The 70,980-nt window shown below is 42.4% G+C and overlaps 5 protein-coding genes and 1 long non-coding RNA gene across 10 annotated transcripts in view; 3 read left to right on the forward strand and 3 right to left on the reverse strand.

Moving 5' to 3' along the window:
• Window positions 1–718: 718 nt before the first annotated feature.
• Window positions 719–5,489, reverse strand: LOC307039552 (uncharacterized protein). Of its 3 annotated transcripts, none has more exons than XM_079681694.1 (12): window positions 5,262–5,489; window positions 5,004–5,182; window positions 4,321–4,414; window positions 4,004–4,239; window positions 3,672–3,786; window positions 3,153–3,270; window positions 2,981–3,072; window positions 2,434–2,551; window positions 2,235–2,336; window positions 1,963–2,136; window positions 1,321–1,497; window positions 719–1,093 (listed from the first exon to the last, which is right to left on the reverse strand). In XM_079681694.1, the coding sequence occupies exons 1-12, from the start codon at window positions 5,337–5,339 to the stop codon at window positions 819–821; spliced, it is 1,758 nt and encodes a 585-aa protein (XP_079537820.1). In that variant the 5' UTR covers window positions 5,340–5,489; the 3' UTR covers window positions 719–818. The 3 variants fall into 3 exon arrangements, with proteins under 3 accessions (XP_079537820.1, XP_079537822.1, XP_079537821.1); XM_079681695.1 differs by having other exon boundaries at window positions 981–1,119; XM_079681696.1 differs by lacking the exons at window positions 5,004–5,182; window positions 5,262–5,489 and adding an exon at window positions 4,874–5,003 and having other exon boundaries at window positions 720–1,093.
• A 128-nt stretch (window positions 5,490–5,617) lies between these two features.
• On the reverse strand, window positions 5,618–6,839 carry LOC307039575. 2 transcript variants are annotated; one of them, XR_013808263.1, is made up of 4 exons: window positions 6,335–6,839; window positions 6,073–6,205; window positions 5,897–5,971; window positions 5,618–5,728 (listed from the first exon to the last, which is right to left on the reverse strand). It is a non-coding gene; the product is annotated as an uncharacterized lncRNA (long non-coding RNA). The 2 variants fall into 2 exon arrangements; XR_013808264.1 differs by having other exon boundaries at window positions 5,897–6,205.
• A 15,109-nt stretch (window positions 6,840–21,948) lies between these two features.
• LOC307039573 (uncharacterized protein) lies at window positions 21,949–28,263 on the forward strand. Its single transcript, XM_079681781.1, has 2 exons — window positions 21,949–22,486; window positions 26,498–28,263. The coding sequence occupies exon 2, from the start codon at window positions 26,504–26,506 to the stop codon at window positions 27,557–27,559; it is 1,056 nt and encodes a 351-aa protein (XP_079537907.1). The 5' UTR covers window positions 21,949–22,486; window positions 26,498–26,503; the 3' UTR covers window positions 27,560–28,263.
• A 3,981-nt stretch (window positions 28,264–32,244) lies between these two features.
• LOC307039527 (fibronectin type III domain-containing protein 7-like) lies at window positions 32,245–41,477 on the forward strand. 2 transcript variants are annotated; one of them, XM_079681654.1, is made up of 10 exons: window positions 32,245–32,553; window positions 34,058–34,318; window positions 35,336–35,599; window positions 36,688–36,957; window positions 37,290–37,544; window positions 37,617–37,874; window positions 38,194–38,448; window positions 38,771–39,025; window positions 39,681–39,941; window positions 40,229–41,477. In XM_079681654.1, exons 1-10 carry the CDS (start codon window positions 32,442–32,444, stop codon window positions 40,324–40,326), a joined length of 2,289 nt encoding a protein of 762 aa, XP_079537780.1. In that variant the 5' UTR covers window positions 32,245–32,441; the 3' UTR covers window positions 40,327–41,477. The 2 variants fall into 2 exon arrangements, with proteins under 2 accessions (XP_079537780.1, XP_079537781.1); XM_079681655.1 differs by lacking the exon at window positions 40,229–41,477 and adding an exon at window positions 40,141–40,178 and having other exon boundaries at window positions 32,246–32,553.
• A 4,128-nt stretch (window positions 41,478–45,605) lies between these two features.
• Window positions 45,606–57,261, forward strand: LOC307019488 (fibronectin type III domain-containing protein 7-like). Its single transcript, XM_079650440.1, has 12 exons — window positions 45,606–45,901; window positions 48,651–48,911; window positions 49,933–50,231; window positions 51,216–51,519; window positions 52,174–52,428; window positions 52,501–52,758; window positions 53,081–53,335; window positions 53,660–53,914; window positions 55,449–55,709; window positions 55,996–56,025; window positions 56,160–56,196; window positions 56,674–57,261. The coding sequence occupies exons 1-11, from the start codon at window positions 45,793–45,795 to the stop codon at window positions 56,189–56,191; spliced, it is 2,319 nt and encodes a 772-aa protein (XP_079506566.1). The 5' UTR covers window positions 45,606–45,792; the 3' UTR covers window positions 56,192–56,196; window positions 56,674–57,261.
• A 4,219-nt stretch (window positions 57,262–61,480) lies between these two features.
• Window positions 61,481–70,980, reverse strand: part of LOC307028923 (uncharacterized protein) — a 13,273-nt gene continuing 3,773 nt past the window's right edge. The window contains exon 2 of the mRNA XM_079664325.1: window positions 61,481–65,654. Coding sequence (XP_079520451.1) covers window positions 62,051–63,565 — 1,515 coding nt within the window. The 5' untranslated portion in view covers window positions 63,566–65,654 and the 3' untranslated portion in view covers window positions 61,481–62,050. The remainder of the gene's footprint in view (window positions 65,655–70,980) is intronic.

The raw sequence follows: 70,980 nt of genomic DNA on the forward strand, positions 1-70,980 counted from the left end.
TCGTCACATGTTCACGTCTTGCCGTGATACCGGGTTGTGCTGACCATGTCCATGCCTTTATGACAACAGTGTACCAATCTTCTGATGGCTACTTCCAGCAGGATAACTCACCGTGTCACAAAGCTCAAATATTCTCCAACTGGTTTCTTGAACATGACAATGAATTTTACTCAAATGTCACAGTCCACAGTCATCAGATCCAAATCCTACAGTGCACCATTGGGATATGGTGAACGAGAGATTTGCGTCATGGATGTGCAGCCGACAAATCTGCAGCAACTGTGTGATGCGATCAGGTCAATATTGAGTGAAATCTCTGAGGAATGCTTCCAGTACCTTGTTTAATCTATGCCATGAAGACTTAACGCAGTTCTGAAAGCAGATGGGGGTCCAACCCATCCTAGCAAGGTGTACCTAATTAAGTGGCTCGTGAGTGTATTACTTAGCTCAATTTGTATTGTTAGTGTGTGTCTGTAGGAGTAAAGTCTAGACACATTCTTTGGATGTAAGCATTGGCTAATTAAACAGATCATGATTAAATGACATGATGATAATAAGGGTGATCACCAAAACCTTATACCAGGGGTGGGGAACCTCTGGCCCTCGAGGTAACTCGGATCTGAAGGTGACTGATAACTGCTAATGGCATTTACTTGAATACCAGACATAGTAAATGCAAAGCAGGATCATATAAAAAAAAAGGTAATAAACAAGCCATTCAATCGTAATACTCGTTTTAATACGTTGACATGCATATAACACAATAGACTTGTTAAGTCCTGTTCGTTGTCCTGTTTGTTGTCCTTATCACCGTCCTGTTAGTTTTCCTCATCACCGTCTTGTTCGTTGTCCTCATCACCGTCCTCATCACCGTCTTGTTCGTTGTCCTCATCACCGTCCTCATCACCGTCCTGTTCGTCGTCCTCATTACCGTCTTCAATGTCTTCCTCCATCATGAGAAAAGACGAGTCCGAGCCAATACAGCTGTAGGTGCTGGTGACTCTGCTCAGTTTCTGCTCCAGAAGATATTGATGGTGTAAAATACAGCAGTGCAGTCCCCTGTATCCCTCTTCTGTTATATCGCTTGGAGAAACTAAAATAAAAAGACAAAATGACAGTCTATGTAAGGCAACTTTTAATTAGCATTGATGTTGGTTCCATATAAGCAATTTGAATGTTTAACTCCGAGGCTGTATATCAGCTAAAAAGATTTGTGATTCAGAAAAAATGCAATCATTACAGATGCTATTCAGTGATAGACATTTGACACTGGGAGGGGGGCAGTGGCAAATATTATAAATCGGTATTTGTGGAACATACTTTGGTTCCTGATGTCGTCTTTTGTCTGATGAAGGAGGCGGTCCAGTTTGTCCAGTGCCTGCCTCAGATTTTGACAATGCTGGGTCATCTCCTTCACAATGATGACTTTCTCCTCTTCCATACGCCTGACCAGCATAACCTGGTCAAAAAGTCGCCTCTTTGTGCGCAGGTTCACCACTATAATGGAAAAAACACAAAATATAACAACCACAATGGTAAGGCTAATAAAACAAATAATATCAGTTTGTATTCAATCTTTTTTAATTAAATTGACCAAAACCTTAAAATCTGGTAAAAAAAAATTCAACCTCGCCGCTTGCTGAATTTTTTCAATTCTGTCTATGTTGGCAGAATTACATTCAGTATGTCTTGAGATTCAACATTAGTATGCAGTTCAGGGTGGTCAGGAAGGGTTTTACTGTTTCCATAGATATGCCTGTCCCAGTGAGACTAGACTATTAAGACTTGATAGGGCAACATCATACAGACCTTTCAATATAATTATTTTAAAATGATTTGTTGTGATCATGATGATTTGTGACACCTATGTTGATAGCTCTGTGTTACATTGGTGATTGTATTCTAGTACTTCAACTGAATTTATGGAATATCTAGGGCAAACAAAAACAAGTTGTTTCTTACCATCTCCTTGCGCCTCCCAGGGCAGAATGACATCCTCAGACAGACCGCATGCTGCTTCTGTGTCAACTTTCTCTGAACAGGCATCAATGGTGTTGTACTGCAGTATCCTCTCTCTGAGTTTCTTCTTGAGCTCTGTCAGTCTTCTCCGTTTGCGTTGCCTTGTTTGGTTGCTGTCTGTAAAGTAAAACAAAATACAAATAAACTAATATTAATAATACAAACAACAACAACAAGAAACAAATATTGTTTCTAGATAACGTAATAATAAATACCATTTTGTCGATAGAGGTCGTGTTTCTTTCTTCGGAGGGAATAAATAATTTCATCTATTTCTCTCTGGAGCTCCTCTTGGCTACTCTGGGCTCCATGTTTCTCTTGAAAACAGAAACAACAAGGTGTAATCATAAAACATGAAGCCAAATGTTTGGAAATATGGAACCAAATCTATACCACAGTGATCATATAACATACCAGTGGCTGCCCATTGCTTGACCTCCAACACCCACTGCTCCGTGTCCTCCAGGGAGATGTTCAGCTCTTGCTTGAGACTCTCAAGATTGTCCACTTCAGTTTGTGCTCTCTGTGTAGTCTGGTTAGAATGTTTAAAAGGAAAAAGTGAATATGAGTTCCAGTTGGTTGAGAAGGTTGTTTTTTACTGAATTCCTTTATGCACATTAACTGACCAGACAACAACATGAAATGCTAAACACCTTCTCTTCAAGGTTGGCAAGTATCACCTTAGTGTCCCTTTTTTTTCAAGATCAAGCAGGATTAACATTATTATTATTATTATTATTATCCAGAAATTCAGATGAATCAACCTATAGTGCTTTATTAAAAACAAACAGAACAGAGACTCTCTTGGCAGAACAGTGTGCCATGGCAGCACCATCATAATGAAATGATTGCAGAATACATTCAATTCAACAACATGTAGCTAAGGATGGTGTTAAATTACTACAACAACAAACTCGGATAGTCTTAATATACATTTTGAAATGCAGCATGGACGTCTTACTTTGACAAATCTCTTTGAGAGTGTCTTGTGGAGATTCTCCACCTTCCTGTGGTTCCATTGCATAGCCAGCACGGTTATCATATCTGCTCTAGCTGTAAACACAAAAACATGAAAATTCATATGAGCTTTACAATGTGGCACTACTTAAAACTATTTGTTTTCCTCTACCAACCTGATTTGGTCATGTGTTTTGTTGTCAGAGCTGCCCTTGAGAGGAAGCTGTTAACCTGTTCCACTTCCTCGCCGACAGTATTTCCAGCACCTTCCTGGCTTCTGCCACCCCACTTCACCTGCTCAGAATCATAAACAATGAGATCTAGCTATTTAGTTCAATATTATAATTTATTGTACTGTACATCTTTAGTTATCATCAGTGTCAGGAGCAATTTCAGAAAGTTAAAATGTTCTGATATTGAATTATGCTTTGAACTACAATGTCACAACTGCAGTTATTTGAAGCTCTATTCATTCATTATTTCTACAGTTCGGATATATTTACTAAAATAAACATAATGGGTTTTGGAAGCCTATCCTTGTGACAGTCTGTTTTGTAACAATTTTGTCAACATTTGTAACTATTACAATTATTCCACAGGCTTGAATAGAATATACTACATGATATTCTTATGTGCACTACAATTTCTAAAACATTTGAATCTAGTGACACAAATGTTTAACTTGCATACTGTACCTCGCATTTGCCTGTGTGGGCCTTGGCGTGCATTACAGAGAGAAAAGGTTTCATCTCTGTAAGTGGTTGGAGCTCAGGCAACTTTGCTGCCATCTTCTCCAAATAAGGCCAGTACCTGTAATGACAAAATCAATGAGCTTTTCCAGTTGCATGATGGCATAATAGTAAAAAGATAAACCAGGTCCTTAAAATTACCAGTACAATCCTTGTAACCAACATCAGCATTTATCCAAATGAATGTTTTTTTTGCTTTACATCTACTGGATGTGCAAGAATTAAATAGATAACACGTTTCCCACAAACACTTCCAATTTTGCAATAGTTATAACTACCTGCAGGCAACATCCATACAAAAGAATGTTGCATTCGCAACTTCAGCCAGCTCCTTCTGCAGGAACATTGGGTAGGCATATATTTCACCACGGTAGTGATTTAGGCCTTGTAGTAAGATGCCATGTCTGCACACAGCTATTTGCAGTCCTTCCTCATCCACCTTGGCCCTGGACTTGTGTGAGGTTTCTCTGCAAGCTGTGAATGTTGCCGGTCCACAAACATCACGACCACTTTTCTGAAATAGACACAATCTGTTACATTTAACCCTGTGCTAAGAAAAATAAATAAAGGGTTAAGGGATTGAGTAGATTCTTACAATCGTCATCTGGCTCCTGATTTTGTCGACAAAGGCAGACACTTTACTGTCCTGGGCAATGAACAGTCCATCAAATAGAGACGGTTCATCTGTCCTGCGAAATTCGAGAAAGACATTGTAAGCAACATTATCATACATACATAAGTTTGATTGTGTCCTCTATTTAAAGTGGCCAATTTGCTTTTGCCATAACATTTTCATAAATGTGGAAAAGGTCTTTGTGAATTTGATCTGTAATTCTGTGTAAAGTCTTTTGCCACCATTATTTAACATTAGTGAAAAGTTTACTGACTTCTTGTAAAAAGGTAAAAATAAAAGTACATCCTTTATATTGATGGGCATGGAATAGGGCAGAGGAAGGCATAGAAAAAGGTTCCTGGGCAATTTAATACATTTTTCATGAAGCGATTATATCCAAAACTGGTTCTTAGCTCCAACATATCCAACTAACGTCAACCATTTAACATTTTAAAGTTGAGTTAACTTTACAGGCGTCATATATAATAATGTTTATGAATTGGATTTATATAATTATGTGTAATTTCAAACCAACCATTGTTTTCTGATGGTCTACAAACTTTGGAAAAAGAAATTGCAGAGTTGGGGAAAGTTAGACATTTCAGCAAAGACATTCAGCTTAGTCAATAAAACAACAACTAAAATGAGAATATGATTTCACTGACCCTCTGGACTTCTTGAAGCGATAATGCTTTCTATTGCCATCTACAGCAATAGCCAGCATGTCAGGTGTGCATGCTGGGCATTTAAAGGGCTCCACCAGGCATAGATCTTCTTGTCTGTAATTACAGAAGGCAAACTCCCGAAAGACTCTGTGGAACATATCGCTACAGATTCTGCCTGTCTGGAAAAAAGAATGGTATTCATTTGGTTAATTAAAAGTTTGGTATTCAAAAATCTTGAAAACCACATTTTATTCTTACCCTTCCTGTGGAAAACGATCGATGTTCAAGCATTTTTATAAATACTTGCTGGGATAATGCTGGGCTGGCCAATTTCATTTGCTCGAATGATGTGAACACATCAAACTTAAAAATAATTTTGCAGCTGTCGGTTGCTGGCCAGTATTTGTATCCCAGCAAGTCACCTATGCTCGGGGACCATTTGGCGGAACAAATTGGGCAGCACACAGAAGGCAGACGAACGTTGTATGGACCTGAGAACAAATATAAATGTGCAATTTGACAGCTATCTATGCAATGTAGGACAAAAGTATAATAGTAATCCTGTATTTCTGCTTGATCGTCTTCTGGTGGCAACAAACCATTGAAGAATTTTTGTTCACGTTTCAACTGTCTTTGGGTCCATGTTGATGCAGTGGGTGTTTCTTCTGATGATGCAGGGACAGTGAGAGAACCCAACAGGTTTCTCAGTGTCTGAAGATGTTGATCTAAAATAACAAAATATAAAACAAATCATGGAATTTAGTTGAATTTAAAAAAGATATTCCATACATGGCTTTTCACTTTACAATGTATCATGAACAAAGCTATTACATACTACAAACAATTACCTACATTTCAAGTTGAAGGATAATTTAAGAATTCATTGTGCATACCAAGACTTGGGACCTGTAGAGGAATCTCATGTGTCTCCTCGACCTCTGGGGACTTCTGAGAGCTGGAAGGTTTAACTGCATAAAACAAAGTACGATGATATGGGAAACATTATTGAGGACCGACCAACGACATTAAAACTTAATGAAACACTAGAACTAGATTATATTTTACAGACCAGATCGATTCTTATTCCAATGTTGGGCTATAATGTTCCCATCCAGGTCCCTCTTCCTCCAGGAAACATTTGATCCTTGCGTTATTTTCTTTGGTATCTTCTGTATCTTCGGTTTCTTTGGTTTCTTTGGTATCTTAATATATAAATATATAAAAGAGATTATATATTTCCCTTAATTGTTGCACACACATCTTTGTAATGTGTGTGTCTGTTATCATTTGAGTAAATGTTATAATACATTTTTGGATAATGTTGTACTTGCCTTATTTGCCAACTCATCTGCGAGGGCATTCCCTATCTCTAGCCATTCATTCAGTTGCTTGGATGACATTTTTAAGTGAGGATAAAAAGGGCAACAACAAACAAAGGATGAACTGACATACAGGGAGGGAGAAAAACAAAACAAAAGACAAGAAAACGAGAGGGGTGAAAGAGAGTAGGAAGATGAATATGGCTCTGAAAAGAACCGTTGATTTTTTTATGATAATAGGCTACTTCATATAATTGAATTGATAGATGACCTGAAAAAAAACAAACAGATGAACTCAGATTAGCTGTGCTACCATGTAATTTAATTGTTGCTTCATAAATAAGCATTCGCCAAAATAAAACTACAGGCACCAAAATCAATCAAGTCCCAGGTAAATCAGTAATTACAGGGAAATATATTTCTCTTTTTAACTAGATGTGATGCTTTCACAAAACTTAAGTTGAATTAGCGAATGTTTAAAGTAGTAAAACAACTATGACCTGATGATATTCAAGTGTTGAACTTACCCTAACTATCATTAATGCAACATGTTAGGTGACATTTCGAAGAAAGAAAAAGTGTGTGCATTATAAAAAGCGCCATGTAAATGTCAACTATTATTATTATTATTATTAAAGTGCCATTTCCTTTCGCATTGTTTACGTTCATATCATGTCCTGGTCTGGTTAGCTGAATATACATACTTTTGCCATTGTTATGTGTTATGTCACGTGCTACCAAGGGTTTTGTTTTTAGGCAAGATTTTAGCTCCTTTTGTGCGAAGGAGAAAACTCTCCCTACAACTTGTTGTAGATGAACCTTCTTATATTGCAATACATATCCGTTAGCGCATATAAGCTAAGCGCTAAGCGCTAACCTTTACAGCCATGCTATTGCTAACAACATGCATTCGCCTATACTGCCTATGCCACGGGCCAGCCCTAAAACGTAAAACTGAAATATCGTGGTTAAACATGATTAGTAGAAAAACGACAGGATTAATTAAAAGCGTAAACAAATCAAATGAAATACAGAAATCAGATTTACCACTTGTAAAGCTCTGACGCTCTTTAATAATCCTTCTTCTTCTTCATCTTCTTCTTCATCTTCATCTTCATCTTCATCTTCTTGGCTCGTCGCACTTTTATTGATGCGCAAGGTTAAAGTTCACGGGATTACGATCGTGACAAAACGTGACAAAAGGTTGTAATAAACTGCTGCTAGAAATGAATAATGGGAAAGCTACGTGGCTATGGGTCGTAATATCGTGATCAACACTGCTTAAACAATCGACCTATTTGGTCGTTTTTTGTAGGAGGACAGGCTGCTCTTTTAATAACCCATTTTTTGAGGGAAGTGGTATCTTAACCCACAGTTTAAAGTTCTTTTAATAACCCATTTTTTGAGGGAAGTGGTATCTTAACCCACAGTGTAAAGTTCTTTTAATAACCCATTTTTTGAGGGAAGTGGTATCTTAATCCACAGGTTAAAGTCATTTATTAACCTATAAGAAGACTCCATTTATAAACCCAAATTTAGGGAGTTGTTTTCTAAAAAAAAAAAAATCTATATTTAAGGGATTTGTCTTTCTTTTTACCTCATGTGATACTGACACAGGGACCAAAACCTCTCAGAGAACAATAGAAAATGTCTGAAGGAGCCCTGAATTTCCTGATAACCTGTTGGTCACTACTAGTGTTAGGAGTAATAATCTACTTGTTCGCCCTGCTGTATGTACATTGTAACCTTTAAAATCATGGTTGAGTGACCCAGTGGTTCACCGCATTTTTTTTTTAATAACTTGGGGGTTAGAATAGACGTATACTGACACTAGAAGGGTTGGAGCTCACAGTATAACTATGTATGGTAACTGGAAATGGTTGGCAGGATTAGCCCTGGTTTCTACTGTGATTGTTACCATTATTTTAATCTTATGTGATTCCATTGACCACCCAGACTCCACTCCTCCGCCAAATGAATCCGTAACTAGAGTCAAACGGGGCCATTATGAGACAGTAGTTACCCCAATGTCTCCTAGACAAACCTTCACTCTCCATGCAGGTAGTGATGGAATAATACAACTCGACTTGTGCAAAATTGCCCCCTGCAGAAGCCTCGACCGTACCTATTCCTACCTAGCCAAATATGTCTGCTTAGCCCCTGCGGTATGTAACAAAACCGTCACAGATACGGTTAAAGGTGCTCCTTACATTTACAGAGGCAGTACATACAGGACCAAAGGCGACCCTGCTGTGTCCGTCACATACACATACGGGTGCACCTGCGAGTCCTGGTCCGGTGTCCTAGCAAATTCGGGTCCTGATGACTGGGGATACATGCCACCTTACCGATCGGCGGAAATCGTTAGATCCCTCAAACATAGAATGAAAGTGATTAGGAGAAACCCAAACGTCCCATGCGTTGTCAGGTTTTGTAATCCCGTACGCATAACGCTAAAAAATGTAGTGCTCTCCGACGCTGGACTTTATGTCCTCGCGGTACATGCAGGGGGGGGTTCGCCACAAGGCCTCTTCGAAATTAAAGTTAAACCTAAGGTGGAACGAAACCTTCCTCGGGCAGCATCTAATATTAAATACCTGTCTAAAATTACATGTACGGATAAATGCACGGGGGATTATAGCCAACTTCAACCTCTAGACGTCATCCAAATGGCCACAGGATACACAGATGACAACCTATGGTTAAAATGGGTTGCCCAAACAGCCCAAGAACAAATGGCCGGGGATTGTCTAGCCTGTGCTACGGCCCGCCCGCAATTAGCCACTGACCCTGCGCCCCTGTTTCCCACAGATACCTGGGGGTACAACTGTATGTTACAACTGACTAGGATGGCCAGCCCTCCTAACTGTACCACCCTAGCCAAAGTTTTCCCTCCAATTGATAATGACACTAGGACAGGCCCATTTACGCCTGACAAAGGCGCCGGTGGGTACACATGTTTTTCCATGGTTCAGAAATCCCCACGTTTTGACCTAGGAAATGTCTCTCCGGATTGGTGTAACCTCACCCTGTCTAGCACTAATATAGGACATTGGGCCAGAGCTGGGCTCTACTATTATTGTGGGGGTCACCGCCTGTTCACCCGTATTCCCGAACTATCTGTAGGATTGTGTGCTATGGTGCGCCTCCAGGCACCCCTAATGTTATTAGGCAAAAAACTGGGGCTCACGGACCCTAAAGACACACTTAATACCAACCTAATCACTCGACGTAGGAGACACGCGCTGTCCAAACGCCACGCCCCGGGCTCCTTCGATTTATCTGTCGACTCTCCCACCTACATCGATTCCATCGGAATCCCACGAGGGGTCCCTAACGACTACAAACTAGCTGATCAAATAGCTGCAGGGTTTGAAAGTTTGCCAATTATCTCTGCCTTCTTCCCTGTGACCCCTATCAAAAATGTAGAAAGGATTAACTATGTACATTACAACATACTCCGATTGGCCAATCTCACTAGGGACGCGGTAGAGGGCCTGGCTGAACAATTGGGTCCAACATCCCTTATGGCTGTGCAAAATAGGATGGCGTTGGATATGCTTCTTGCAGAGAAGGGTGGAGTTTGTGCAATGTTTGGGGAGATGTGCTGCACATTTATTCCCAATAACACGGCTCCAGACGGTTCCGTCACAAGGGCTTTGGAAGGCCTTCGCACCCTATCTAAAACTATGCATGAACAATCAGGGGTACAAAATTTCTTAGAGGAGTGGTTCGCTAACATGTTTGGTCAATGGAAAGGTTTAATAATGTCTCTCTTTATTTCTGTAGCTACTTTTGTGGCCATTTTAATAACATGTGGTTGTTGTTGTGTGCCATGCATCCGCTCCTTGTGTGTCAAACTTATCATTTCCACCATTGAAGGAAAAGCTGCTCCTCCCCCACTGTACCAAATGCCCTTGTTGGCATATGCGGAGGGAGAGGACGAGTATGATGATTCGGCAAACAAGGACACAATTTTTTAACATAGTTTGGTCTTTCTTAACTGTCATTGGAGGTTGTTTTCTGTTCCCAAAGGTTTAATGAAGGGGGACAGACACAGTATTAAAGAAGGACAGTAGTTTTGTTTCAAATGTCTTATGTGTGTTGGTCTCGTTAATGCGAGACCAAAAGGGGGAAATTGAAGGATTATTTGAATTATTTGAAGTATTAAAGTAACGGGGTATGACAGGAAAGTTAAATCTGGTATATTCATTTTGGTGTCACCTTATATATGTTCATGTGTGTTAAATTTGAAGGGACAATGTATCCTTTCCCTCCCCCAATATATTGAGGTGAAGTCTGTGTGTTTAGAGAGAGATGGGAGCAGGGGACACCCTTATTTGGGAAGAGGGCCAAGACGCTGGAATGTTTCCCTCGTAAAAGAAGGGTGCGCTTACACAGGCTTGAAGCAGATGTGTGGGTGTTTTCATTGAAGTAAATATAAGTGCTACATGATTACTGGTCAACTATACCTCTGTTCTTATTCTTTCATGTGTGGGTACTAAATGGCTACAAACATTGTGGAGAAATTAGCTTAAACATCTTTTATTACTCTATATGAAATGGAAGCAGTTTTTATGACAGGGACGAGAGAGGTGGGGGAGGGAGCGCATTCCGAGGAGTTTCAGCATATCAATTGTCAGGGAAATCGACTTGTTTTCAATAAGAGGTGTGTGGTTGGTTACTTTGTATTAATAATAACAGTATGTGTAAAGGAAGCTGGAAATATACAATGTGAAACCTTTTATTTGAAGTAAAGATGTGAACAATAGCTCAAACAAATGGAAAGGCTGTAAGACAAATGAGTGTGTTCTCTGTATTGGGCCGGTGTGAAGTTTGACTATTTGAAAAGCATCACTAATACTGCTTAAGAGCATAGGTAACGTGTTCCTCGTTATTATTGATATGAAAGTAATTAACATGTATTACGTATATTTAGCCAACTATAACAACTATATCTTAAAACATACTTTTAACTTGTGTGTGGTAACCTGAAGGGGGGAAGATGGACCCAGGGACAAAGGGCCATAAAAGGGGTGGGGGCTGGCTACAAGATGTGAACGGGGTTTCTTCTGCTGTGTCGCACTGATTGGGTACGACAGGCCATGTCTTGGTCTCTGCCAATAAGATGACCTCGGGGGGAAAGCCCGCACACACCCCCTCCTGTGTTTTTAGTATGAAACACTGTGTTTTCCCGGGGTTCACACTCTTTTTTTCTTCAGGCTGACCAGGAGGGTAGGACAGGAGTAGAGCAGGAAGTACTTCCTTTGTCTTTGTGTTTGTATGTGTATTTTGGGTTGTTACTGTATATCATTAAAGCAAGATTATTGTTTAACTTGTATTCTGGTGTTTCTTAATCCTTTCCTTCTCCCGAATTCACCCAGCTTATCAAACGACACGCGGAGACGAGGTTGGTTTTCAACATCCTCCAAATCTCCAACACACCCCACAGAGGTGTGACTACACGGCCAACCAACACATTTCTGGGCCTTGATATTGAGTTAGTCGTTTCAACAATCACTGTGCTCCCCACTGACAAAGGTGCTGATTCGGGCAATTATCCCCAGACAAGGTGTTCACAAAGTGGTTCAAGAGTAACACTCTGCCTCAACTTCACTATGCCGATCTTGTCAGGCAGGGGTCCCCCACGCCATTTCTCAGAGTTGGAGAGCAGGGACAAAAATTGGCAACAATCATCATCTGCAATGTCAACTGGTGTAGCCAGAAGTCTCCAATAATCGTCAGACTTTTTCATCAGATGTATGAGAATCTTGATAGCACTACTACCAACAATCATGTCGTCTGTTTGTCCATGGATGACAAATGTTGGGATGAGCAACTTGAACCCATAGATTGTCACCTCCAAATCATAGACTGCTGTTGGGTAGATATGGTGACCACCAGCACCAACAACAACAATGTCATCAGCAGGACTTCTCTTCAAATCAGGGCATTGCTGCAAGAGGCGTGCAACTGCAGCTTCGCTCAGAGAGCATGACATAGAGCCACTATCAATCATGGTTTTCAGTGGAACTCCACTTGCAGCACTAACATTTGTGTAGAACAAGGCAAGCTGTCGGATTTCTGAAATTTCTGCGTCATTTGGAAAATGACAGTCTTTCCAGACGGTGCAAAGGAACAAAGAGATTCATACAAAGACTCCAAGTCATAACTGTCACAGCTGGGAGGGTCACTATCATGATCCACACTGTCTTCCCTGAAGTGCGGACCCATTAGTTTTCCGACTGTGGGGGAGCCGCAGGCGGCACAGGACCAGGACAAGTAAGCCTAGAATCGTTTGGTGAGTGGCACTGAAAACAGAGTCTGTGGTCACGACAGTGGTTGAAAGTAGAGTGAGCAACGTCATGACAAACAGAGCAAGGCGTGTCATGCAGCCCTTCAATCCTGGGACGTCTTGGGCCAGACTGTCTGGCTGGACTCGACTGAACAGGCCTCTGCAGAAGCACCTTCTCCAGCATGCCAATAAGGTGTTCCAGGGTAGCAGAGTCTGTGGCGTGTGCTTGTGGTGCACCCTGTTCCCCGGTAGGTGGCATGTGTGGCATAGGGGTAGTGTGCTGTGTGTTCACCCTTACCTTCTCTTCAGTTACCTTACTCATCCTGGATGTCTTCACTGAGTGATACTCATCTAAGATGTCCTGAACTTCATGAGCAGTCCATTTGTCCATCGTCTTGGACCGAAATGTCATAGAAAGCTCAGGGGAGGGACAGTTCCTTATGAACATTCGAGTTACTTCTGTGCCAGGACTATCAAGCGTCTTGCCCTGCTCTCTAAGACGCTCAATGGCAAGGTCCACAGCACGGTGCAGCCTGAGCCAGTAGTCAAATGCATCCTCACCTTTCCCAGGCAGTGTGGTGTAAAAGTCTGCTAAAGGGAGCTGTGAGCATGGTGCAGAGTCAAAGTGCTTTCTTAGGAGACCATAGATAGCTTCAGGTTCACGTGTGATGTCTATGTCACTGTTTCTGGTACCAAACCTGACCACGTCTTTTGCTTTGCCTCTTAGATGGGTAAGGATCTCCTCAGCCTGTTCCTCAGGTCTCAGGTTGTTTTTCCTAATGAAATCCCTCATGAGTTCCTCCCACTCTCTGACTGAAGTGAAATCAGAGCTGTCTCCTTTAAAGCATGGGGGATCTTTTAGCTTTCTGTGGGATACAAGCTGCACGTGAGAGGCACCAAGCACGTTTGAAGTCGAAATGTCAACATTTACTGGTGAGGTGGCAGTATTGGTCAGAGGGGCACTAAGAGATGGGCTTAGTTGAGTCATAATGTTCTGTACTACTTTGTGACTAACCTGCTGAAGTACATCTCCCATCTGATTAGCAATCTCAGTAGCAAGGGCATCAGGGCTAGGAATAGCAGTGCTTGCATAACGAGGCTCATGTAAAATGCCTACAGAGGGGCTAAAAGAAGGGGCTACATCCCTACTGGCCAAAGTGAACCCTGGCGTACCCTGACTATCCCCCATTACAATACCACGCCCACAAACAGGGGTCTCAAACATAGGAGAACCCAACATTCCCCTCCCCCTGCCAAAACTAGTTCCCCCCAGATTAAAAGTCATCACGAAATAATAAAAATAAAATAATGTGTCAAAGAATAGATTTCAAAATACTGCTGCTGGTTTATGAAGAACTGAATGGTTTAGGCCCAAAATACATTTCTGATCTCCTGCTAAATTATGAACCATCCAGATCTCTCAGGTCTTCAGGGACTGGTCAGCTTTCTGTCCCCAGAGTCAGAACTAAACATGGAGAAGCAGCGTTCAGTTATTATGCTCCAAATATCTGGAACAAACTCCCAGAAACCTGCAGGTCCGCTGCAACTCTTACTACTTTTAAATCCAGGCTGAAGACTTTTCTTTTTGTCGCTGCTTTTAATTGAACTATTCATATCTTAGACTGCACTGTAACTTTTATCCATGTATTTTTTCTTTTAATGTTTGATTGGCTTTTCTTTTTAATGACTGATTTTAAATGCCATTTTCTTAATGTCTTTCATTTTTTGTAAAGCACTTTGAATTGCCTTGTGTTGAAAAGTGCTATATAAATAAACTTGCCTTGCCTTGCCTAATAAAGATTTCATGTGACACATAAAATGGATTTGTTGATGGGAATGTATGTGAATAAATTAACTCTAGGTTAACGGTACTCTTGCTATCACTACTCACCGACACTATAAACCTTGTCCCTCATGCTAGCCCTGACAACACCGGTAAGCACACATTCATCTAGGCAGCACTGTTTTACGTGTCCTGACTTGTAGTGGTTCTCTCCTATCTACACTCTTGTCATCTTTGTAAAACGATATCAGACTGGTAATTGACACAGCCATGACTTCTAGTTCAATTCAGTGTGGCTAAAATGAAAAGCTTTGTTAAAATATGCAAGCGCGCGAAAGTCAAAGTCAGCTTTATTGTCAAAAATTCTACATGTGTTATACATCCAGAAATATCGAAATATCGTTTCCCACAGTGTGACATGTATACATAAAACAAAACAAAAAGGGCCTAGATAAACGTGGTACACATTAAACAAAACAAAAAGAGCCTAGATAACCGGGGTATACAGTTTAAAATGTTAATATATTTAAAGTGTTCAAAGTGCATTTTCAGTGCAAGTCAGTTGAAACGATCTTAAGTTGGGGTGACGTTGAAGTCGTGCGACCCTGCTGCTGTACTGGCTTGTAGTTCGTCTATAGCATAGCGTTAGCATTTTGCTTCTAGCGACTAGATTTATGATTCAAAAATTATAAAAGTAGGGTTGACATGTGGAGATTATCCGGCTGAACAAAACGTGATCCCTCTCTTAAATGTGTGTCAACCACAGACCTTATTTCGAGCTATTTTCCAAAATCCTATGGAGAAATTGCATTGGTTTTTCAAGAAGGAACCGGAAGAAGTTTACTTCCGGGTTTTATGACGCGTCACTGCGGTTCTCTATGCAGTGCGCAATAGCTTAATGTGAGCGGGAGCTCAACGTGGGCGGAGCTTCACAGATGACGCGTTACATCCTGTTTCCGGGGTAGCAGTTCTGTTCTGTTAATCGTCAGAGTACGATGGAGGTAAGTATCCCTAAATAAATTAACTATTGGTTTTTCATGCGGTTTAAAATGTGTTGATTTTAAGTCTCACTTATTTGCTGTCAAATGTGCGCTGTCGCTACTAGTGTTACAATAGTTGTTATATGTTTCCACACGGACCCTGTTGAGGGGAACACACACCGGAGCAGGCATGCAGATGAAGCCAGGGTGTAAATGTTATGCTACGTTCTATGTAAAAGTTTAATTGTGTTAATTAAGTGTAAGCAGCTAAAAGTGCTTCAACCGTCCATTCTTGTAATATGAGGGGCAAGAATGAAACATGGTGGCAGCGGAAATTGGAAACTTGGAAGTAAGAGAGCAGTACAAAAGAAGAAAAAGAAAACAAACTTTTGCTGTGCAGCTAACCAGCTAGCCTGTAGCTAATAACAAGCAGTGGGCTGGGGAAGACCAGTGGCGTAGCCAGGAATTATTGTGTGGGTGGGCCTGGAGAAATGTAGGTGGGCCAGGGGGAGACATATTAAGCGTGGGATCTGAGCTGAAACTTCATTAATGATTTTAATGATTTTTTAATGCACTAATAGAACATAAGCATAAATTAGCAGTGAAAATAAAACATAGGCACGGCGGCCTCAGAATGTGTGTAAAACTGACAGGGATGGGTATCGTTAAGGTTTTAACTTTTATCGATAGCGCTTATCGATCCGGTCCTTTTAACCAGTGGTGTAGTGGGCGTTGGACGCGGGGATACGCCGTACCCCCACTTATTTGAAGCATGATTTCCTTTTTTAATAGTCTAATACATCTAAAATCATTGCCAGTGTTATCAGTTGCAAGTGTGTGTTTGTTGTATTAATGACGAAAACATAATAGGCAGATTTCACAGTAATAAAAACGTAGCTCAAGCATTTTTATTATTTGTCCCGCGTCCCACACATTGAGACTATGTCCCGCATTTGAGTGATAGTCGCACAGAAAGGCCGGATCGGTTCGCTGACAGCCGGCACCGCCCTTTATTATTATATTGGCTAAACGGCATCATGTAAGTTGCGCTGACAGGCGACACAGAGGTCTCACTGTTCTGTACAGCAAGAGAAACCACTGGGTCACTTTGTCCACTTCCAGCGACAGAAGAGCAGCTTGACTCAAGATCTTCATCACCTCCCACGGGGAGAAAACTCACAGGAAGCAGGAGATTCCTGTGAACAACTTTTTCCTTTGACGTCACAGGGTCTCTAATGCAGTACACATTGATTCCTGGCTTCACAGATATCACTTCATAAACTGTGGAAACCCATCTGTCTGCAATCTTTCTTTTCCCTCTCTCACCACGATTTGCAAGCAAGACTCTGTCACCAATAGTGAGAGGTGACCCTTTTGCTTTGCAGTTGTAGTTCTTTACCTGACGCGCCTGTTCAGTCCGACTGTTCTGCCGGGCAATGTGAGCAGCTTCAGCCAGGTCACGTTTCAAGCGGGAATCAAACTCACAATGGTCAACAACAGCACTGCTAGAGAGGGGATGCTGGAACACAACATCAACTGGCAGATGTGGGATCCTCCCAAACATGAGAAAGAAAGGTGCAAAGCCTGTTGTCTCATGCTCAGTGCAATTGTAACAGAATGTCAGCATTTGGAGCATTTGTAGCCACCTGGCCTTGGAATGTGGAGGCAGGGCCCTTATCATGCCCCCAAGTGTTCTGTTGTACCGCTCGACAACTCCATTCCCCATAGGATGGTAAGGGGTGGTGTGTGACTTCTGGACGCCAGCTACCTCCATGAGCTCTTTAATGAGTTGACTCTCAAAATTGGCTACTTGATCTGAATGGATGCGTTTGGGGAAACCATATACAGTTGCAAGAAAAAGTATGTGAACCCTTTGGAATTACCTGGAGTTCTGCATAAGTTGGTCATAAAATGGAAGAAGCCACTGCTGTCCAGAAAAAACATTGCTCCACGTTTGAAGTTTGCAAAAGAGCACCTGGATGTTCATATTCTGTGGACAGATGAAACCAAAGTTGAGTTGTTTGGAAGGAACACACAACGCTATGTGTGGAGAAAAAAAGGCACAGCACACCAACATCAAAACCTCATCCCAACTGTGAAGTATGGTGGAGGGAGCATCATGGTTTGGGGCTGCTTTGCTGCCTCAGGGCCTGGACAGATTGCCATCATCCACGGAAAAATGAATTCTCAAGTTTATCAAGACATTTTGCTGGAGAACTTAAGGCCATCTGTCCACCAATTGAAGCTCAACAGAAGATGGGTGATGCAACAGGACAACGACCCAAAGCACAGAAGTAAATCAACAACAGAATGGCTTCAACAGAAGAAAATACGCCTTCTGGAGTGGCCCAGTCAGAGTCCTGACCTCAACCCAATTGAGATGCTGTGGCATGACCTCATGAAAGCGATTCACACCAGACATCCCAAGAATATTGCTGAACTGAAACAGTTTTGTAAAGAGGAATGGTCCAAAATTCCTCCTGAGCGTTGTGCAGGTCTGATATGCAACTATAGGAAACGTTTGGTTGAGGTTATTGCTGCCAAAGGAGGGTCAACCAGTTATTAAATCCAAGGGTTCACATACTTTTTCCACCCTGCACTGTGAATGTTTACATGGTGTGTTCAATAAAAACATAAAAACATATAATTGTTTGTGTGGTTTTAGCTTAAGCAGACTGTGTTTGTCTATTGTTGTGACTTAGATGAAGATCAGAACACATTTTATGACCAATTTATGCAAAAATCCAGGTAGTTCCAAAGGGTTCACATACTTTTTCTTGCAACTGTATGCAGAAAAAGTCATTCCAAAGTTGACGAGCGACCTGTTTAGCTTACTGATTTTTACACGGGAATGCATGAGACATTTTAGTAAAATGATCTGTGACTACCAAAACATCCACACACTTTTTGTCAGTCTGTTCAGCAGTCCAGAAATCAATACAGACTAGTTCCATCGGTTCAGAGGTGCAAATGCTTTCAAGAGGAGTACGGTCGTTAGGCTCAGGTGTTTTTCCAACCACACATCGGTAGCAATTCCTCCCATGATTGATGATGTCACGTTCCATTCTTATCCAAAATAATCTCTGCCTGGCAAGAGAAAGTGTGCGGGCCTGTCCCTGATGACCAGCTGAGCCATGTATGCCATTGAGGACTTGGGCCTTAAGGGAGTCTGGAACCACAATTTGGTGGATCGTCGTGTTCATTCGTCTGTCTTTCTTTACCTTGCACAAAATGCCATCCTTGATGGAGAGTTTGGGCAAGTGTCTTAGCAGTTTTGCCACTCAGCGAGACTCAGCAGCACGCTCACGTCTTGTGGGTCTCCTGCGGCGCTGGATGTAATAGAGAGCCCTGCCTATAACATCATCCTGTTCTTGGAGATTAACAAGTTCACTCTTCGGTAGAGAGGAAGTCTGGTCGACACCAGGAACCTGAAAAACAGCTGGTCCTGTTCCTCTCACTTGGCCGACACCTCCAGTGTCGTGTGCATCTAACAGTGCTGAGACGTCATGTGATGACAGGGACCCCTGAGAAGGAGACTGGGTGACGACTTCCTCATACTGATCAACAACCACCTGGCAGTTATTAGTACACCTAAATGCATCCTGCATTGTTCTATCCACCATCCCAGACATGTGGTTCAGTAAAAACGCATAAGGTTCAGTCACAAGACGGTGGCTCATGCACGACTGGACAAATGGCTCTCTACTTAATGCATCAGCGACCACATTCTTTGGACCAGGGATATAGTTCAGGTCAAAACTGTATGCTGCGAGCTTTGAAACCCTCCTCTGCTCACAAGCATCCAACCTAGGCTTAGTCAAGATGTATGTCAATGGGTTATTATCTGTCCAGACCGTGAAGAGTCGCCCTTTTAGCCAATGGCTAAATTTGTCACAAACTGCCCATTTAAGAGCGAGAAACTCAATTCGATGTGCTGGATAGTTCAGCTGAGAGTGGGAAAGTGTCTTGCTAGCAAATGCTACAGGTCTGGCCATCTTTCCATCAGGAGGCAACTGTGAAAGGACGGCCCCTATGCCATCAAAGGAGGCATCAACTGCAAGAATGAATGGAGCGTTAAAATCTGGATGTGCTAAAGTGACACTGTGCACCAGCTCATACTTCAATGTTCCAAATGCTTCTTTGCACTCAGCATTCCAGTCTGTTGGAGAGAGTCTGACATAGCATTTTTTAGACTTTAGTTTGTGGCCTCTCCCTCTTTTGTGTGGTGTGGCAGGCTCAGACACAAGGTTGAACAGCGGCTTAGCTTTGGCAGACATCCCTCAATGAAATGGTGGTAATAGAGAACCATCCCTAAGAAAGACCGGATTTTCTTAGCACACGGTGTTTGCCCATCTTGCTCCATCAAGTCAGCTTCCTGCATATCATTTATAACCTCCACTTTACTCGGGTCGGTTTTAACACCATCCTCACAAATAATGTGTCCCAGAAATTTGACTGACCTGCGTAGAAAATAGCACTTCTTAGGGGACAGCTTTAAGTTGTTGGCAGCAAGACGTGAGAAAACCATCTGTAGACGCTCAAGTGCAACCTGTTCAGATGGAGCATAGACCATGAGGTCATCCATGTAGCATAGCAGACTTGTGAAGTTCTCATCCCCAAAGATGGACATCATCATTCGCATGAAAGTGGCAGGGCTGTTCGACAAGCCCTGGGGCATCCTGTTGTATTCATGAAGACCGAATGGGGAGGAGAACGCCGTATATTTTCTGTCATCTTCATGCAGCCCGACATTGTAGAACCTTGACGTGAGGTCCATTGTGGAAAAGAACACATTTCCACCAAGCGCAGCAAGGGCATCAGTCTGATGGGGCAATGGATGTGCATCTTTTACTGTTTTTGCGTTCAACCACCTGAAGTCATTGCAGAGGCGAAGGTCACCATTTGGTTTGACAACGAGGACAAGGGGTGATGAGTATTCACTCTGAGATTTGCGAATGATCCCTAATTCCTCCATGTCATTCAGAGCAGTCCGTAGCTTGTCATAGTGGCATGGCGGAACCCGCCTGTATGGAAGTCTGAAGGGCTTGTCATCAACCAGGTGTATTCTGTGCACAAAACCCACTGCCTCGCCACAGTCCATTTTGTGCTCCGAAAATGTTGATTCATACTGCTCAATGATTTTCATCAGCTTATCTTTCCACTCGAGAGAGACCTCACAAGATGAGAGGTCCAAATCCTGCAAACCCATGTCACTCAAGATGCAGGACATCTCCTCCTCTGACCTTGGCTCAGGCGACGGGCTGTGTGTGTACTGTGCACTGGATTGGACGTGAACTGGATCTGGTAAATCCTGCACTGAAAGACAGGGGGACACATCAGCAACCTTTGCATTCTTTTTAAGGGTGAGTGGCTTTTCAGTGGGGTTTACAATTTTGACAGGAACCCAGCCATTTCCCCATAAGGACCAGACAACCCTCCCCACCACAATTTGTGCAGGTCTGGCTTTTGACTGGGTGGGCTCAATGATGACTGTACTCCCTACTGCAGAGACATCAGACTCAGGTACTTTCGCCCACACCAAACTTTCAGACATTGGCTGCAGAATTACACATCTTTTCAGTTTTGCCGTGCCAATTTTGTTAGTCACAGCTCCACCTTTGCATCCATCTGAGGAGGACAGCAGAGACATCAACTTGGGCAAACTATCATTCTGAACACTTGTCACAGGAGATGTGATATTTTGGCAACTTACAGTTTTTTTCATCTGCGAAATGAGCCACTTGATGGCATTGCTGTCCAGAATCATTTCATCAGTCTGGCCTGGCACAACTAGAACAGGAATTATTACCTTATAGCCATAAACTGATGCAGTAAGATCATACATGGCAGATGGAGTAACAAGGTGACCACCACAACCAACTATGACAAAGTCTTCAGCTGATTTCCTTTCCATGTTAGGGATAGATTGTGAAAGTCTTCTGTCAGCTGCCTCACTAATTGTACATGCCATAGATCCACTGTCCACTAATGCTTTGAGAGCATGTCCATTATCGGTGGTCACAGCCGTGTGGAATAGACTATCAGTCTGCGGGAGTCTTTGAAGCCTTTGTACAATCAGTGTCTTATTTGATGGCACCATGCTGCTGTAGGTGTCATACAATGTTTCACAATCATCAATGTCTTTCATACCCAAGGTGGGAGGCTCACTCACATAATCTGCACTATCCTCCCTCTTGCGCAGATCATTCAGTTTCCCTGCTGGTTGTAGTGAGGAGGACGTCTCCCCTCTGGGCAGTCACGTCTTGGGTGGCCAGGTAAGTGACACAGGAAGCAAAGTCTGTTCTCTCGACAGTGTATGAAAGCAGAATGAGAGCTGTCATTACATATAGAACAAGGCATGTCCGTAAAGCCCTCAATCTTTGGTGGCTTGTTGCTAGTATGTTGCCTCCTATTAGCTTGAGCATACCCAGGGGCCTGAAGCAACACCTTCTCCAGCATGCCAATCAACCTCTCGAAAGCAGGGGTGTTCTGGCTCACAGCTTGTGCCTGTTTGGGAATGTCTGACACTAAAGCAGCATTAGTGCTCACCTCAGCTACATTCATGTTTATCCTGCCTCTCTCTGTGGAAGACCTCAGTCCCTTCTCTAAATGGTATTCATCTAGCACTTCCTGAACTTCTCGTGCTGACCATTTATCAATTGTCTTGGACCTAAACGTAAGAGCTAAATCTCTGCTGGGGCAGTGTCTGATGAACATACGTGTGACTTCAATACTGGGATTATCAAACACCTTACCCTGTTCCCTAAGACAACTGTCAGCCACATCGACAGCTCTGTTTAGTCTGAGCCAGTACTCATATGGTTTCTCTTGTTCTTTTGGTAGGGTGGAATAAAAGTCAGTCAGGGGCACAGAAGAGCAATGGCTGGAGCTGAAATGTTTGCGGAGGAGTCCATAGATGGCCTGCGGGTTCTCTTGGACATCAATTCCACTATTTCTTATCCCAAACTTCACAACATCCTTTGCTCTGCCCCTCAGGTGAATCAGAATTTCTTCAGCTTGATGCTCTGGCTGGATACTGCTTTTCCTGATGTAATTTCTCATCAAATCAACAGGCAGTGTGTCTGAACTCTCTCCTCTGAACACAGGTGGGTCTTTAACTCCTCTCTGAGTGACTAGCTGGACTTGGGAGAGATCCAGTGTTTGGCTGGGGAGTGTGTCTTTTTTAATGCATGTTTCTTCCTGACTCGTGTGCATAGCAGCTGTAGTGTTAATGCGTGACATAATGCTATCAGCTAGCTGCTGTACAATAGTGCTCATTTGGTCAGCTAGTCTGACATCATCAGGAGGGTTGGGGACTGATGTGCTAAAACACTTTGGTGTAGATAACTGTACTATATGCTGGATGGAAGGTGTCATCACATCTCCACTTCTGATAGGACTGTGCACTGAATCCCCATCAAAAGTTTTCCTATCCCCCACCTTAAAGTCACCTAGTGGAAATGGAACAGGTGTGCTACATAGTCCTCTACCAACATTGAAAGGAGTCATTTCAAAGATATTAAATCTACTGGAACTCATGTTTCATCGATAGTAAACCAAAATAAAATGACAAGTTCAAAAGAATAAGGCTTATACATAGCCGTGGGAACATGTTTCAAATGGGGGGTGCTGTGGGGATGACACCAGGGCTGGTTCCGACCAATGTGCTGCTAGGCAAGATTCTAGCTGGCAATGAAAAACCTCTACAAAAGACCAATACACTGCAAAAAGAGAAATATATTGACATGGTGCACAGCTTATATAACAAGGCTTCAAATGTATTATATATTGTTTCAATTGGGGGGGTGGACTTCACATCCTCTAGGGGGGTCCGGGGGTACCCCCCCGGGAAGATTTTTTTAACATTTTAAAGTAAAATGCTTCAATTTGGTGCACTTTGAGCGCCCAATTAGAGACTGATCTAGGGGGTACAACTCTAAACACCCATATGAAAAAGATCGGTTTGCATTTTATTAATCAAATAAGTAGGTATGTGAACATTTCCAATAACCTACCATAGCCAATAACAAATACATGTAACTTATTTTATTTGTGTTGTTCATTCATATCTTATTTGACCAGTTAACATTTATTTATTTATGTATATTTTAAAATCTCTCCAGTTTTAAACGATATTTTTGGTTTACTGTCCGATAGTATACATTGGAATGATTTCAAACCTGTTTTTATTTATCATAATAATTATAAAGGTGTGCCTTGGAAATATTTGTTTACATAAATTGTGATCAAAACGTTTGAGACCCACTGAGATAACTTAGACTAAAGTGAACTATCTAAGCCCTCAGAGTCCTTTACCTCACTGAGGCTCTCAGTCTGACAGGAGAGGACCCTCCCTCCACATTATTGTAGAAACAGCTTCTTATATCCGTTAGCGCAGCAGAAGCTAACAACAATCCCCGCCGGTACCGCGGTATCCCCTCTCTCTATCTCTCTCACTTTGGCTGTGAGCTGCGGGCGCCTGCTAAGCCAACATCCCACACTTTCATCACTTACAGCGCCCATCGTACAGGGCAAATGGAAAATGTAACCGGGGTGAAAAGGGTGTTATCTTTACTTAATTATGAATGTTGTTACATCAAGGCTGAATTTTTTTTTTTTTTATCATATCTTGTGGAAGTGCAGATCCCCTGTCCTCCACCAGGGGGTACTGCAGCACCCTCAGCACCCCTACTTCCCACGGCCCTGGGCTTATATCAACAAAATAAACCTGAGAGTCCAACACACTGAAGGAATTGAAGCTCCAAAACGTTGCAGCGGCGAGAAGACATCCACCCTGGTCCGGTGAAGAACGGGTCACGGCACCAATGTAACCCCCGGTGTAGTGTCCCCTCGGCAACAAACCACTCAGAGCTGGTGAATACTTTGGTTTATTTCACTGCGTTTCTGCGTTTGAATTAGGGCTGGGCGATATATCGAGTTTACACGACACATCGTGGATTGCACTACATGCGATGTCGTAAATGACCAAATCTTGAACATCGAGTATTATGTTGTCAAATCAATTTCCCGCCGCGTCCAAAATGAGCTCTCCTTTCTCCCTCATAGACACAGTCACACACGCAGGCACACACGCAGGCCCAGTCTAACTTGCACACAAACATTACACACATGCACAGTGACAGAGAAGGGCTCGACATTATAAATGGCCCGCTGGCTCGGAAGCACTATTTAGACACCCCGGGCCATCATAACGTACTTTCCACTTGCCCGCTCGGGCCACTAAAAATATTGCTTGAAAGAAATAAAATTGTCCTGTGGTATAGGTATTTTGACAAGCAATGTTGTTAAATTGTTTTCGTTTATTACAACATAGCGTTTTGTGAGGCGGTTGTCGTTGTTGGGTGAAAAGCAAACAGCTGTTTGCTGCGGAGCCAGCGCGAGCAGGCTCCCGTTTGCCCGTGAGCGTCGGGCATCTTCAAATAAAAGAAAGTCACCGGAGGAGTTAAAGGAGAGTGACAGGTAGCATGAGAAGAAGAGGGAGAGAAAGTTTCAGCCAGCTTGATCGATGGAGTTGTTTTCTAGTGGTGCAGTGACGCGTCCTAAAACCCTTTTATAATCTATTGATTAGATTTATGATTCGAAAATTATAAAAGTAGGGTAGACATGTGGATATTATCCGGCTGAACAAAACGTGCATTTATCAAACAGGTTTGTTTTCCACAGACCTTATTTCCAGCTATTTTCCAAAACCCTATGGAGAAATCCCATTGCTTTTTTGTTGAGGGAACCAGCAGCTTACTTCCTGGTTTTAGGACGCGTCACTGCACCTCTCAATAGAGAGGCGAAGTCCCTCCCCTTCCGGGAGCCTCCATGGGACCCCGGAAGCGGAAAATTATACATTGGATTCAATGGAGAGAGAAAACGTATCTTTTGATCCCGTTTGAATTGTGCCACGAACTACACATATGATGTTTGTCAATTTAAAAGAACATTTTGCAAGTCAAAAAAATAAAAATGTGTCGTAAAACTGTGAAGTAACAATTTTTTTTGTGTTAAGCCGCTCAGTGAACTACATGTCTCTGGTCCCGCATAATACGCGTCACCAACACAAAGATGGCCGTCACGTTGGTACATTTCACCTCATTCTTTCAGAATGAGAATAAAAGTATAAAACGAGGTGAAAATCACTACAAGTCTGGGCATGTTGAGAGCTGTACATACACGAAAGGGGAGTTAGTCGGTTCTGTAAGAGCCAGCATGCGGGACCGGCTTTACAAGGTTTCGGTGAGTAACATGAGTGCAATGTTTAACGTTAATGTCAGTCAATAAGGAGGAGAATGAAAAAGAAGATGATGAACCACAGACCCGGCATATAATCACTGCAGTGTGCAGGGCTGTGTTAATTTATGTTACTGTTATCAATAGCATTAGTTGACTGAGAAAACCGTCAAGAAAAAAAGTTTAGCGATGTTACGAGTCGACTAGTATAATATGCCCACGGCTGTGATTGACAACCTGGACAGCCAGTCAGAAGCTAGAATGCCAACCTAGAGAGCCAATCAGAACCTAGAACGGGTGTACTGCATACGGGTGTGTATGCTGTGGATAACATTAGTGTTCACAAGAACAAGGTACACTCCCGTGTTTTGTTTTAGTTGCTCTTCAGATTGAAGCGGCCAGTTTTATATCGACTATACTGTATGTGTGATCTCCTTTTACATCTCGTTGTGTCATTTGAGTTTATTTGCTGTGTGTAGATTCAAGGATTTTGGTTATCTTGTCAATTTGTTTGGTTATCTAGGCACAGCTGTGTGTGACTCCCTCTGGTAAACTGGTATGTGTTTTCCTAATATAGAGAGCATTGATTAATTAATAAACTACACACTGAGTCTAGATCCTGACCAAATCCTTTTTTTTTGTTGATAAAATGTTTTTCAAAAATGCAATACACATTTAAAAAATACAATGTACAATCACAACCAATACAACACAAATTTTAAAAAAATACAGAAAAACAAACAATAACAACAATCAGACACATGGACAAAACTATGGAAAAATAAACCCTCCCACCCCCAGATCTGGACCATCCTTGTATTGATCATTCAATCTATTATAGCATGTTAACAAACATGGTACTTACTTTATTTGTACAGATCTACATGGGAGACGATGGCGCGATGCAGATCGCTGTCTGTGATTGTGCACGGGGGATGTACAAATGCAGCTACGCTGCAGCATTGGCAATATTTGCCATGTGGCAGATCAGCTCCACAGAAGTTGAGTGCCAGTGGAGGAAGCCTGGCACTTCAAAAGTAGTCCAGCCGGTGTCTCAACTCTACCAACAGCAAGAGGAGACATACAACCCACTGGCCAGAGACATCGCTACTGAGGATGTAGACTGGTTCAGGTCTGCACTGAGGGGCACACAGTGTGGCATGGCATGGCTTTTGTCACCTGAGCCAGGGCTGCAGCCTCAACATCAGGCCATTTTCACCGTGCCGGAGCTGGTGAAGGAGCATGGGGGTCGGGGGCTTGAGGCAATTCTTGCCTCAATGCGACTGAGCAGAGACCAGCAAGCTGCCATCCAGACAGCCACCGTAGGACAGCGGACAAATCCTCAGTGGCAGTTACAAAGGCAGGGCAGGTTGACAGCCAGCAATTTTGGTGCTGTGCTGAGGTCGGGACTTTCATCCACTCCATGCGCGTCCCTCATGAAGAGGGTGTTTGGGGGGTACAATTTAGACGGAGTCATGGCTGTCAACTGGGGAGTTGTAAACGAGGCCGAAGGGGTGAAGGCTTTTTTGCAGGCCTATCGGGTGACAGTGATCGACTCTGGTCTATTTGTGAGTGAGTCGGGTGTTTTGGGAGCATCACCTGATGGACTTGTGCAAACATCTGCCCTGCTGGAGGTGAAGTGTCCACACAGCCAGAGGAACATGACCATCGCGGAGGCAGTCCAGTTACCATCCTTCTGTCTCCGTGAGGAGGGTGGGTCATACATTCTCAAGAAGAATCACCCATACTGGCATCAGGTCCAAGGGCAGCTGCACATCACAGACCGGAGTCTCTGCTACTTTGTTGTGTGGACCACGAAGGAGGCGATCATCATCCCCATCCCCAAAGACCCTGCATGGCATGGAAATCTCCTCCTCCTGGAGAACTTCTACACTCAGCATATGCTCCCTGTGTTGGCCAGTAGGGAGGAGGACATGTAAATAAACACACAAACAAACACACACACACACACACACACACACACACACACACACACACACACACACACACACACACACACACACACACACACACACACACACACACACACACACACACACACACACACACACACACACGATATTTAACTAATAAACAATAAATCCCATGTTGTTGGAAAAGTAATAATGCTGCATGTATACGTTTTTGTTCAAATATCGCAAGTGTTATCGTGTTATGTGTTCCTGATATCGTGCAGCCCTAATATTAAGGCCTTATTGTCACATGCACAATAACTACAGTGCAGTTTTGGGCAATGAACATGTTAAGTCTCAGGCCCCTCTAAAATAAATGATATTTAAGACATATAAATAAAGAATTACTTTTACTGACCTACTACATAACTGTATTACATGGTTATATAAATAGTTTGAATGATTCATGACTGACAGAAGCTTGTTTTTACACTGACCTGTTATACTCATATCTATTAATGTCTTTGTAACTTCAGTAAACCTCAACAATTCCCCTTCTGGTTTCATGCATCACAGTTCAGTAAACTGAGTAAAATATGAACTAGTGTAATCATTATAATAACTTAGGATTGTAACTCTTTAAAAAAGGTGTAGGTGGCTCTTAAAAGAGCCGTTGTGTGACTTTGGGCTGGTCTCAGCAGTTTAAGCCCTCTCCGCGGATGCAGCGGGCCAGCTGGATGCTCCCCCCGGGGATCGCAGGCTGAAAGGTTTGGGAACCCCTGGCTTAGTCAACTTAGTCATCCCCCTTTATCAGGGGATTTTGCAGGTTCACCAAGGCACAGCAAAGCTGTACCAGCACATTTGCAGTGTTCCTGAGGTGGCAAGGGATCAGGTCCAGAATCCTGAACTCCTTTATTCTGGCATTTGCCCTCTCCACATGGATCCTGTTCTTGGCTATTTCCCTGGTAGCTCTCACTTCACTCTCTGTGAACTTACCCTTGTTCAGGAAAGGGGGAATGTTCACAATCACACCCGCAGGCACAATATCTGAAATTAAAAAGCCCTTGTCTGCCAGGATAAGGTCGCCAGCCACTAAATGTTCCAGAATGCCTGAATGCTGCATAATGGCCTTATCAGACACAGAGCCCGGGAAGAGTTGGCTGCAGAAGTTGATGACTCCATTTGGGGCCACAGAGATGAGCACTTTGAAGGAGTGCATCCCTCTGTAGGAGGAGTACGTCAGTTTGGCTTGGTCCATCTGACTTGGGGCGGCCACGTGGATGTCGGTGCAATCTACAATCATTCTGCAGTTGAATGCAGAGGACTGGAAAGCAGCAGGCATGCTGTTTTGTTTTTTTTGCCTACTGGGCACAGTGGACATCATTTTTTCGAACAGCAACCTGTGGAGCAGATGGACCATGGTGTTCACCACATTACCCACTGTTGCGGTACTGCAGTGGAACAGCTGTGCAAGGTGCAGGTGAGGATAATTCTGCCGGATCTTCATCATGGCCATGAAAACCTGGTCTGCCAGCAGGATGCCCTCCACTTTCCATCCAGCGTAATACACAATGGAGCCCTCAAAGCGCTCCACCAACCCCGCCACCCTTTTAAACATGGCCTGGTCAGGAAGCCCTGTTTCCATACGGATGACATCATCAGGTAAGCCTGCTGCTGAATATTTGGCCATTCGCATCCAAGTATCCCCTGCCAGGTCTGCGGAACAACTGGACTGCACACTGGAGGGTCCAGGTTCGGTGTCTGCGGACTGCACGCTGGAGAATTCGGGGTCAGTTTCTGCAGACTCAGGCCCTTTGCTGTAGCTGTGGTCGCTGGACTGATTAACCGCTAAGCTCCCTTTCTCTTTGGTCCACTCAAATACAGTTGGCCCTTTCTCTTTTCCATGAGGAAAATGGCAGCTGCATATTCTGCTTTTCTCATCTGGCTCCCTGTCTGCTTGTCTACAATGAGAAAATTATATAATTCATTACTAACAATCATTTAAACCTGCCAAATAGCCCCCCTGCCCATAGTTTAAACAGTCTGCACTCTTTTATTTATCTTGTGAAGCACTTGTAACATTCAGCTTGTGTGTGTTTTAGTTGTCTTTATTTCCAGGTAGAAGAGGACCAAGAGTGAGGAAGTGAGACAGAGCTCTTAAAAGGCCAAACAGTGTGTTTGGCCTTTTAAGTGTGACACATATGTAGTGATAAATGCTTCACCTGACCACTGTTCCTAAATAAAAAAAGTTTTCTGCATCGTCAGTCATTTTTTCCAAATAATTACCAATATTTCACAAATTCTTAATGTCAACTTAAGAGCACAGCTGTATGTTGACTGTCAACTTTGCTTGGTTCATCTTACTGGGGGGGCAGCTACATGGATGTCGGTGTAGTCCACAATCATTTTGCAGTTGAAGGCAGAATGAATGTATTATTGACTCAGAATGAAGCACAACTTCATGTCATACAATACATTGACTTTATTTGTAATTGTGTAAAAAAATAAAGCATTGATTAGCAAGCAGGACCTGCAGGAACAGAGAACGGTGATGGATGGAGCTGGGAAGAGAGAAGAATAAAGAAAACAGATCAACTTTATTATCGGATATTAAAAATTCAATTTTCAAATCAAGTTGCCGCTCCTACAGTTTTCTAGTGTGTAAAGATGATTTCACATGACCTAAGCAAAATATCACACTCAATACATGTGTGTCTCTGGGGGGTGCATTGTGCCTTTGATGTATATAAATAATATACCATAACCAAATACTATTACGTACAGTGGAAATCAGGTTGCCAGAGCAGGTCAGTGTGCATGTTCCTCAGGGTCTCAGCAGTTACAGGTGAGGTAAAGAAAATAAAAGAGAAAAAGGTCAGTAACAACACTTTAAAGTAACAACACTGAATAATTATCTATTTTAATAATTTTCTCTCAGTAATCACTCAACTACTGTCTTTCCAACAAACAGATTGACTCACCCTCACTGTTATCACAATGACACATGTCCAGAAGAATGTCATGCAAAGCTCCCTGCCTGCCTGCCTTCCTTCGACTCTCCCTGAACTGCTTTCTTAGCACCCGGTGGAGGGCGCAGTAGGCTACTCTTCAAATGTTTCACAAAATACTTACCATGATGACTACTCTTACTGTTTAACATTTTGGTGTACTTCATGTAATAAAATAATAACTTCATGGTAAGGCTACTAAAAATGACAAGGCTAAGTAATGTAATGCTAACTAACGTGCTCGCTACTCGTCGCTACTAGCTAGGTAGCTAACTTGACTATGTTCCATGCACAACATGTATATTACCTATGATATTACCTGATATGTCTGATCCAGCGAGTCCTGGTCCTTTCATCAGACGGGAAGCGATAGAACGAGCAAGTGGTATGATCACTTTTGTGATTACAACATGGTACAAAGCACACGGGCATCTTGTAAAAGTGAATTTATTGGAGCAATCTCTTATATTTATTGGAGGGAATAAATCAGTTATGAAATCTTCTTCTTCGCTTTAATTACGAGTCGCAACCACTTGGAGCATTATCGCCTGTGACATCACATACGCGACCCAGAATGGGATTTGGGATTTGTAGTCTTTGTAGTCGCGTATTTTTCATAGTCTTATATTTCAACAGTATTACGACAAAATGTGACTTTTTTGACATGGAAATGATTGTTTAAGATTGACAAACATCATATGTGTAGTTCGTGGCACAATTCAAACGGGATCAAAAGATACGTTTTCTCTCTCCATTGAATTCAATATATAATTTTTCGCTTCCGGGGTCCCATGGACCGGAAGTAGATGGGCGTGACTTCGCCTCTCTATATGATGCCAATATAAACAAGGTCTTCTGTCGGTTCTGTACATCAATGCCGACCTATGCTGACAAGTAAGTGAAGAGTAGAAAATATAAAAGGTATTGGCTATAGGGAAATGTCCCAGCAGTTAAGGAGAATGAAGGTTCTAATCTAATCTAATACATAGCCATTACATGTCTAACTCCTGATAATGACAGGAAGACAGAAAACGCATTATACTAATAATAATAATAATAATAATACTCATAATAATAGCGTTAGAAACGGAAACGGAGTCGAAAGATAATCTTTCTCTCGCCATTGACTTCAATACATACTTTTTCTGAAATAATTAAGGTCCCCTGGAGGTCCACCGGAAGGGGAGGGACTTCACCTCTCTATTACGCTACTTCACTGTGACCGGTCAATTGCTTCAGTGGGAGGGACCAAATGCAGCTATTTATACCAGCACAGACACAATATGTTTAGAAGAAGGTGAAACCTTAAAGAGAGAAGCATTTATATCCAACAGAAGCTGCATAGTGTGAGGAGCGAAGTCATTTTACTTCAAGAAAATATGAAGTGGCCAGCGATTTTTGTCTTGCTGAGCATATGCTCACAGGTAAAGTAACGGACTAAAATGTGTTAATAGTCATTTTGCTTATTTCATTTCAGGCTCAGAAATCCTGTTTTTAAAAAGGAGTGATACAATGTTACAGTCAAGTAGTAGGAACTTGAATGTCATATAAAACCATAACCGTTTTAATATTTTATTATCTACATTTGCAGGCTGCAGCACGAGGTATGTATTTTATATTTTACCATAACTACACTGCAGATGGTAATATCATTTCCATATGAGAATGAAAGGACACAAAATATTGATGGTAGGCTATATGTATTTCTCAGGGTGTAAAAAAGTAGGCTACTATAAAGATGCTCTCTCTCAGATATCGAAGTATCCGTGTTCTCTGCAACATCGAAGAGCGTGATTCTCAGATGGACCAGGGTCTACGGAGCCAGCTCATACAAGGTCATCGCCGCCCCCCAGAACTCCCCAGGCAACCCCGTTGGTTATGCCGTGTTTGGTCCACACACAATGATGGGCACCATCAACTCTCTGTCCCCAAACATCATGTATACATTCACAGTTGCAGCTCTGGATAATGCTCAAGAGATACTAAACATTGGAACTATCGATTCTTCCTCAGGTGAGGTAACCTTGTGATGTTAAAGCACTTAATTGAGTGTTTTATTCTTGTTTAGTTTCATCACACACACACACAAACGTTCTGGTGCATTTGTTTTAGTTAAGCTAGTACAGTAGGCCTACCGTTTTATTCTGTGATATTCGGGCAAACTAATTATATATCTCTCTCTCTCTCTCTCTCTCTCTCTCTCTCGTGTGTGTATATACAAAAGTATTGGGACACTCCTTAATCATTGAATACAGGTGTTTCATTCAGTCCCATTGCCACAGGTGTATCAAATCAAGCACCTGGCCCTGCAGTCTGCCTTTACAAACATTTGTGAAAGAATGGGTCGTTCTAAAGCACTTTGAGCACCAGGAAAAGCGCTTTATAAAAGTAATTTATTATTAAAGAGCTCACTGAATTTGAACGTGGTACTGTAATATGCCACCGTTGCAACAAGTCAGTTCGTGAAATGTCTTCTTTCGTAGATATTCCACGATCAACTGTAAGTGTTATTATTGCAAAGTCTAAGCGTTTAGGAACCACAGCAACTCACGTAAAGATCACGTAAAGTTAGAGCGGGGGCGCAGAGTGCTTAAAAGTCGCCAAAGCTCTACTGACTCGATAACTGCGGAGTGCTGCCACTGAAGTGCTGCCAGAGCAGTGGAAACGTGTTCTGTGGAGGGACGAAACACGCTTCTCTATCAGGCAGTCTGATGGACGAGTCTGGGCTTGGCGAATGCCAGGAAAACGTTACCTGCCGGACTGCATTGTGCCAACTGTAAAGTTTGAGGGATAATGCTGTGGGGTTGTTTGTCTGGTGATTCTTAATGCTTCATCTTACCAAGTCATTTTGGACAATTCTATGCTTCCAACTTTGTGGAAACAGTTTGGGGAAGGCCCTTTTCTGTTCCAGCATGACTGTGCCCATGTGCACAAAGCATGGTCCATAAAAGCCTGGTTGGATGAGTTTGGTGTGGAAGAATATGACTGGCCTGCACAGAGCCCTGACTTGAACACCTTTGGGCTGAACTAGAACGGAGATTCTCCAAAATCTTGTAAAGCCTTTCCAGGAATTAATAGCTGCAAAGGGGGGGACCAACTTCATATTAATGCCCAAGAATTTGGAATGGGATGTCATAAAAGCTCCTTTAGGTGGCCCAATACTTTTGTCTATATAGTGTATGCACATTACAGTCAGAATATTTTTTTTAAACATTTGTTATCTGAATAACTAATGTAACGTGTACATTTTAAAACACTTAAATGGTAGTTTGATGATGAACAGAGGAGCACAGAAGAGTCACTGTTAGTTCCTCATGGTTTAAATAAGCCTTTCTTTAAGCAAATAGTTTTATTTTATTACATTCAGCATTCAAATTGACGTACTGTTGCAGACACAAAATAAATAGTTTGCCCTGAAATCTGTGGGTAAAAAGATGGATTGCATTGCCAACTATCGCTGAGAAGGTGGAGGAAGGTGTAGTATCTCGTCAAACTGTATTTCTTGTGAATCTTTTAGCTCCTGAGGTGATGGATCCAATCCTGACGGTGAAGTCGAAGGACAGCAAGACTTTTATCGTGTCTTTCAGCTTGAAGACCGGGGTGACATCTTACATCATACGATTGCAGAATCCAAACCGCTTCATCAGAGAAAACATCGTGTCCTCCTCCCCCGCTGAGATTGAGTCTCTCGACCCGTACACAGAGTACTCACTCAGCATCATGTCTGTGAACAGTGGAGGCCAGAGCCAGCCATCTTCACCTGTGACTGCAAAGACAGGTACTGTTGTAGTGTTTGTGTCCATAATTCAAGATTGAGAAACAAAACTTCAGAAATGTATTCAGTGGGTAAACAATTAAACCCCAAGGGCTGGATTATAGCAATGAGTCACATATTCAGTAAGAAACAATATGTCCTGTTCTTCTCAGTCTCCATACGCTGCAGGAGTCACTTGTTCTCCTTCATTGTCTCTTAGCAGAGTATACAGTCCTGTCAGGGAATGTATACACATTATCTTCAGTTTTTGTGCAAAAAGAATCCAGGGTTTTTCTTGCCGATCAATGCCTTAGGGTCTTTCCAGTAAAGACGGTAAGTATACCGGACCCTTCTCTGTTAAACACAATGGGAGGACCTGATCCTGAGAACATGGCTGGCACCTCTCTACTCCATCCACAGGGGACTATCTGATCCACATAAGTACAAAATAACATGCTACAGGCAGTCTCATCGTTTTTGTTCGCCGTTTGCCATTATTCACCTCTGATTTAATTTCCCTTCCTTGAATGTAGGTTTCTGTTTATGTAAGATTGAGAATAACTACACTATAGGTGGATATATTTATACATCCACCATTTTTCAAAATTATAACCGAAGCTTTCCACTTGCATGTTTGAAACTAAAAACAACTTTTTTTACATCTAAATTCAAACATGTGAGATTTGATTGCTCACTTATTCAGAAACAACATGAAAACTATGCTTTTCATTTTTTAGTAGGTGCATAAAAGTCTGTGCTGATACTTGGGTGCAGCCCATATTCTGACATCACTGCTTGGATCTGTGACTGCTGACAATAAAACAAAATTTAAAAAAATGGATTCACAAAAAAGTAAGGGCTTTACTAGGACTTAACTGCTGTAAAACATGACAAAAGATATTTATTCCCTTAAGACTTGGCTTCAAAAGCATACATCTTAAATGACTAAGTAAGCAACAATCAAAGTCAAGAGAAACATATTCACTCAAAGTACAGTCGCCCTAATCGCTTCATTATGTTAAACTTTGTCCCCCTCCACAGTGTTGCCCCCTCCTCAGCTCTCTGCCTCCTCTCCCAGCAATGACAGCATCACTGTGTCCTGGGCTCCTGTTGCCAACGCTGTCCAGTACAGCCTGTCTCTGTACAAGTTTGGCTGGAACACCACCTTCATCAAGCACAACACTTCCAGCACCAATTGGATCGTCTCCGGCCTGGATATGGGCTCAGTCTACGTCATAAAGGGTTTCGCCTGGGACCCCGAGGGCCGTCAGGGAGAGGACAGTCAGTACATCAACCAGATGACAAGTAAGCGTGCACTGAGACTCTTTTCTGTGTGTGGGAAATACCCATGATTGCTCCTACAAGTATATAGAGTCCATGTGCCTTTTTTATTTGATCATGTAAGAAATATTACACGTGTAGAGATGAGACACAATATTAACTAGGCTTGCAATTTCAAATGAACTTAACACAGTCACAGAGAACTTTTCATGTTATATATATATTTTTATAAGCATTACATGTTTTTTAGACGCTTTTATCCAAAGCGACTTACATACTCAATACTGTGGGCAATCCCCACAGGAGCAATTTGGGGAAAAGTATCCAGGGACACAATGACATTCTGACTGCAGAGGGGTTTGAACCTGTGACCCCCTTATCCGAACACCAACGCTCTATCCACTGCACCACACGCCTCCTCCACACAAAAGTTTTTGCTTTTCAGAAGCATTTAACCTCTTCACAGTCTTACACTTATTAGAAATATATAATGGTGGAACCTAAAACATGACCTTAAGACACAGAATATTGTGTAAAAATATATATCTTCAAATGATTATCATGGGATGTAGCCTATATAAGCTACAAAAAACATGACTCAAGTTGTTTGAAATAGTATTAAAACCCTTTGTTTCATAAAGGAAACTACTCCATACAAGAAAAGGTTCTACATTTGAACTTGGGCGACTCCTAGTAGTTCAAAAAGACACATAGGTAGCACTGGTCTTCTCTGGAGTGTCTTATTCGTCCACAGAGACTTATGCCATCATAAGAATACAAAAACTGTACAAATAGAACTAGTTATAAAGCCATGTTCAAATAACTCGATAAGTGTTGACATGTAAACAGTCATTTGATGCTGAAATAGTGGGTCTCTGTGTTGGTTTGAACTATATAAAATATTTTCAACCTCAGGCTGTGACATCTATATCTAAGAACGACAGCCATCTGATGAATACAGTATTATTAGTAATATTTTCTTCACAAAACATTACTGGTAAGAGTAATTTAGAAACTATTACTCTAATTATACTTCTCTACTCCTGTTAGTGTGTTTTTTATGTGTGCTTTTATTTAATGTATCATTTGGGCATGTTTTATTGTTTTCACAGGACCTGCTTTGCCATCTATTGCCAATGTCTCCATGGTGATGAATAACGGTTTGGCCGGTATCTCCGTGTCCTGGGAACGGGATGAGGGGGTCTTTGGGTCCCTCCAGTACCATGTGATGAGCGACCAGAACCTCACCTGTAACTCCACATCCACATCCAGCTCCTGCACCCTTGCTCCAGTGGGCTGCGGAGAGGTACACACAGTCCGGGTCAGCACCTCCAACGAGGCCGGGCCCAGCGACCAATCCGGCCCCATGGTGTTCATCACCTGTGAGTATTAGACTACATTTAGTTCCGATCACACTTGTGAACACAGAAGAATTCTTAATGTTCTCATCAATTGAATAGATTAAATCTAATATACAATGAAATAAAACGGATACTTTGAACATACACTTCGCTACAAGAGTTATGATTACATTTAGTTGTTTAATGAGAAACATTATTGTGTTAATGCAAGAATTCTACGTAAAACATAATAATGTTTTTCTCATTAAACATTAGTGCTAGATATGGATACAAAAATGATGGCAGCACTAGTTTGCTCTGAAACCCTCTGTCATTAAAATATGACTAAACTCCCTGCTGTCCTGTCCGGTCAGCCCCCTGCCCCCCACAGTCTCTGGCTGTTGTGGAGTCGACAGAAGGAAGCTGCACGCTGACCTGGGACACGGTGACTCACGTCGACAGCTACACAGCCTTCATCAAGAGAGGAGACGGTGCAGAGGAGAGCTGCAACACCACCAGCAGGAGCTGCACCTACAACTGCACATGTGGCCACACATACCTGATGTCTGTGATGGCCTTCAACCAGGCTGGCAGCAGTCCTGAAGGACAGGTTCTCAACGACACCATCTGTAAGTAGCCACTGAGGGGACAGATTTGAATTCATGATTTTCTGTATATCACACCCCCTGTGTGTCTTTCAGTGCTCTGTTGTCCAGAGGGTGTATCCATCTCCGCGGTGAGCACTGACATGTTTGAGATCACGTGGACGGTCTCTCGGGGGGCAGAGCTGTACCAGACTCGAGCTGCAGAAAGTTCAGAGGTCATCCTGTGTAACGACACGGCTCCGGTGTGCGCCCTCTCTGACCTCAGCTGCGACAGTTCCTACAGCGTGGTGGTGACACCCTGCAACGACATCAGCGGATGCAACCGGGCATGCAAAGCTCACACACAAATCACAGGTAGGAAACGTGTGCCCACATGTATCCAGCAAATATCCAGTTACATTTTTAAGTTGTAAAGTTTTCCACTTTGTTTCATTTTCAGATTTCCCATTTAAACAGCAGTAAAACATCAGTGAAAAAAAGTTTTGAATGACTTCAAATGCTTGATATCTAATATTATGAACTAGACTGGTCATCAGAGAGCTACAGTATATTTTAAAACTACACAGGCCTACAGCCAGTTCATTAATTTCACATCCATTCCTCATGTACTGTATGTGGAGTAGTCTCAGAGGTTTGATCATGCTCTTAATTCCTCTTTTCCTCCACCCGTCAGCTCCATGCATGCCGATGAATCTGACGTTGACTCAGAGAAACTCCTCCTGCTTCAGTGTCAGCTGGACTCCAAACAACAGGCTTGCTATTTACACCGTGACAGCGTCGGGAGATGACGGCACACGCACCTGCAACACAGACGGAAACAGCTGTGACATCACTGACCTTCCTTGTGGCTCTAATTTTGAAGTCAGCGTCATAGCAACCAGCCCCGCAGGCTTGGGTTTACCCAGCTACTCTGAATTGTTGGAAACAGGTGAGTGGTCAAAAGTTGGGATTGAACCATTTTATTATAAAGCACAGGCAGGACTTAAAAACAACAATATAATAGCGTGCTAGTGACATGTAGCGCCACCTACAGCCTCAAGAACACCTTCAGGGTTCCTCAGCATGGAATACGAACAGATATATTTGTAATAAAAACTGATTTCTTAGTTAATATCAAGCTGTCTTTTGCTCTTTTCTGCTGTAACAAATGTAAATGTCCCCTCTGTGGGAAGAATATAGGTATTCTGATTTTTATAAAGATAGTTTTTTGTTCCACTCCTTAACACTACATTTATCATCCTCTTCTCCAGGACCGTGCTGCCCGGTGGATCAGGTGGTGGATCAGGTGACGCAGGCAATGAGCAATGTGTCATGGTCTCCTGCTAAAGGGGCGCATACATTCATCACTTCCCTAACATCAACACGTGGCCACGCCCGCTGCCACACCATGGACTCCCACTGCCTCATGGGATGCATCACCTGTGGGACCAACTACACCGTCACCATGGAGGCGATCAGCCACAGCGGGCGCCGGTCAAACTGCTCCTATGAGGGCTTCTCGTCCAGTAAGTGATTGGGTTTTCTTCCAATGAAAAGAAAATACTTTGCAACTGTAGTGTATCTACCAGAAAGCACTGACATGACACTTTTATTATAAAAAAGAAGCAATACATATCTATTACGATTGTTTATGGTATGTATCAATATAAAAGTAGGAATCTTAATCATTTTCAATAAAATTGGATTTGAAACACTTGTTATATTTATTTGTACAAAAGGGGTTCTCACATGTTTGTAGTTTTTAAGATTTAAAAAAAAATCTTGAGGACGAGCATCCAAAGTAAAAACATAACTAAATGTTTAAAACATGTAGCTGCTATAAAAAACTATAAATGTTTTGTAAATTACTGACAAATGTAAGCCTACTTCTATTAATCGAACCATTTAGCATTATCTTCGTGGCCCAATAGATGGCGCTCTGACACCCACACAACAGTAGAGTCCGTACCCTTTTTGTAAAACAACAAAATACACTTTAAATTCAAAGCCATTTCTTGACTGCTTTGCTCATGTGCGTCAGGATTAACATTTGACAGATCGGTGAAATATATGTTCCAAAAATTAAAACAATTTGTCATGCTCTCTTTGAATGGGCTGGTTATCTTTCAGACATTAAAGCCACTGCAGAAAGCTCCCTTCATGTCTCTCTCTCTCTCTCAGGTGCCTGCTGTCCATCAGGCGTCCGGCTCTATGGGATGGCCCACAGCTCTCTGCGGGTGCACTGGCGCGGTGCTGGCAGCAGCCACAGCTACGTCACAGAGCTGGTGGGCAGCAGGAACAACTACACCTGCACCGCCTCCCCCGGGGAGAGCAGCTGTGATGTTCCCAACATCCAGTGTGGGGATGTCTACACTGTGGTGGTGACTCCGCTCACACCAGAGGGCAGCAAAGTCCTCTTCTGCACCCAGAGGATCTACTCAGGTAGGATTGTGACATCTCTCACAGTTGTTTATGATGATAAATAATATAGGAATTTAGTTTGGCGCTAATGTGTCCTTTTGTTTATATTAAAAGTTAACCCTCTGTTTATGCTCTTAACGGAAAAGTTTTAGCACTAGTGATTTTATGTCTTTCTGTATTTGGGAACACAAAAGCAGTAAAGACGATTCAATCCCCACAGGACAACAAAGGTGGCACAGCTGAATCATTTTAAAAATGATTGACAACATTTTGACTGAATTTCAACTTTTTTTTCCCTGCTCTCTCAGTCTCTTGCGAAGGCAGCAACCTTGGTACAGGTGAGTGTTATAATTTGCAAAAATATATTTATAACTCTATTTTAAGTCTCACCCAAACATTTATTTGACTTGAGAAGTAAAATTATTATTTTTCTCTAATGTCATTTCAACCTGTTGTTCTGCAGTGATATACAGAGGAAAGAGAAGCGTGGACTAGATATGGTAAGTAAAAATACGACAATTATACAGAAACTGTAGTGGAAGCTGTACATAGCAGCAACTGCTATAGTGGTTGACTAAAGACGCAAGCATAAAGTTATGTGAAGCCAGTGAGCTTGCCTCTTTGAGACCAGCTTTAAATCATCTTTTAAACTTCAAAATATAATTAACAATAAAGCAAGCTAAAAGATGAACTTTTATGAAAACACCAATATTAAAGCAACGCAGGCACGACATGAAACGAGAACAGAAACAAAACTCTGATACTTGTTACAGTAAGACATAATAATTAAGTATATTATACATGTTCAGGTATAATGATGATTCTCTCTGCTGGTCACAATAAAACATTATTTTGATCAAGATCTGAAAACTTTGATTTGACACTCTGCTGTTATAAGATGTAACAATTTACTTAATGGATATACATTTCTTCAAACTGAATGTGACTGAATCTCTTCTCCACAGACGCAACACCGCCATCTTCCTTTTCCTGCTCTTCCTCCATCAGTCCCGCACCACTGCAATAAAGCCAACTCATGGATGAATAGAAGGACTTGCCTGCACTGGACAACATGCCTGTGTGTTGTCCAGTGGTGATAGTGAAATCATTTTAATAATACATTTGTATGTGTTTTTATGTCTGTATCACTGATAAAACAATACCCCTCTATTCCCTAAACGATCTTGATCAAGCACTCGAAGAGACGAGTGCATATGTTTGCTGCTCATGAGGCAACATGTACAATGTGGACATGAAACATGTTAAAAGTACCTCTTGAACAAATCACCATATTGACAAAAAGATCAATTGGCAAAAGAGTAACACTGCCTAAGCAGACCTTGAAGAATATTTTTGCCCCTTCATTTTCTGAATAATTGATTGGATGGTTGGCCAAAAAGTAAATAATTGTAGGTCTGCCCCCAAGTAGGAAGCCTCCTGGTGATCTGTGTCACCTAATCATGTGTTCTCAGGATGAATTCAACTGTTTGTGATATGTGTCTCTGTTGTTGTGAAAACCTGATTCATAGATCAGTAAATAAATTATTCCGAGCATCATTTTTGTGATGTGTGGTTTATTTTGCCCATAGATTTGTGCTTCAAAATCTTGTTTTATGCCGTTTGTTGCCAAATTGTGGCGGACCATAACTAAGTGTACCTACTCCAATACTTTGACTCCACTATAATCCAAAGGCTAATGCTTTTGACTTCCCTCAGTTTGTTTGATAACTTTTGAATATACATTTTTAACTAAAAGGTATTTATATTTAATGTCAGCTTCAGATCTATCCATCAGATTCAATTATAATACAATATATTATACCGAAACGGGCCTTTTATATAATGAGGTATTTTACTTATCTTTTTCAGTAGTGTTCACATTTACTTTCTATCTTTCTTACCTAAAAGAATAGTGACCAACATTGTTACCCGGCCACACTTTGGATATTTTCTTTTCCTGCTCCAAAGAAAGTTGTCCGGCAGGAAGTGCTTTTGGCAAGTTTTCATAACTGGTGAAAATGCTCAGACACCTTGGTGAAAATGTATCGTAGTTGTGAAACTGAAACTAAGGTAAATCAGGCACATTTGCTTCAGTGTGTTGTTCTGACCCCCTGGGCAATTTACTAACAACATTAGTCCTTATTTAATATGTATTCCTTTTATCTATTCAATCTGATATCTGATGTCAGATATCCTGTCCTTGATAAAACATCTGCTCAGTATCCCAGAGTCAAAAAGGTTTTCAGGTTATTTAAAATTAAAATATTGATATCAAATTGGAAACAATGAATCTATATACAAGTTGACTGATTTAACTAATTGCTTGAGCTCTAGTTGACAGTTTGTAATACTGTTTACATGTCCCCTTAAGTCTGGAAGAGGTGTGAAAATGTGTTTATAACTGAACATATAAAATGTGTTTGACAATAGCGGTATGGAGCTTTGGCAATGCAGTTACAACTTATGTGTCCATTGATTGTTTTTAAACTTGTTTATTCAAACTCATACCTTTTTAGAAGTATTTGTATGGAGGAGTATTAGGGCCAGAACAACTAGAGTAGAACGTTTTTTAATTTTAACAATAAAGTTTAAATGTCTGTATTCTCGATATTTTTACTTTAACATTTCCACTAAAAGTGCAAAATATATTTAAAGCTGCAGCAGATTTGTTAACCATGTCTGTATTTAAGTTAATTCTGTTTGGAAACAATGTTGGGCTCTGCAAAACGCAATTCTTTAGAAAACTAAATAGTTCCCCCCCAGTTTGAATAAGGTGCCTCGGATGTTATTGTGACTGGACCCTAAACATCTTCTTTATCATTTCCCCCCTCTATGTATCAAACTAAAACTCTTCTGTGGGACTCGCTACCTCATGTTATTTGTCTTTACTCCAAATATTTCTTCTTTTTTACATTCCTGGCAGAAATAGGTTTTCTACAATGAAAGTTCATCAACAGAATAGAGCAGGGGTCGGCAACCTTTCTGATATGAAGTGCCATTTAAAAAAAATATGTTTTCAGCGTGCCAACGATCGAGAATTACCAAGGGGGGGGGGGGGGGGGGCGTTGAGGAGCTTGACGCTCGTCAACTATCACCCGGAGGGCGGGGGAGCCTCGCTGCGTTGAAGCAGTGTGTGGACCTGTCAGCGCAACTTACATGATGCCGAATTTAACAAACACATTTAAATAATTGGTTTAAACGGCATAATAATAAGGACGATCGTCCGTTCTGTGATTTTCCAGAGCACACATGTTATGATATTAGGGTCATGCAGAGTGAGATGAGATCGATGTCCCTTTAAGAGAGAGAGAGAGGGGTGTGATGTATTTTGTGAAACAGAAGAACAGCTAAATAAATTCAACGGCCTCCGAAGAAGAGCTCGCCTCTCTCCAGTCATTTAAGCTAAAGTGGGTTATTGAACCTGAAGCTTGTTGCTTCTGCCCTCCTCGACTACGGTCTGGGAGCCGACAGGAAAGTTCAACACACAGATGGCCAGTCCGCCCCTTTGTAGCATATTATTTCGATGAGAGATGAGCAGATCGCCACTGGGCTTTCAACTAAATAAACAGCCACGCAAAAACTGCGGCATTTGTACAGCTCCTTATGGGTACTGCAATTAGTGAAGTGCTTTCCTCCGTGGTGAAACAATCAGCACTGCACCACGGAGGAAAGCGGCAGAAAGTCACCTGGAGTTAAAGAGAGCCGGGCTGCGTTGCGTGCATGGCTTCCTTCTGCAGGTAACGGGGAGACGCGCTCTGGCGGCGGTCTCGTTCAGGATCCGAAAATACAATTTAAATATTTTGCACACTTATTCCACTTATTCCTAGTGTGCCACTGGTTACGGTGCCGCGTGCCAATGCTGGCACGCGTGCCAGGGGTTGCCGACCCCCTGGTATAGAGTATTGGAAATGCTTTGAGGCCTTAAGGTAGAGGAAGTCCAATTCCTTTTTCAGACCCATACAGTAGAGTATCCAGGGTATGGCTGGGGTAGGCTACAGCCATACCAAGAAATATCTTAGCCCCACCATGAAAGATTATGTTAAAGTAAGCAAAAAAAAAGTCAGCCGAGTAAATTGCACAGACAGCAGCGAGATTGATTACAGTAGCCACTTGTCTGGAAATGCCGAGGACTAGAAACGGTTTTGAAAACTTTTTTTTTTTAAAACAACATATTTGCATGATATGGGTCTCTCACCCATATCATGCAAATATGTTGTGGTATCTTTACTACATCCTTGAATATAGAGTATTGTGCTACAATACAAATGTTTTTCCTTCTCTTTAAGAATTTTCGAATCCTAAATCTATCGAGTAGAATAGTTCATAAATCTAATCAATAGATTCATGATTCAAAGATTCTAAAAGTAGGGTAGACATGTGCAGTGGCGTTTCTATATGTACAAAAGTGGTGGGGCACAAAAAACTTAGATGTCTATATATAAGCTTCTGCAGTGACGTGCAGTGAGGTTGATGGCTGGTGAGGCACTGACTCTTCAGGTTTACACATATTATATTTTGACCTAAATCAAAATATAATATTATTTTCAAAAGCCTTTTTCGTCTGATGCTTCGATTAATTTTAAACAGACATTTCAACAAAAGGATACCCAAAATTTTTAATTTTATCATTTAAATATTGAATTGTTCTCTCTTATTAAGATCCCATTTTCAATCAAAATTGTGGTCTAACTCCCAGTTTCCACTGGGTCCATCTGAGCCGCGCTGCGTCGCGTCACGGCTGCGCCGCGGTTTTGGTCTCGCGCCATAACGGAACCGACTAACTCCCCTTTTTCGTATGTACAGCTCTAAACATGCCCAGACTTGTAGTGATTTTCGCCTTCTGAAAGAAAGAGTGTGTTTAGTGTTAAGAGTGCTAACGTGACGGCAATCTTGGTGTTGGTGACGTGTGCAAGACCAGAGATATAGTTCATTGAGTGTTTCACACAAATAAATGTGTCAGTTTTACGACACATTTTAATTTTTTTGACTTGCAAAATTATCCTTTAAATTGACAAGCATCATATGTGTAATTCGTGGCACAATTCAAACGGAGTCGAAAGATAATCTTTCTCTCGCCATTGACTTCAATCCATACTTTTCCTGAAATAATTAAGGTCCCCTGGAGGTCCACCAGAAGGGGAGGGACTTCACCTCTCTATTACGCTACTTCACTGTGAATGGTCAATTGCTTCAGTGGGCGGGACCAAATGCAGCTATTTATACCAGCACAGACACAGTATGTTTAGAAAAAGGTGAAACCTTGAAGAGAGAAGTATTTGAATCCAACAGAAGCTGCATAGTGTGAGGAGAGAAGTCATTTTACTTCAAGAAAATATGAAGTGGCCAGCGATTTTTGTCTTGCTGAGCATATGCTCACAGGTAAAGTAACGGACTAAAATGTGTTATAGTCATTTTGCTTATTTCATTTCAGGTTCAGAAAAACTGTTTTTAAAAAGGAGTGATACAATGTTACAGTCAAGTAGTAGGAACTTGAATGTCATATAAAACCATAACCGTTTTTATTTTATTATCTACATGTGCAGGCTGCAGCACAAGGTATGTATTTTATATTTTACCATAACTACACTGCAGATGGTAATATCATTTCCATATGAGAATGAAGGGGCACAAAATATTGATGGTAGGCTATATGTATCTGTACATGAATTAATTTCTCAGGGTGTAAAAAAGTAGGCTACTATAAAGATGCTCTCTCTCAGATATCGAAGTATCCGTGTTCTCTGCAACATCGAAGAGCGTGATTCTCAGATGGACCAGGATCTACGGAGCCAGCTCATACAAGGTCATCGCCGCCCCCCAGAACTCCCCAGGCAACCCCGTTGGTTATGCCGTGTTTGGTCCACACACAGTGATGGGCACCATCAACTCTCTGTCCCCAAACATCATGTATACATTCACAGTTGCAGCTCTGGATAATGCTCAAGAGATACTAAACATTGGAACTATCGATTCTTCCTCAGGTGAGGTAACCTTGTGATGTTAAAGCACTTAATTGAGTGTTTTATTCTTGTTTAGCTTCACCACACACACAAACGTTCTGGTGCATTTGTTTTAGTTAAGCTAGTACAGTAGGCCTACCGTTTTATTCTGTGATATTCGGGCAAACTAATTATTTCTTGTGTGTGTGTATACAAAAGTATTGGGACACTCCTTAATCATTGCATACAGGTGTTTCATTCAGTCCCATTGCCACAGGTGTATCAAATTAAGCAACTAGCCCTGCAGTCTGCCTTTACAAACATGTGAAAGACTGGGTCGTTCTAAAGCACTTTGAGCACCAGGAAAAGCGCGTTATAAAAGTAATTTTATTATTAAAGAGCTCACTGAATTTGAACGTGGTACTGTAATATGCCACCGTTGCAACAAGTCAGTTCGTGCAATGTCTTCTTTCGTAGATATTCCACGATCAACTGTAAGTGTTATTATTGCAAAGTCTAAGCGTTTAGGAACCACAGCAACTCACGTAAAGACCACGTAAAGTTAGAGCGGGGGCGCAGAGTGCTTAAAAGTCGCCAAAGCTCTACTGACTCGATAACTGCGGAGTGCTGCCACTGAAGTGCTGCCAGAGCAGTGGAAACGTGTTCTGTGAAGTGAGGAAACACGCTTCTCTATCAGGCAGTCTGATGGACGAGTCTGGATTTGGCGAATGCCAGGAAAACGTTACCGGCTGCCGGACTGCATTGTGCCAACCAGGGGCGGACCGGGGGGGAGGAAAAGTGGCCCGGGGATTAATTGACAGACAGGCCCACTTAATGCGCGATATGTATCGGCCGGCCGGCGACGAAAGTATGTTACTTAACAAAAAACCCTATGCATTTAATGTTGTTTTGGACAATTATTCATATAGTAATCACATTACCTGAGCCCTGGAGTTGCCTAGAGCAAAATAGTTACAGCATATATTTCGCAATTTTAATGTTAACAGATCATTGATGAATTAACATTTTGACCCAATTTGCCTGACTTGACGAATGGAAAAAAACATGGGCGTAGGAAGCATCCTCAATGTGGGTGAGACAATTTAACAGGGGTTGTGGGCAGGTGGTGGACCTCACCACCTCTAGGGGGGTCTGGGGCAAGCTCCCCCGGGAAGATTTTTTTTTAAATGTTGAAGTTAAATGCATCAATCTGGTCCACTTTGAGAGCAAACTTAGGGACTAAATCTATGGCAGTCAGTAGGGGCTTGGACTGTGAGCCGTAGGGTCGCCGGTTCAAGTCCCCGACCAGACCTACTTTTGGAGTGTGGACTTCTACTTGGAGAGGTCTCAGTTCACCTCCTTCCCTGCCGTGGTGCCCTTGAGCAAGGCACCGGACATCCCCCTTCCCCCCTCACTCCCATTGCTCCCCGGGCGCTGTACAATAGCTGCCCACTGCTCCTAGTACTAGACTCCTGGTACTAGGATGGGTAAAAGCAGAGAACACATTTCACTGTGTGCTGTGTGCTCTGCATGTGTGACCATTAAAAAGTGTTTCATCCCTCCCAATTCTTAGTCAACACCCATATAAAACAGAACTGTAAACAAATTTACTTTTTCTTTCAACATTTAGTTGAACAGCAAGTGGAGGCAAAAGTGACTGCACCAAAACAATAAATGTGGGCAACACGTTCGGCGCCACAGCCGCGTGACCGCTGAGGCAGACGGACTGCCTCCTTTTCACTCGCCTACGGGTACAGCCACTCCCCCTGAACCCAGGGCTCGCTACAATACTGTATACGCAAACTATACAAAAACGCCAGCTTTGGAGCTTGTTTATCCATCTGTAAGCAACTGCCAGCTAGGTCTCTCAGTCACTAACTCCTGATCGTTCACTGCGTAGTGACAGCTGCTTTGGGCCGGTATGATTTAGGCAAAATAACAAATATTTTATTTATTTATTTTTGGCCCTCCGGCCCACACACGGCACCGGCCCACCGGGGGAATCTCCCGGTATTCCCAATGGCCAGTCCACCCCTGGTGCCAACTGTAAAGTTTGAGGGATAATGCTATGGGGTGGTTTGTCTGGTGATTCTTAATGCTTCATCTTACCAAGTCATTTTGGACAATTCTATGCTTCCAACTTTGTGGAAACAGTTTGGGGAAGGCACCTCTTCTGTTCCAGCATGACTGTGCCCCAGTGCACAAAGTATGGTCTATAAAGGCCTGGTTGGATGAGTTTGGTGTGGAAGAATTTGACTGGCCCGCACAGAGCCCTGACTTGAACACCTTTGGGCTGAACTAGAATGGAGATTCTCCAAAATCTTGTTAAGCCTTTCCAGAAATTAATAGCTTCAAAGGGGGGGACCAACTTCAGATTAATGCCCAAGAATTTGGAATGGGATGTCATAAAAGCGCCTTTAGGTGGCCCAATACTTTTGTCTATATAGTGTATCTGTATACACATTACAGTCAATGTTTTTTTAAACATTTGTTATCTGAATAACTAATGTAACGTGTACATTTTAAAACACTTAAATGGTAGTTTGATGATGAACAGAGGAGCACAGAAGAGTCACTGTTAGTTCCTCATGGTTTAAATAAGCCTTTCTTTAAGCAAATAGTTTTATTTTATTACATTCAGCATTCAAATTGACGTACTGTTGCAGACACAAAATAAATAGTTTGCCCTGAAATCTGTGGGTAAAAAGATGGATTGCATTGCCAACTATCGCTGAGAAGGTGGAGGAAGGTGTAGTATCTCGTCAAACTGTATTTCTTGTGAATCTTTTAGCTCCTGAGGTGATGGATCCAATCCTGACGGTGAAGTCGAAGGACAGCAAGACTTTTATCGTGTCTTTCAGCTTGAAGACCGGGGCGACATCTTACATCATACGATTGCAGAATCCAAACCGCTTCATCAGAGAATACATCGTGTCCTCCTCCCCCGCTGAGATTGAGTCTCTCGACCCGTACACAGAGTACTCACTCAGCATCATGTCTGTGAACAGTGGAGGCCAGAGCCAGCCATCGTCCCCTGTGACTGCAAAGACAGGTACTGTTGTAGTGTTTGTGTCCATAATTCAAGATTGAGAAACAAAACCTAAGAAATGTATTCAGTGGGTAAACAATTAAACCCCAAGGGCTGGATTATAGCAATGAGTCACATATTCAGTAAGAAACAATATGTCCTGTTCTTCTCAGTCTCCATACCCTGCAGGAGTCACTTGTTCTCCTTCATTGTCTCTTAGCAGAGTATACAGTCCTGTCAGGGAATGTATACACATTATCTTCAGTTCTTGTGCAAAAAGAATCCAGGGTTTTTCTTGCCGATCAATGCCTTAGGGTCTTTCCAGTAAAGACGGTAAGTATACCGGACCCTTCTCTGTTAAACACAATGGGAGGACCTGATCCTGAGAACATGGCTGGCACCTCTCTACTCCATCCCCAGGGGACTATCTGATCCACATGAGTACAAAATAACATGCTACAGGCAGTCATCGTTTTTGTTCGCCGTTTGCCATTATTCACCTCTGATTTAATTTCCCTTCCTTGAATGTAGGTTTCTGTTTATTTCAGATTGAGAATAACTACACTATAGGTGGATTTATTTATACATCCACCATTTTTCAAAATTATAACCGAAGCTTTCCACTCACATGTTTGAAACTAAAAACAACTTTTTTACATCTAAATTAAATTCAAACATGTGAGATTGATTGCTCACTTATTCAGAAACATGAAAACTATCATTTTCATTTTTTAGTAGGTGCATAAAAGTCTGTGAAGTGGCTGATACTTGGGTGCAGCCCATATTCTGACATCACTGCTTGGATCTGTGACTGCTGACAATAGAACAAAAAATAAAAAAATGGATTCACAAAAAAGTAAGGGCTTTACTAGGACTTAACTGCTGTAAAACATGACTCAGGATGTTTATTCCCTTAAGACTTGGCTTCAAAAGCATACATCTTAAATGACTAAGTAAGCAACAATCAAAGTCAAGAGAAACATATTCACTCAAAGTACAGTCGCCCTAATCGCTTCATAATGTTAAACTTTGTCCCCCTCCACAGTGTTGCCCCCTCCTCAGCTCTCCGCCTCCTCTCCCAGCAACGACAGCATCACTGTGTCCTGGGCTCCTGTTGCCAACGCTGTCCAGTACAGCCTGTCTCTGTACAAGTTTGGCTGGAACACCACCTTCATCAAGCACAACACTTCCAGCACCAATTGGATCGTCTCCGGCCTGGATATGGGCTCAGTCTACGTCATAAAGGGTTTCGCCTGGGACCCCGAGGGCCGCCAGGGAGAGGACAGTCAGTACATCAACCAGATGACAAGTAAGCGTGCACCGAGACTCTTTTCTGTGTGTGGGAAATACCCATGATTGCTCCTACAAGTATATAGAGTCCATGTGCCTTTTTTATTTGATCATGTAAAAAATATTATACGTGTAGAGATGAGAGAAAATATTAACTAGGCTTGCAATCTTAAATAAACTTAACACAGTCACAGAACTTTTCATGTTATTGGGTAAGTATTACATTACATGTTACTTGTTGGATGCTTTTATCCAACACGACTTACATACTCAATACTGTGGGCAATCCCCACACGAGCAATTTGGGGTAAAGTGCCCAGGGGCACAACGACATTCTGACTGCAGAGGGGTTTGAACCTGATCCGAATACCAACGCTCTATCCACTGCACCACACGCCTCCTCCACACAAAAAAAGTTTTTGCTTTCCAGAAACATTTAACCTCTTCACAGTCTTGCACTTATTAGAAATATATAATAGTGGAACCTAAAACATGACCTTAAGACACAGAATATTGTGTAAAAATATATATCTTCAAATGATTATCATGGGATGTAGCCTATATAAGCTACAAAAAACATGACTCAAGTTGTTTGAAATGGTATTAAAACCCTTTGTTTCATAAAGGAAACTACTCCATACAAGAAAAGGTTCTACATTTGAACTTGGGCGACTCCTAGTAGTTCAAAAAGACACATAGGTAGCACTGGTCTTCTCTGGAGTGTCTTATTTGTCCACAAAGACTTATGCCATCACAAGAATACAAAAACTGTACAAATAGAACTAGTTATAAAGCCATGTTCAAATAACTCGATAAGTGTTGACATGTAAACAGTCATTTGATGCTGAAATAGTGGGTCTCTGTGTTGGTTTGAACTATATAAAATATTTTCAACCTCAGGCTGTGACATCTATATCTAAGAACGGCAGCCATCTGATTAATACAGTATTATTAGTAATAACATGTTCCTCACCAAACATTACTGGTAAGAGTAATTTAGAAACTATTACTCTAATTATACTTCTCTACTCCTGTTAGTGTGTTTTGTGGGCATGTTTTATTGTTTTCACAGGACCTGCTATGCCATCTATTGCCAATGTCTCCATGGTGATGAATAACGGTTTGGCCGTTATCTCCGTGTCCTGGGAACGGGATGAGGGGGTCTTTGGGTCCCTCCAGTACCATGTGATGAGCGACCAGAACCTCACCTGTAACTCCACATCCACATCCAGCTCCTGCATCCTGGCTCCAGTGGGCTGCGGAGAGGTACACATAGTCCGGGTCAGCACCTCCAACGAGGCCGGGCCCAGCGACCAATCCGGCCCCATGGTGTTCATCACCTGTGAGTATTAGACTACATTTAATTCCGATCACACTTGTGAACTATCTGTTTGTAATAGGGCACCGTAGACCTATAATGAGCAAGCCATAATAATGCAAGGAGTATTGGATTAGTCACAAGATACTGTATAAGTGTTGGTTGGTTGGAAGTTAGTTCATTACATCTTATTTAGAATCACTTTTATCCAAAGTTACTTCGATGCCATAAATGTGACTACAGGATCAATTTGAACCTCTGATCCTTACATTAATGGATTATCAAAATGGTTTAATTTGAAAGTTGACAAGAAATCTATTCGTCTTTGCATATTTATGATCTGTTTACGAGACAGCTATAAGATCATTCAATCTTCACATTCTCTTCAAACATAAAATACATAAGGCTTTTTCTTACCATCAGAAGAATTCTTAAATAGATTAAATCTAATATACAAGGAAATCAAACGGATACTTTGAACATACACTTCCCTACAAGAGTTATGATTACATTTAGTTGTTTAATAAGAAAAACATTATTATGTTATATGTAGAATTCTAACATTAACACATTAGTGCTAGTCTAGATATGGATAAAAAAATGATGGCAGCACTAGTTTGCTCTGAAACCCTCTGTCATTAAAATATGACTAAACTCTCTGCTGTCCTGTCCGGTCAGCCCCCTGCCCCCCACAGTCTCTGGCTGTTGTGGAGTCGACAGAAGGAAGCTGCACGCTGACCTGGGACACGGTGACTCACGTCGACAGCTACACAGCCTTCATCAAGAGAGGAGACGGTGCAGAGGAGAGCTGCAACACCACCAGCAGGAGCTGCACCTACAACTGCACATGTGGCCACACATACCTGATGTCTGTGATGGCCTTCAACCAGGCTGGCAGCAGTCCTGAAGGACAGGTTCTCAACGACACCACCTGTAAGTAGCCACTGAGGGGACAGATTTGAATTCATGATTTTCTGTGTATCACACCCCCTGTGTGTCTTTCAGTGCTCTGTTGTCCAGAGGGTGTATCCATCTCCGCCGTGAGCACTGACACGTTTGAGATCACGTGGACGGTCTCTCGGGGGGCAGAGCTGTACCAGACTCGAGCTGCAGACAGTTCAGAGGTCATCCTGTGTAACGACACGGCTCCGGTGTGCGCCCTCTCTGACCTCAGCTGCGACAGTTCCTACAGCGTGGTGGTGACACCCTGCAACGACATCAGCGGATGCAACCGGGCATGCAAAGCTCACACACAAATCACAGGTAGGAAACGTGTGCCCACCTGTATCCAGCAAATATCCAGTTACATTTTTAAGTTGTAAAGTTTTCCACTTTGTTTCATTTTCAGATTTCCCATTTAAATAACGCTAAAAGATCAGTTAAAAAATAGTTTTGAATGACTTCAAATGCTTGATATCTAATATTATGAACTAGACTGGTCATCAGAGAGCTACAGTATATTTTAAAACTACACATAGGCCTACAGCCAATTCATTAATTTCACATCCATTCCTCATGTACTGTATGTGGAGTAGTCTCAGAGGTTTGATTATGCTCTTAATTCCTCTTTTCCTCCACCCGTCAGCTCCATGCATGCCGATGAATCTGATGTTGACTCAGAGAAACTCCTCCTGCTTCAGTGTCAGCTGGACTCCAAACAACAGGCTTGCTATTTACACCGTGACAGCGTCGGGAGATGACGGCACACGCACCTGCAACACAGACGGAAACAGCTGCGACATCACTGACCTTCCTTGTGGCTCTAATTTTGAAGTCAGCGTCATAGCAACCAGCCCAGCAGGCTTGGGTTTACCCAGCTACTCTGAATTGTTGGAAACAGGTGAGCGGTCAAAAGTTGTGATTGAACCATTTTATTATAAAGCACAGGCAGGACTTAAAAACAACAATATAATAGCATGCTAGTGACGTGTAGCGCCACCTACAGCCTCAAGAACACCTTAAGGTTTCCTCAGCATGGAATACGAACACAGATATTTGTAATAAAAACTGATTTCTTAGTTAATATCAAGCTGTCTTTTGCTCTTTTCTGCTGTAACAAATGTAAATGTCCCCTCTGTGGGACGAATATAGGTATTCTGATTTTAATACAGATGGTAGTTTTTTTGTTCCACTTCAACACTAAATGTATCATCCTCTTCTACAGGACCGTGCTGCCCGGTGGATCAAGTGGTGGATCAGGTGACGCAGGCAATGAGCAATGTGTCATGGTCTCCCGCTAAAGGGGCGCATACATTCATCACTTCCCTAACATCAACGCGTGGCCACGCCCGCTGCCACACCATGGACTCCCACTGCCTCATGGGATGCATCACCTGTGGGACCAATTACACCATCACCATGGAGGCGATCAGCCACAGCGGGCGCCGGTCAAACTGCTCCTATGAGGGCTTCTCGTCCAGTAAGTGATTGGGTTTTCTTCCAATGAAAAGAAAATATTTTGCAACTGTAGTGTATCTACCAGAAAGCACTGACATGACACTTTTATTATAAAAAAGAAGCAATATATATACACGATTGTTTATGGTATGTATCAATGGGGGGTGCTAGTGGATCGCCGGAGCTGTTAGATTAATATTAACATGCTTATTGTAGTTGTAAGTGCACTGCCTTGCGGCCTGTAGCACCTGTTACAGGGTGGTTTAGGCTAGGTTGCAGCTCTACCCTGTGGACGTATTGTGCCTGTGATATATATCTGCCTCACGTGACTATACCTCAGTTGTATGATTACCTGCTTAATGTGAATACACGGCGTTGAGACACAGCCTGACTTGCCTTGTTTATTAATGCACCTACATCTACAAACATGGTGTCAGAAGCTCAAATAGGACCCAGCTGTGGACTGCATGCTACTGTCCGTCGCTGAAACAGAGTGCGTTTATTTGTTTTGGTGAGGTTTAGCAGTTTAAGTTAGCCTGTTAGCATTAGCGTCACGTTGGAACAATGATGATCATTGTTGATGGAGCATATGTGTGGACTGGACCTGCATTTTACAGGAAAGGAGTGAGCAGAGAGTAGAGTAGTTGTCGATTCTTGTTCTGTTTTCTCTGAATATCTGCCTCTCCCTCTCAGACATTGAGTCGCGCGCGCTACTAAAGAGACGTGTTACCATGGAAACCAAACAATGGTGTAGCTTATTAAAGTCCGAGTGGAAACAGTCGTGTGTAAATCTGATTTTGTCAGAAATGCGGGAGAAATATGACCCCGGGAGGAAACCGGGAGAGGGCAATGAAATCGGGAGTCTCCCGCGAAAATCGGGAGGGTTGACAAGTATGACCCACACCCAACCTACACTCAACCAGATGACTGGTTTCAGGGCCAGGATAACTAAGTCCACGTCTGAAAAAAATAACCAGCTCACTGGATTGCACTCGACTGTAGACCACTTGGAGTGGTAGAAAATAAGGGGCTGCAAAAGGTACTACAGATTGCATCGTCTGACACAACATATGAGCTGCCATGCAGAAAGACAGTGACAAAAAGAATCCAGCAGCTTTATGACAATGAAAAGGAAGATAAAGAGAATTTATTGGAGAAAGCCAAATGTGTTGCCCTGACTGGGGATCATTGGACCCCGGTAAGCAATTCAAAGTACCTCTGTGTGACGGCACACTTTATTGACATCTTCTCACTGTTCTCAGGTCAAATATTTATATGTAATTAAAAATGCGATTAATTTCGATTAATTAATTAAAAAATCTCTAATTAATTAGATTAATGTTTTTAATCGAGTCCCGGCACTACAAAATACACTTTAAATTCAAAGCCATTTCTTGACTGCTTTGCTCATGTGCGTCAGGATTAACATTTGACAGCTCGGTGAAATATATGTTCCAAAAATTAAAACAATTTGTAGTGCTCTCTTTGAATGGGCTGGTTATCTTTCAGACATTAAAGCCACTGCAGAAAGCTCCCTTCATGTCTCTCTCTCTCAGGTGCCTGCTGTCCATCAGGCGTCCGGCTCTATGGGATGGCCCACAGCTCTCTGCGGGTGCACTGGCGCGGTGCTGGCAGCAGCCACAGCTACGTCACAGAGCTGGTGGGCAGCAGGAACAACTACACCTGCACCGCCTCCCCCGGGGAGAGCAGCTGTGATGTTCCCAACATCCAGTGTGGGGATGTCTACACTGTGGTGGTGACTCCGCTCACACCAGAGGGCAGCAAAGTCCTCTTCTGCGCCCAGAGGATCTACTCAGGTAGGATTGTGACATCTCTCAGTTGTTTATGATGATAAATAATATAGGAATTTAGTTTGGAGCTAATGTGTCCTTTTGTTTATATTAAAAGTTAACCCTCTGTTTATGCTCTTAACGGAAAAGTTTTAGCACTAGTGATTTTATGTCTTTCTGTATTTGGGAACACAACAGCAGTAAAGACGATTCAAGCCTCAGAGGGCAACAAAGGTGGCACAGCTGAATCATGTTTAAAATGATTGACAACATTTTGACTGAATTTCAACCTTTTTTTCCCCTGCCCTCTCAGTCTCTTGCGAAGGCAGCAACCTTGGTACAGGTGAGTGTTATAATATGCAAAGATATATTTATAACTCTATTTTAAGTCCCACCGAAACCACCCAAACATTTATTTGACTTAAGAAGTAAAATTATTATTTTTCTCTAATGTCATTTCAACCTGTTGTTCTGCAGTGATATACAGAGGAAAGAGAAGCGTGGACTAGATATGGTAAGTAAAAATACGACAATTATACAGAAACTGTAGTGGAAGCTGTACATAGCAGCAACTGCTATAGTGGTTGACTAAAAACGCAAGCATAAAGTTATGTGAAGCCAGTGAGCTTGCCTCTTTGAGACCAGCTTTTAATCATCCTTTAAACTTCACAATATAATTAACAATATATGTGACAATAAAGCAAGCTAAAAGATGACCTTTTATGAAAACACCAATATTAAAGCAACGCAGGCACGACATGAAACGAGAACAGAAACAAAACTCTGATACTTGTTACAGTAAGACATAATAATTAAGTATATTATACATGTTCAGTTATAATGATGATTCTCTCTGCTGGTCACAATAAAACATTATTTTGATCAAGATCTGAAAACTTTGATTTGACACTCTGCTGTTATAAGATGTAACAATTTACTTAATGAATATACATTTCTTCAAACTGAATGTGACTGAATCTCTTCTCCACAGACGCAACACCGCAATCTTCCTTTTCCTGCTCTTCCTCCATCAGTCCCGCACCACTGCAATAAAGCCAACTCATGGATGAATAGAAGGACTTGCCTGCACTGGACAACATGCCTGTGTGTTGTCCAGTGGTGATAGTGAAATAATTTTAATAATACATTTGTATGTGTTTTTATGTCTGTATCACTGATAAAACAATACCCCTCTATTCCCTAAACAATCTTGATCAAGCACTCGAAGAGACGAGTGCATATGTTTGCTGCTCATGAGGCAACATGTGCAATGTGGACATGAAACATGTTAAAAGTACCTCTTGAACAAATCACCATATTGACAAAAAGATCAATTGGCAAAAGAGTAACAGTGCCTAAGCAGGCCTTGAAGAATATTTTGCCCCTTCATTTTCTGAATAATTGATTGGATGGTTGGCCAAAAAGTAAATAATTGTAGGTGTGCCCCCAAGTAGGAAGGCTCCTGGTGATCTGTGTCACCTCATCTGTTCTCAGGATGAATTCAACTGTTTGTGATATGTGTCTCTGTTGTTGTGAAAACCTGATTCATAGATCAGTAAATAAATTATTCCGAGCATCATTTTTGTGATGTGTGGTTTATTTTGCCCATAGATTTGTGCTTCAAAATCTTGTTTTATGCTGTTTGGTGCCAAATTGTGGCGGACCATAACTAAGTGTACCTACTCCAATACTTTGACTCCACTATAATCCAAAGGCTAATGCTTTTGACTTCCCTCCGTTTGTTTGATAACTTTTGAATATACATTTTTAACTAAAAGGTATTTATATTTAATGTCAGCTTCAGATCTATCCATCAGATTAAATTATAATACAATATATATACCGAAACGGGCCTTTGATATAATGAGGTCTTTTACTTATCTTTGTCAGTAGTGTTCACATTTACTTTCTATCTTTCTTACCTAAAAGAATAGTGAACAAAATTGTTACCCGGCCACACTTTGGACATTTTATTTTCCTGCTACAAAGAAAGTTGTCTGGCAGGAAGTGCTTTTGGCAAGTTTTCATAACTGGTGTAAATGCTCAGAAACCTTGGTGAAAATGTGTCCTAGTTGTGAAACTAAGGTAAATCAGGCACATTTGCTTCAGGGTGTTGTTCTGACCCCCTGGGCAATTTACTAACAACATTAGTCCTTATTTAATTTAATATTTATTCCTTTTATCTATTCAATCTGATATCTGATGTCAGATATCCTGTCCTTGATAAAACATCTGCTCAGTATCCCAGAGTCAAAAAGGTTTTCAGGTTATTTAAAATTAAAATATTGATATCAAATTGGAAACAAGGAATCTATATACAAGTTGACTTAACTAATTGCTTGAGCTCTATTTGACAGTTTGTAATACTGTTTACATGTCTCCTTAAGTCTGGAAGAGGTTTGAAAATGTGTTTATAATAACTGAACATATAAAATGTCTTGTTTGACAATAGCAGTATGGAGCTCTGGCAATGCAGTTACAACTTATGTGTCCATTGATTGTTTTTAAACTTGTTTATTCAAACTCATACCTTTTTTAGAAGTATTTGTATGGAGGAGTATTAGGGCCAGAACAACTAGAGTAGAACGTTTTTTAATTTTAACAATAAAGTTTCAATGTCTGTATTCTCAATATTTTTACTTTATTAACATTTCCACTAAAAGTGCAAAATATATTTAAAGCTGCAGCAACAATGTGATTTGTTTACCATGTCTGTATTTAAGTAAATTCTGTTTGGAAACAATGTTTGGCTCTGCAAAACGCAATTCTTTAGAAAACTAAATAATTCCCCCCCAGTTTGAATAAGGTGCATCGGATGTTGTGACTGGACCCTAAACATCTTTATCATTTCCCCCCTCTATGTATCAAACTAAAACTCTTCTGTGGGACTCGCTACCTCATGTTATTTGTCTTTACTCAAAATATTTCTTCTTTTTTACATTCCTGGCAGAAATAGGTTTTCTACAATGAAAGTTCATCAACAGTATAGAGTATTGGAAATGCTTTGAGGCCTTAAGGTAGAGGAAGTCCAATTCCTTTTTCAGACCCATACAGTAAGTATCCAGGGTATGGCTGGGGTAGGCTACAGCCATACCAAGAAATATCTTAGTAAATTGCACAGACAGCAGCGAGATTGATTTCAGTAGCCACTTGTCTGGAAATGCCGAAGACTAGAAACGGTTTTGAAAACTTTTTTTTAAAAAACATATTTGGATGATATGGGTCTCTCACCCATAATGCAAATATGTTGTGGTATCTTTACTACATCCTTGAATATAGAGTATCGTGCCCTACAATACAAATGTTTTTCCTTCTCTTTTAGAATTTTCGAATCATAAATCTATCGAGTAGAATAGTTCATAAATCTAATCGATCGATTCATGATTCAAAGATTATAAAAGTAGCGTAGACATGTGGATATTATCCGGCTGAAAAAACGTGCATTTATCTAACAGGTTCGTTTTCCACAGACCTTATTTAGAACTATTTTCCAAAATCCTATGGAGAAATCCCATTGCTTTTTTGTCAAGGGAACCTTATTATACATCCATGGAGGGACCATGTTCAGCTTACTTCCGGGTTTTAGGACGTGTCACTGCACCACTCGAAGTCCCGCCTTTCTATTAGTCAACTAGAAAGACTACAAATCCCGTAAGTGGTGTCATTAACGTTACACATTACACTCGTGTTACTCACCGAAACCTTAGAGGTTTCTCAATACTCAAATTTCCCCTCCTCGACTCCTCTCCTCGAGACTTGGTGCCGCCCACAGGAGATGCGAGCGGAGGACTGAGGAGGGGAACCGAGGAGAGAGGAGTGGAAGTGTGACACTTGGTTCCTGCTTTGCTGTTGCTTTCTTGTACTTCACCAGAGTCAGTTTAAAATATCAATCAGCTTTTATTCTGCAAACCATGGATTAGACACACAGATCCACAGTTTAGCCACAGTATAGTGAGATGTTGCTCCAAAGCTAAGAATCCTCTAACACTGTTACGGCCCGTCTACACTACAGGCATCCAGAAATGCTTTCAACGGTTCGCCCATTGACTTGAATGGGGTGACGTAGAAGATTTTTAATCTTCGCCGAACTGCATTGTGGGGAGCATGGCATGGCTTTGCAAGCATCACGAGCACCTATCGGCATCAAAAGTTGAACAATGTTCAACTTTTGAGGCTCGATGCTCGGCATCAGCCAATCAAATCCTGTTTATGCAATTTCCGCCAGTACAAGCGCTAGCCAATCAAACCGCGTGTATGCTGATACTGCAGGTCTTGACTATTTTCCAGATGTCATAAAATGGAGGATAAATTACCGTAATTTTCGGACTATAAGGCGCACCTGAATATAAGCCGCAGCAGCTAAATTGAATGATGTGTACATATATAAGCCGCACTGGACTATAGGCCGCAGGTGTTTTAATGTTTAATTACCATATGTAAGGGTTCGTGCACAGAGGGGATTGTCGGGAAAGAGATTGCTGTTTGAGGAAGCTCCCATTTATTAACATTTCAACAAACAAGTTGCATATTTGCATAACGTATTCAAGTGTTACCATTTAGTGCAATAGTAGCTACAGAACATGTACTGTGCTGTGTAAACTGTATCACATAGCGTTTCAGACACACAAACTTTTCAACTTTCAAACTTAAACGGTGCGCTCCCAGCGCACATACCGGCAGTGATTTACAGCAGTGGTTTTCAACCAGTGGTACGGGGAAAAACTGTCTCGCTCTCGTAATGTCTGTCTGTCTTGCTCTCGTTCTGTTTCTCGTACCACTCTCGGTTCCACTTTTACTTTTGCGCGCTACCTGTCTCACTCTTTTCCGGCCTCCAGCTTTTCCTGCTGGAGCCCGCCGCTTAAAGGTGGGGGGCGCGGACCGACCATAGAGCCAATAGAGTTAAAGGTGGTGGACCGTAACCTGTAAAATCCATAGATTTAGGAGCTCCCCTAGTGGCCGTTAGCTGTAAAAATCCATAGATTAGCCGCACCGTTAAATAAGCCGCAGGGTCGAAAAATGGGAAAAAGGCGCGGCTTATAGTCCGAAAATTACGGTAATCGTTGCTGTGGCAAGTGTCCCAGTCCTGTATTACTGTACTCTGTTCACCTACCGGGACCTAAACCGGAGGAACCAGGCATGGCGGGAGGTGGCAGAGACAGTTGGTGAAACTGGTAGGTTTTCAACTGTTGGGGAGTTTATATCCAGTTTACTTCGTTGAAGAAGCGGGCTTTTTTTTGCTTTGTATGCCGTATCGGGCGGGAGATTCCTGATTGGTTGTTGGTCGCCTTGGGCGCGAGAAATCGCCAAGCCTCAGACACGCCCAGCTTCAAGATTTTTTTATGCCTTTAGTGTAGACGGGCCGTTACAGTGATCGTATAGTGGTATCATTTGTTTAGAGAAAAAGGATTCTAAATACAAACAAAGAAACCCAATAACATTTATTACAAACATAAAACAATTTAGTTTGTAATTGTGACAATAAAGATTAATCAAATTACTTAGATGAACAGTATTCAATAAAAACATTTAACAGCTCAAAATAAACATACCTGCAAACCATGGAATAGACACACAGATCCACAGTTTAGCCACAGTATAGTGAGATGTTGCTCTACAAAGGAAAGTTTCACCTCAGTGACGTAAATGCCACATGTACTCCACGACGTTAGTGGCTAACTAGTTCGCTGAAAAACGGCTCACTCTCAGTTTATGTACAATTATTTTAAAAAGTGATACACTATGGAATCTGAAGACATTTAGCTAAACATAAAATATAACCAATAAATGCAGATAGATTATACACAGAATAGTACACGTAGATCACAATTATTATTATATTACAACTGAGTGTGAACACAGCCACAACTCACCCAAAGCTAAGAATCCTCTAACACTGACGGATTCCCAAAATGCACCACATTCAGCGCAACACTATCTTCCGGCTGCGGCTTTTCAAAATAAAATAAAAGGACAAAACTATGTTTAACAGGATTTAATAAAACAAACATTCATTATTTACACTGTTGCATACACCCCCCTTAAATTATATTAAACTACAGGCAAATACTGAACATCATCAAGACAAGAGGGTAAGAAGAAAAAGAAAAAAATATATATTTGTGGTGGCTGTTCGAGGTGAAACCAAATCAAAGACACAAATTACAGTCGATACAAAATCCTCCCATAAGGAGTGAAAAGGATAGGGAGGTACCAGGCCCAATACTTTTCTCAGACCAGCAGAATATGCCATTTACACCTTCAAAGCATCTCATCTAAGGCAACACACATAGCATACCCACAAATCTAGAAACGCATACAAATACTACTCGGATGTAACCCATAAAAAACTGGTAGAATATCCTGACGGCTTAAACCTCAAATATCCTATGGAAGAATGCAAAAACTGAACTAGTAACAGATGAGGTATCTTCAACCTTCTGTGCTGCCATCTCATATATCAACTTTTTAGGAGGTTTGACATGCCTCCCACATCTAGTAGTGACTGAACCACCACAGCTCGCATGAACACTATGAGGTTGCGTGCAAATAGCATTGGTTTCATCAACAACTTCTGTGTAAGTTAAACGAGAAACACCAACTGAGTCTGGGTCAGTCAAGTCAGCAGCACTCACAGGGTCTGGGTCAGGTGGTAGAGTCACACTGTCAGGGTCGGTTGGTAGAGTCACACTGTCAGGGTCTGAGTCAGATGAGTGAGCATCAATGGCAGGGAATGAGTCAGGTGAGTGAGCATCACTGGCAGGGACTGGGTCAGGTGAGTCAGCATCACTGGCAGGGACTGGGTCAGGTGAGTTCATGAGCCAGTCCACAGTGCGATCGTAGCCATCTTCATTGTCCACATGCACAGAGACTTGACCTCTTCCACATTCCTCATCCCCATTATCTGAGTTGACAAACGAGGCAGGAGTTTCAACCTCGTCTATGAAAAGAAAGTCAACCGGGAGAAGCAGGTTCCGATGCACCTCTCTCTCTTTTCCAGATTGGGCATCTCTTATCCTGTACACGTTAATCCCAGCCCTCACCGACACAACATCATAGGGCGTAGAAACCCACTTGTCAGCAAGCTTTCTTTTGCCCCTCTCACCACGGTTGGCCAACAAAACTTGATCACCCACACCCAGCGGAGAACCCTTGACTTTGCGGTTGTAAAGCCGAGCATGACGGGCTTGCTCATTAAGGCTGTGATTTTGAGCAATCCTTGCAGCTTCACACAAGTCCTGTCTCAACTGAGAGACAAACTCATTATGGCTGACCACTCTTTCATCCTGAAGCCCATGCTGGAACACAATGTCAATAGGGAGACGTGGCACCCGGCAAAACATGAGGTAAAAAGGGGCAAAGCCGGTTGTCTCATGTACTGTGCAGTTGTAGCAAAAGGTCAGCGTCTGCAACACCCGGGTCCACCTGGCTTTCATTGTTGGGGGAAGGGTTCTCAACATATTCCCCAGCGTCCTGTTAAAGCGTTCTGTCACGCCATTACCCATGGGGTGGTAAGGTGTGGTGTGTGACTTTTGCACCCCCGCCACCTCCAAAAGGTCCTTAATCAGTCTGCTCTCAAAGTTGGCACCCTGATCTGAATGGATTCTCTTGGGGAAGCCGTATACACAGAAGAAATCATTCCATAACCGGCAAGCAAACATGTTTTGCAGACTGACTCCGACAGGGGAAAGCATGTGCCATTTTTGAGAAATGGTCAGTGACAACCAATACATCAACTGTCTTCTTGTCACCAAGTTCAGCTGTCCAAAAGTCAATGCACACCAGTTCCATAGGTTCGGATGTCTGAATGCTTTCCAGAGGCGCCCGGGCTTCGGGTTCAAGTGTTTTACGAACAACACATCTCTCACATCGTCGCACATGGTCATTTATGTCTCTTTCCATTTATGTCTCTTTCCATGCCAAAAAAAACTTTCCCTAGCAAGGGACATTGTTCTCGCACGGCCCTGATGACCAGCATTGTCGTGGAGGCCAAGGAGAATCTGAGGCTTGAGATCATCCGGCACAATGAACTGGAAAAGCTTTTTGTTCAGTCGATGGCATGTTCTCATTCTGTACATAATTCCATTGTGGACTTTAAGCTTTCTCCAGTGTCTGAGGAGTTTTCTGACGCCGCCTGGTTCAGATGTTGCCTCGCGTCTGGTAGCTTTCCTCTTTTGATGCATATAGAACAGGACCCTGCTTATGGTCTTGTCTTGATCCTGGAGATTCAAAAGCTGGCTCTGAGGAATAGGAGTGGAAGAGTCTTCCTCAGGCAACTGTGGCAGTGATAAGTTAGCACTGGGTAGGCCACAATCACCATGAGCCCTCAATGCAGCTGACACTTCTTCTGAGCTGATGGAACTTCCCACGGGCTGGTGAACAGGCCCAGCACCACGGTCAGATGACGTAGACCGGGTGCCTTGGACAACCTGGCAGTTGTTTGTCAGCCGAAAAACATCCTGCACTGTGCCCTTGACAACTCCATTGACTTCCTCCAGTAGTGCAACATACTGTATGGCTCTTTCAACAAGCGGTAACCAACACATGACTGGACAAAAGGCTCACGGCTCAAGGCATCTGCAACAATGTTTTTAACACCCGGAACGTACTTAAGATCGAAGTTGTATGCTGCAAGCTTGGCCACCCACCTTTGTTCACAGGCATCCAAACGTGGTTTTGTCAGAATGTACGAAAGGGGGTTGTTATCTGTCCAAGCGGTGAAATGTCTCCACTTTAACCAATGGCTGAATTTGTCGCACACAGCCCACTTCAGCGCCAAAAACTCCAGCCTATGTGCTGGATAGTTCATTTGAGACCGGGTCAGCGTCTTACTTGCAAAGGCGACTGGCCGTTCAACTGTCTCACCAGGTGACACTTGTGACAAGACGGCTCTAATACCATCAAAAGAAGCATCAACAGCGAGGATGAAAGGCTCATTGAAGTTCGGGTGAGCCAACGTGACACCATGAGTGAGCTCACTTTTCAGAGTTTGTAATGATTCCTGACACGCAGGTGTCCAGTCATTAGACGTAAGAGCTGCTGGGGCAGAGGACTTTTTCTTGAATTTCTTGCCTTTCTTCACATGTGATTGAACTTGTCGGCCAGAAATGAGTCTGAACAGAGGTTTGGCCTTCGCAGAGCAATCGGCAATGAAATGCTGATAATAGAAGACCATGCCCAAGAATGACCTGATCTTCTTCCAGGAAGGCGTGACACCATCGCTCTCCATCAACTCTGCTTCCCCCACATCAGCAATGGTCTTCACTTTGTCAGGGTCTGTTCTCACCCCATCTGGACAAACAATATGACCCAGAAACTTAACTGAACTCTTCAAGAGATGACATTTCTTAGGGGCCAGCTTGAGGTTGTGATTTTTCAGACGGGAGAACACCATTTCCAGACGTTCAAGAGCCAGCTGTTCATTAGGGGCAAAAACCATCACGTTGTCAAGGTAACAGAGTAAGCTGCTGAAGTTTTCATCTCAGAATATTGACAACATCATCCGCATGAAGGTTGCGGGACTGTTGGACAGGCCTTGAGGCATTCTATTGTACTCATGGAGGCCGAAGGGGTGACGAAAAGGCTGTGTACTTTTTGTGCTCCTCATGAAGTGGCACGTTGTAGAACCCAGAAGTCAAGTCCATGGTAGAGAAGAAGATATTTCCTCCCAGTGCAGCAAGAGCATCGGCTTGATGAGGCAATGGGTGTGCGTCTTTTATAGTCTTTGCATTGATCCATCTGAAATCAGTACAAATGCGCAGACTGCCATCCTTCTTCCACACCAAGACCAATGGGGATGCATACTCACTGTGAGATTTCCTGATTATGCCCTTTTCCTCCATCTCATTCAGTGTAGTCCTCAGCTTCTCATAGTGGCTTGGTGGAACCCGGCGGTAAGGCAAGCGAAACGGCCTCTCGTCCACAAGGTGTATTTTGTGGACAAAGTCTGTAGCCTCCCCACAATCCATCTTGTTTCTGGAAAAGATGGAATCATACTTCTCAAGAAGCTGAAAAAGTATATCTTTCCACTGCTCAGACACCTCACAACTCTCCAAGTCCAAATCTTGTAGCCCCAGCTTGTTTAGAGCGTCCTTTCTTTGTTCAGGGGTCTTTGTTGTCGAAGAGCACTTTGAGACACTATGGCTATTTACTGAAACCTTTTCAGCTGGGGGCAGTTGTTCAACTGCAACACATGGGAAGACATCTGCAATCTTACAGTTTCTCCTCAGAGTCACTGGCTCACTGCTTGGGTTAATCAGTTTGAGGGGAACCCACCTGTCACCTGAAGGATTATTTGAATTATTTGAAGTATTAAAGTAACGGGGTATGACAGGAAAGTTAAATCTGGTATATTCATTTTGGTGTCACCTTATATATGTTCATGTGTGTTAAATTTGAAGGGACAAAGTATCCTTTCCCTCCCCCAATATATTGAAGTGAAGTCTGTGTGTTTAGAGAGAGATGGGAGCAGGGGACACCCTTATTTGGGAAGAGGGCCAAGACGCTGGAATGTTTCCCTCGTAAAAGAAGGGTGTGCTTACACAGGCTTGAAGCAGATGTGTGGGTGTTTTCATTGAAGTAAATATAAGTGCTACATGATTACTGGTCAACTATACCTCTGTTCTTATTCTTTCATGTGTGGGTACTAAATGGCTACAAACATTGTGGAGAAATTAGCTTAAACATCTTTTATTACTCTATATGAAATGGAAGCAGTTTTTATGACAGGGACGAGAGAGGTGGGGGAGGGAGCGCATTCCGAGGAGTTTCAGCATATCAATTGTCAGGGGAATCGACTTGTTTTCAATAAGAGGTGTGTGGTTGGTTACTTTGTATTAATAATAACAGTATGTGTAAAGGAAGCTGGAAATATACAATGTGAAACCTTTTATTTCAAGTAAAGATGTGAACAATAGCTCAAACAAATGGAAAGGCTGTAAGACAAATGAGTGTGTTCTCTGTATTGGGCCGGTGTGAAGTTTGACTATTTGAAAAGCATCACTAATACTGCTTAAGAGCATAGGTAACGTGTTCCTCGTTATTATTGATATGAAAGTAATTAACATGTATTACGTATATTTAGCCAACTATAACAACTATATCTTAAAACATACTTTTAACTTGTGTGTGGTAACCTGAAGGGGGGAAGATGGACCCAGGGACAAAGGGCCATAAAAGGGGTGGGGGCTGGCTACAAGATGTGAACGGGGTTTCTTCTGCTGTGTCGCACTGATTGGGTACGACAGGCCATGTCTTGGTCTCTGCCAATAAGATGACCTCGGGGGGAAAGCCCGCACACACCCCCTCCTGTGTTTTTAGTATGAAACACTGTGTTTTCCCGGGGTTCACACTCTTTTTTTCTTCAGGCTGACCAGGAGGGTAGGACAGGAGTAGAGCAGGAAGTACTTCCTTTGTCTTTGTGTTTGTATGTGTATTTTGGGTTGTTACTGTATATCTTTAAAGCAAGATTATTGTTTAACTTGTATTCTGGTGTTTCTTAATCCTTTCCTTCTCCCGAATTCACCCAGCTTATCAAACGACACGCGGAGACGAGGTTGGTTTTCAACATCCTCCAAATCTCCAACAAGTGGTGACCCGACGTTTCTGAGTGGGGTGTTTTCGGGGAAGAGACCACCAGCGGCAAGCGGACGGAATAGTCCAGGGCTAAACATCTCGGCTTCTTCTGACAACTAACAACAGAGCTCTGACAATAACAGGTAAACAGATGCCAGTTTAATTCGAAATCTGTGATTTGACCATATTCCAAATTTTAGGGTTGTCAGACGAAGTTTACAGTGTTTTTTATAGTAACAATGCAAATGCGTGTTTTAGTAGTTAAAATCGGATATCAAGTTCCGACAGGCCAGAAGGGTATTAAAGTCCCTGGCTTGGAAGTGGAGGTATAAGAGTCCCCACAGTTAAAATCGGATATCAAGTTCCGACAGGCCAGAAGGGTATTGAAGTCCCGGGCTTGGAAGTGGCGGTATTGAGTCCCCACAGTTAAACTGTCTAGAGTAGTCAGTAGGTTGTATTAAGTCTCCATATAAGACTGACTCAAAATAACGGATCCACAGCTCGACGGGGCGGGGGACTAGTTATTTATGTTATAAGTGATCCAAAGGAGAGTAACGCAACCTTCAAAAACCAATTTTGGAGTGACCGGACCTCATTAATCCTTTGTTCTGTGAGGGTTGAATCTATGAAGCCAAACGTCACGATAAAGAGTTCTGTGAAGCCTGGGGACTACTCCATGTCAGCGTCACATCGTTGAAAGACGGTGTCGAAGCGCGCTGAGAGGCTTGCTAAACTTGTTGAAATAAACATCGGACAATAAAGGCTGAATAGACTGTACGGGGAATTTTTCTGTGAATATTTACTGGTCAGATAAAGAAGCAAAGTTTGAGCCTGCTGCTTCCAAAATCATTTCTCCCCTCAGTGAGGTGGAGCTCATTCCTGGTCGGGTGCCGCCATCTGGTGGCAAACAGGGTGTGGCACAGAAAGGACAGACTAGCGGTTCGAGTATTGCTTAATGGTATAGTTTGTTGGCTCCATCTGCTGGCCGTATTTTGTAGTATCTCTTGCAATATTGCATTACACCTGGAAGACGCTTTAATCCAAAACAACTCACAATAACTGCGTTTCACCAGGAACATACAATCAAAGAAGACAGGATCATTAAATTACGATCAGGGTTTATAGGTGCCAAAACATTTCGAGTGCTACTCAACTGGCTTTCAATAAGCCAGTCCGCTGCTCCTATAGAAGCGCTTTATTGGTACTTTTCTGTTATTACATTTATCCCTCAAGGTGGAGTTCAAATACAGGTGTTTGTACACTCCAACTATTTACACGTCTAGACAAAGGCAGGGAAGCTAAATAAATACAATAACTACATTAGGAGTGACGACGAGCATTGTCCTGTATATCACAAATTACTAGTGAACACATATTAACCTAGTCAGATAAATACACGCGAAGTCAATATGGAAGGGCAGTTCAACAAAAGTGATTTAGACGTCCCAATTCCCGGGAGTTTCCGAGAACAATGGGGACAGATTGAGGGATTGATTCTAAGTGGAACAAAACAGGGAGACAAGAAGACGGCTTGTGCCGACCTTAGGTTCCTCCATGATAAAATGATAAAAGAAGATAGAGTGGGAGGGGATGACACTCTAGGAAATTTGGGCTCAGCTCTGAATCAGTATGAGCGACAGCTGGTAAAGAAACTGGGTAACCTAAACGAGCAGAAGCCCGGATTTTTTGCCCGTCAGAAACTAAAGGGAGAGAGAGAGGCGGTTGATAAATTAAGGAGGATTTGCCACAACGCAGCAATTGTCAGGAAGGGGATGATTGTGGTTCGCCCCCCAGTCAACAATCCCCCAGTCATGGTAGCAGCCCAAACACAGGGGGGGGAGTTTCAACGCTCTAGTGACGTTGGCACTCTCCTGTTCCCCCAGGACAGTAGGGAGGCATGCGTGCTGACACCACCACCCACAGATGACGACATACATCAATATGTTGCAGAACGTATCGCATTTTATAGGGATATGACTCAAAAGGACACCTCGGCCTCAGACAGGAGGAGACGAAATCTCAGCAGTGCTGTAAATAACGGGTGCACTGCAAGAACGGCTAGTTCAGGAGAGGGGTCTCAGACAGGAAATATAGGGGATCAGGATGTCTCCATTCAATCCCCCCTGATTTATCCGGATTTATCCAGTGTATCTACACAACCGCCTCCTTACCCTTCCCCTGTCCCGAACGCACCCCCCAGGTATAGTCTACAAATGCCACTGGAAAGAGTGGGCTCTGAGTCAGCCCAAGAACAAGCAGGTGTAAGGGGGGGTAACTTTAAAATAGTGGGTGATGTTTCGCTAACTCCTTTAAGGAAGACCTCCATTAAAAAGGGCGAGAGCAGCCCCACGCCGGAAGAATTGATCGCCATTGTAGAAAAATATGAGGACAGGGAAAGAGCTTATGGTGGCGCGGACCATCAGGATAGGGAGGGGGTCCATTGTCAGGAAGCGGAAGAATCATTGAGAAGAGAGAAGGAAGAAATAGAACAAGTACTCCAGGACAGCATGAATAAAGAGCAGGGGGGCGGTAGCCAACAACAAGCAGGTGGGGAAGGGTACAGTGAAAGTTCTTCCGAGGGCGAGGGCAGTTTGAGGGACCTGCCGTTCCAAGAACGGCAGGCACAAACAGGCCATTACTACACCAGCAAGGGAGGGGCATCGGGGGATGAGAGGGGTGAGTGTTCCTCTGGAGCAAAACAGGGAGATGTCAACGGCAGGGTGCGCAAGAGCAAGGTTAAGTACATAAGTATGACAGGAACAATCTCTGAACTGACTGCTACACAGGTCCTTGCACTTCCCCGTATGACTTTGAGATCCCAACACACCTCAGAGGACAACACACCTCTTCCCTTTATGGTTCCAGTATTACAGGCTCCTTTGGTGGCACTCCCCAATGGGAATACCGCTTACCACCCTTTCTCACTAGGAGATGTGCATGCACTGGTTGACAAAATGCCGCTACCTACTGAGGGAGGGAGACATTGGATGAGAAAGTTTGCTGATATGTCAGTAGGACAAACAATCTGCCTTGGTGATTTCAGGAGGATATTAGCACAACAGACTTCCAGCCATGACGTAAAGAGAGTTGAGGAAAGATCAGGAACAGTAACAATGAACGATAACCAGCCTATCTCTTCCAACAACATACACAGCTTGCTGAGCTTGGCAATGAGAGCACATTTCCCACAGACGGGAGGAGGTTACGGCTCATTGTCTTTCACGTTCACACCTGGGGAGGCCGCAGCAACCATGTTGCTCAGGTCACGCCAACAATACATAGTAGCTACTGACTGTAGTCCAGAAAATAGTGACCAACATATGCAGATGTTCCGTAAAGCCATATTAGCAGCAGTACCTGCCGAGATTAAAGCTCTTATGGAGGACAACCCAGAAGTTGATCTACTAAACACGCAGACATGGGAGCGTCATCTGGGCCATCATGTAGGAAAATTTAACAAACAACTTACAAAGAATAAAACTGAGGAAGAAGAGTTAAGAGTGCAACTACTCCGTGCTCAGCTAGAAATAGCCCGTAAAACAGTTCAAAATGAGAAGAAGAGTGCCAAACAGCTGATTGTTCATCCTGTGGCGCCGGCAGACCAGGCACCGGGGCCGCAAAACCCAAATGGGGGTTTTCCCAACCAAGGTCCATTCTATAACCAGCCCCAATACGGCTACAATAATGGTTTTCAGCAACAGAGGGGCGGGTTCAGAGGCAGGCCTAG

This window comes from Notothenia rossii (genome assembly GCF_949606895.1).
Source record: "Notothenia rossii genome assembly, chromosome: 1".
Lineage (NCBI taxonomy): Eukaryota > Metazoa > Chordata > Actinopteri > Perciformes > Nototheniidae > Notothenia > Notothenia rossii.

Bases quoted from the DNA above. Each gene is read 5' to 3' on its own strand.
- LOC307039552 (XM_079681694.1), bottom strand. From the start codon at position 5,339: ATGAAATTGGCCAGCCCAGCATTATCCCAGCAAGTATTTATAAAAATG. The intron at 3,787-4,003 runs GTAGTTATAACT...TTGTCATTACAG, and splicing joins TGTATGGATGTTGCCTGCAG to GTACTGGCCTTATTTGGAGA. The intron at 3,271-3,671 runs GTACAGTATGCA...GATTCTGAGCAG, and splicing joins CCCACACAGGCAAATGCGAG to GTGAAGTGGGGTGGCAGAAG.
- LOC307039573 (XM_079681781.1), top strand. From the start codon at position 26,504: ATGGGAGACGATGGCGCGATGCAGATCGCTGTCTGTGATTGTGCACGG.
- LOC307039527 (XM_079681654.1), top strand. From the start codon at position 32,442: ATGATGGGCACCATCAACTCTCTGTCCCCAAACATCATGTATACATTC. The intron at 37,545-37,616 runs GTAAGTAGCCAC...TGTGTCTTTCAG, and splicing joins GGTTCTCAACGACACCATCT to TGCTCTGTTGTCCAGAGGGT. The intron at 39,026-39,680 runs GTAAGTGATTGG...TCTCTCTCTCAG, and splicing joins CTATGAGGGCTTCTCGTCCA to GTGCCTGCTGTCCATCAGGC.
- LOC307019488 (XM_079650440.1), top strand. From the start codon at position 45,793: ATGGGCACCATCAACTCTCTGTCCCCAAACATCATGTATACATTCACA. The intron at 52,759-53,080 runs GTAGGAAACGTG...TCCACCCGTCAG, and splicing joins AGCTCACACACAAATCACAG to CTCCATGCATGCCGATGAAT. The intron at 53,915-55,448 runs GTAAGTGATTGG...TCTCTCTCTCAG, and splicing joins CTATGAGGGCTTCTCGTCCA to GTGCCTGCTGTCCATCAGGC.